At 31.8% G+C, this 72,089-nt stretch overlaps 2 protein-coding genes across 2 annotated transcripts; both read right to left on the minus strand.

Annotated features, from left to right (window-relative positions):
• Window positions 1-1,327: 1,327 nt before the first annotated feature.
• Window positions 1,328-41,178, minus strand: LOC139512183 (sushi, von Willebrand factor type A, EGF and pentraxin domain-containing protein 1-like). The gene is made up of 26 exons (XM_071299598.1): window positions 41,060-41,178; window positions 39,215-39,299; window positions 38,023-38,239; window positions 36,787-36,933; window positions 32,817-32,943; window positions 31,444-31,565; window positions 27,628-27,825; window positions 25,763-25,939; window positions 24,785-25,060; window positions 23,931-24,143; window positions 20,217-20,393; window positions 16,727-17,227; window positions 15,090-15,245; window positions 14,245-14,397; window positions 13,100-13,280; window positions 12,504-12,706; window positions 11,881-12,048; window positions 10,663-10,896; window positions 10,219-10,389; window positions 9,476-9,667; window positions 7,526-7,798; window positions 5,192-5,380; window positions 4,408-4,563; window positions 4,071-4,103; window positions 3,200-3,302; window positions 1,328-2,376 (listed from the first exon to the last, which is right to left on the minus strand). Exons 2-26 carry the CDS (start codon window positions 39,281-39,283, stop codon window positions 2,040-2,042), a joined length of 4,773 nt encoding a protein of 1,590 aa, XP_071155699.1. The 5' UTR covers window positions 39,284-39,299; window positions 41,060-41,178; the 3' UTR covers window positions 1,328-2,039.
• A 9,936-nt stretch (window positions 41,179-51,114) lies between these two features.
• LOC139512184 (uncharacterized) lies at window positions 51,115-61,779 on the minus strand. The gene is made up of 12 exons (XM_071299599.1): window positions 61,629-61,779; window positions 60,211-61,108; window positions 59,409-59,473; window positions 58,523-58,613; window positions 57,176-57,237; window positions 56,743-56,818; window positions 56,125-56,205; window positions 55,309-55,550; window positions 54,186-54,306; window positions 53,418-53,597; window positions 52,055-52,189; window positions 51,115-51,574 (listed from the first exon to the last, which is right to left on the minus strand). The coding sequence occupies exons 2-12, from the start codon at window positions 61,094-61,096 to the stop codon at window positions 51,396-51,398; spliced, it is 2,118 nt and encodes a 705-aa protein (XP_071155700.1). The 5' UTR covers window positions 61,097-61,108; window positions 61,629-61,779; the 3' UTR covers window positions 51,115-51,395.
• Between the last annotated feature and the right edge of the window lie 10,310 nt (window positions 61,780-72,089).

A 72,089-nucleotide genomic window follows, 5' to 3' on the forward strand; every position in this document is an offset into this window, starting at 1 on the left:
CATAAGAAGGAAATAAACTAGATTTATAAAAAGAGAAGAGAGGCGAGAGATAACAAATGGCCATTCAAACTCATGAGAAGGAAATAAACTTGATTTATAAAAAGAGAAGAGAGGCGAGAGATAACAAATGGCCATTCAAACTCATGAGAAGGAAATAAACTTGATTTATAAAAAGAGAAGAGAGGCGAGAGATAACGAATGGCCATTCAAACTCATAAGAAGGAAATAAACTAGATTTATAAAAAGAGAAGAGAGGCGAGAGATAACAAATGGCCATTCAAACTCATAAGAAGGAAATAAACTAGATTTATAAAAAGAGAAGAGAGGCGAGAGATAACAAATGGCCATTCAAACTCATAAGAAGGAAATAAAATAGATTTATAAAAAGAGAAGAGAGGCGAGAGATAACGAATGGCCATTCAAACTCATAAGAAGGAAATAAACTGAGAAAGATACATTGTATGTGTGTATTTTGATGTTCTAGTTTCGTGGCTTATTGCAAGACGTTTGACTTATTATGAGTGCCTAAAGATATCTTAAAACTGCAAATTTGAAGACTTGGTAAACATTTTGATTTTTTTTAAATGTGAAAGAAGTACGTTCTCAATTACAATCAGAAAGGAGTAGGTTCAGTAAGACCGCTTTTTGGCCTCCAAAATATAGCAGTTTTAGAAAGTTGTGAATATGTAATCGTTAAGATATTTATTGAAAAGTAGAATGCTTATGCTACATAAATATGGGCTGTTTTTGACAATGCAATGCACATATATCGAGTACTAGCATCATTAAGTCATGTTAAATTACTGAAATCTTATCATTTTACATCTGAAAAGAGACGAGTTTTGGCATATTTGATAGATTTTTCATATTTAAGCTTGAATCGGAGCGTTTTTAATGACTTAATCAGTTAAAATCTTGCACATAAACTAATTGAATCAATTGAAATAGACACTTAAATGATTAAAAAATGTCTAAAATCTTTCGTTAGATTAACTTGAAAATTGAGGCCGAAATCAGCCCTTACCGGACCTACTCATTTCATGAACCTTCAACTATATGCTGAACATTATTTTTTCGAAATTTGTAAATAATAAAATTCACATTTGTTGTTGACGTCGATCAATGTTGAAACATCCTAGTTGCAACATTGTATTTAAAATGTATTGACAGTAATAAATTAAACTGAATAAGATTTTGACCTGACGAATATATATATATATATATATATATATATGTGTGTGTTGGCATTGAAAAAACACATAGAAATGAATAACATTTTGACCTGACGAATATACATTAATGTTGCCACTAAATAGATAAATGAAAAATGAAAATAATTCTTCTTTATTTACAGTGATTGAAACAGTTAGCAGTAAAGGTAAGCATTCCTAGAGTCCTAAGGCAATACAGTGGAATATAACACACAACAAAAGAATGACAAGATAATCAAACAAACACACACATGAGAAAAAAAATCAAATGAGAAATTGAAATGAAACATACAATTTTAAAACAGGTAAATATTACCTGGTATTGGTATCATACAAATTACTTTAACAATATTCAAATTACAAGTGTAAGGCAAATATGCATATAATATTATACAGCTTCTAAATATTCCAACAAGTGATTTTTATTTATTAATTAAAGGGGCATGAACGACGATTTCAACAAACAAATAAAATATGTTAAGTTTTGGTTTCAAACGGTAGCAATAAATGATATTTCACTCTTTTTAGACAGGTTTGGTGAAATTTGGTAAAAATCCGGTAAAAAGATCACTTGTGATTTATAAATCATTGACTTGCAAGTCAGTAATTTATCTCATTAGTACCCGTATCCATGCAAATGATTTCATACTCTACAGTAGATTTGAACAATTTTAACTTCTGATTTAAACCTTTGAGTGAAAGAAAAAATAATGACCCTTCCTTTTTTAATATCAATAGTTTCTATATAAATGGAACATACTTTTGTGTGCACTTCGTATGAATAAAAATGCAAAACATAATTTCATAGCAATGAGAGGGGTCTCGTAATTAATCTAGATTCTCTACTGACAAACATCCTTCCGAATTTTTCTTCACAATGTGTCCAGACAAAGGTGCCTTTCTATTTTCCCATTTTGTTGGTAGACCTGTATATCTAAGATTGCCTTCAATATGAGACCCATTTGGAAATATATTGACCTTGGTCAAGCTAGCAACAGAATGTCGTCCATTTGAAATAGATGGGGAATCTTCTGTCCAGCCACTCTCGGTTTTAGATTTATCCGAAGGAACTTTAAGTTCGCTTGAGCAATCTTTTGTCGGAAAGATAATACATGGATTGCCAATACTTCTTAGGGATTTCGTACTGCCACTCCTTCTTGTTTTTCTACAAAGTAAAAAAAGAACATGTTAAACTTTTTTAACGGGATAATTTTTTTTATCTGTATACTAGTAATATGAGATTTTGACCTTAATTTTTTGGACAGAAATGATACTTTGATAAAAAGATTACAATTAAACAAATTATTTGATTTGATTTTGATTTTGATTTTTTGTTTAACGCCACTTTCAGGCACCACTTTTGGGCTATTTCGCGGCGGCCAGTTTTTGTTGGTGGAGGAAGCCGGAGTGTGCCCAGAGAAAACCACCGACCTTCGATAGGAAAACTGACAATCCTAGTTCGAACTAACAACCTCAGTACTGACTGGCTAGTGATTACAGTAGTAACTTCTTAGACCACTCTACCATATTGGCCCCTTGATTAAGTAAAAAGAACGGTTGTTTTTGGTAAACCAAGAGTCTGAATATATCAGCTTTAAAGAATGAAGCAAGGTATATTTCTTTTTCCAAAATATATCGATTAATCAACATAACAGTTTGAAAACGAACACTCTGTTTGTGCTTGGCCAAAGTCATGAGCCTGTAATTCATTGGTTGTCGTTTGTTGATGTATATCATAATTGTTTTTGTTGATTGTATCGTACTTGAATCAGTTCGTTAGTTTTCTCGTTTGAATCGTTTAACATTATTCATGGTTTGGCCTTTTATAGCAAACTATGCAATATGGACTTTGCTTATTTTTCAAGGCCATACGGTGACCTATAATTGTTAGCTTCTATCTCATTTGGTCTTTGGTGGAATGTTGTCACATTGTCAATTGTACCACATCTTCTTATTCTTATAAAAAAATTTAAAAGATAGTATAGTACCTTTGTTTGTTTTTATAAATACAGCTTCCAATACAAATGATGGTTATGAGAAGCATTGTGATTCCACAGGCAGCTGCTGGTAAAATTATCTTGGTGTACAGATCTGTTTCCAAAAAAAATTATACTCTTCAGATCAGACTCCACAGGAGCGTATTTATTTCTTTGATTAAAAAATTTGCAACATTCTACCCGTATTTAAGTATTTGTCAATTAAGGTCATGTTCAAATTTGTAACTCGTGGAGCAGGAACTATACTGACCATTAAAGTTCGTATGAAAACCTGTAGATGGCAAAATATACCGAAACACTCGTGAGGAAATTATAATATTTTCAATATACCTCTCTTTAGGACAAATTGCAGTTTCTATGTCTTTATAATGATAATAAAGTCGAAGATTTAAGAAACACCGGAAATGAATCCTTAACAGCTTTGCTTTTTACCATTTTTTTTCGAGCGTCACTGGTGAGTCTTTTGTTTTCGAAACGCTCGTATGACTTACAAAATTATGCCAAGTGTCTTGGTGAGTTTTATTGGTATATTGATGACTGCTTAAAATACAATTTTAATAAGAATGCACGCATATTGGAATCTAGAAGTAGGTGTTCCAAAGATAAAAAGAATAAAATGTTTTCACATTCAACAACTCATCGTTGTCTATCTGGTCACCAAAATGTGATAGTCTTCTGGTTATGTATTGGCGAAAAGTATGACGAACATTTTTAAGATCATACAATATATTGAAATATGTAATGTTTCGGCAAAACAAGAGATCATCGAAGATAACTGATATATTAGAAACTATGAATAACTGAGCCGTTTTACAAATTATGTTACAGTGTGAACATGGTTAAAATATGATAGCAAACATACCTGAGCCTTCTGCTGATTCTGTAGCTTGTTCAACTGAAACAGACAAAAGGGTCAAAACTTTCTGTAGACTTATTCCAATACGGGTTATCCCTATAAAACTAATTCGAAAGAATGTGTATGCAAGTTCCATATTTTGAAGAATAACAAAAATAGAAATCCATTCAGGCTTTTGTATACTTTATGTTATAGTTTGTTCCAATAAAAGTTAACTCCTTTAGTAGTTAATTGTTGATTACGAGGTGTTTGAGCTTAACCATTCTATAGATTGTTTTGAGTCCGATGATCCCCTTAATTCATAATAAATTCATGATAATCTATCTGCTACTTAGTCACTTACTATTACAGTCGGTTGCGTTTGTAGACGCAATGTAGTTGGTTGTGAATCCTTCTGGACATGTTTTGCATTGTATTTGTCCACTTGCGTCCTGGTAGGTTCCTTTGGAACACAAAATACAAAACCCATTACTCCAGAACGTACCATACGGGCATTCAACTGAAAGTAAAATGTAAACATTCGATAAAGAAAATTTAGTTGTTGAATATTTTACTTTTTTTATCAATTAGACCATTGTATGGTAAAATACTTATTTCTATTTATACTCAAATACATCTAATCGGGGAAACAGAATATTTGACTAACTCATAGTTTGTTTTCAAGGTTAAGAACTCATTCATCAATACTATGTAAAATAACGGTTGATTAATTTCGAAAGGAGTAGAGCCAGGGACCCCTGTTAAGGTAGTTTTTTTTCCAATCTCAATTATTAAGGCAAATATAATGGGTATGCATTGATAAATGTATGATACTTAGAAAATTTAAACAAGAATTGTATATATATCTGCTTCATATTTCTTAATTTATTAGTCTAAAATAGGGATATATTTGATTTTCGTCCATTTTCAAAAATTTACCAATTCTTCCTCCTTTTCCCATGATTTTAAATTTAGCACCACCCTCATCCTTTGAAATCATGATTGAAAAGTAAAGAATATGGTATTTAAAGAAACAATAGGACATTTTAGCATATGCTCACTACATAATCACTACGAAAATTGTTCAGATTTTTAAGGTTAAAATTATGAGTTAGGGAACCAACTCCTTTGTTATTTATATATTATACCACAAATTAGGTCCTGTTCAACTGATCCATCTGGGCATATCATACTAGTTGTGACAATTAATGATGAGAGGTCCGCTGTGTATATATTGCCATTACTATCTAGTGTTAAAACATCCGTAGTATTCATCTGAATAACTGACATAGTTAAATCAGTATATGCTGCTATCAGCTCTGACAAACCAGGAGAAACTACAAAGAAATAGAAAATGTTTATTCTTTAAGTATTTTTAGATAATTAGTTATGCAGCAATTTTAATTTCCCGTAAGTAGTTTGCATAATTAATACTTTGAAATGTTTTAAACTTTTTTATTTTACAATACCATTTTGTACAAGGTTTGAACAAATATTTGTTGAGAGGCGCCACAAACAACAAGATCAAAAGCTTCAGTGTGATTAAACAAAATAGAACTCCCTAAATTCATATCTTTGAATTCACCTTGAAACATCATGTAGAATAGATACTACAACTATTACACCAGGGTTATCACAACTTTTACTTATGTTATCATCGGTACAAGGACATCATTCGTAAATATAAATCAACATGCAGACATCTTACACGTTCGGGTATTTCACATCTAATATTTTATGGTAATATTCTTTACAAAGCACAGACATGTCGACTTTTACCCAAAAAGCTAACGAAACCTTTAAACGGACTTATTTAGAAGAAGGGTAGTTACGATGCTGTTCTCAGGTCATTGAAGATGGCATATTTTGGCTTTAATATTCATTCACTCATAAGGTCTTTGCATCGAAAATAAACACATTTATTCTAAAACCAGATGTTGGCATACAACGGGTTATGTTGTTCTCATATATTTTATGATGGTATGATACTAAACCCCTAACGGAAGGGCTTATGCTTTATATTCATGTGATGAATACGTAATCATTCAACCAGTTAACTTGAGATCTGGAGCTGGCATGTCAGTAACTGCTAGTAGTCCTTTGTTTATTTATGTATCATTGTCATTTTTTTGTAGTTTCTTGTTGCCTATTCTGAGATCGGACTCGGACTTCTTTTGACCTGAGTTACACTGTGAGTATAACTGTGTGATTGTTTTTCTACAATGGCTAGATGTATAGGGTGGGGGAGGTGAAATCTAAAAATAAAATATGTTTAACCCCGCCGCTTTTATGCGCATGTCCCAAGTCAGGAGCCTCTAGCCTTTGTTAGTCTTGTATGCTTTTTAATATTAGTTCATTTATATTTTGTAGACTAAGTATGACGGCTACGTACTATCACTGAAAGTACATATTTTTGTTTAGGGGTCAGCTGAAGCACGACTCCGGTTGCGGAATTTTCTCGTTGTATTGAAGACCCATTGTTGGCCTTGGGCTGTTTTCTGCTCTTTGGTCTGGTTATTGTCTCTTTGATACATTCCCCATTTCCATTCTCAATTTTATGATACATTTTGAGATGTCAATACATATTTTTATTTAAATTTTGTCATAGTGGAGTTCACTGTTTAAATCTAAATGAGTGACTCGGTATTTTATAGTTTATGTAAATGAAATATTATTGTGTCACCAGAACGAAGACAAAACACAAACACATCAAAATCAAACACCATTATAATGGTTGTCAATATAATGGAATTTGACGCGACTGTCATACAAGTGAAAGGTTTAGCTAGTTATAAATCCAGGTTTAAGCCACCATTTTCTACATCCGACATTGCGAGGGTTGTATAGCCAATCAAGGTCGTTAAAACTTCCATCATCATGTTCTACATAAGAAAATGACTGTACCAAGTCAGGAATATGACAGTTTACATTCGTTTGCTGTGTTCTAGTTTTTGATGTTGCCATTAGGTTTTTATAAAAAGAAGTATCAAAGTCAGATTGTATTAATTGCAATAATTAACATTGAAACTGAAAGTTTTTCAGTTGAAGTGATTATTTTATCAATTCGATATAATTGTTATTATAATCTTTGATAATATAAATAGATAGAAACTGTATGAATGAATGGATTTTTAACCGAAAAGTAATATTTTTTTGACAAAACATAATGTGTTGTTTATACTGCTAATGGTATAATAGGTGTCTATTAAAACATTTTATATATCTGTATAAGTGCTACTCTTATGGTTTTGATGTATATTTAGATTAAGAAAGCCCTGTATTGATACAATTTAATGAGTATTATTGTTTAGTGTGTTGAATTTGTGCATTTTCATGTTAAAAATAAACCAAAAAATGTCAACCGCCAAAATATCCCAATTTCCGGTACCAAAAATATTTATTCTTTCGTTAACTTAGATGTCATAATGAAATTATATGTGCAATTATTGGTAATTAAATTAAAACAACACCCACAATATTACCTATATTGTTTGAATAGAATGTATCTAGATTCAAAGCGTTCTGTGAAAGTTCTGTATATAGCTGTACTACAGCATTTAATGATGACGTTGACCTTTTTCTCCGACTGTCGCCACACCCAGATGTAACAGCTGCAGCTGTACATGTTTTATTCTGAACACACTGAAGTTCGTTTAATGATTGGGTTAGAGCTGTCGAAATTTGGATTTCGTTGCTGCAACCGACAATATATGTCACAGAAGTGCTGACTTGTAGTGTCCTTGGACTTTTTGCATCTAAAAAATATCAAAATGTTAGTAGTCTTCAAAAGAGGATGCGACGGCCCAACTTTGTAGAAACATTTTATCAATATAGGAAAGCGCTTCAATCTATATTACTTATTTTTATATAATGACATAGTACCTTGAAAGCAGAGTTTTCTATGAGAACTTATAAAAGATCAAAGGTGAAGAAGCGGGATTTCAAGACACAGAGATACATACATTTTACAAACAATTGAAAATTTAGGCATCACTTGGGTTGTTGCTGCTTCTACGCATAGCACAGGGACGTTCAGACCTATAGCAGACTAAAACCGGATTTTCTGTTTCAGAATAGTTATCAAAGGTACCAGGATTATAATTAAATACGCCAGACGCGCGTTTCGTCTATATAAGACTCACCAGTGACGCTCATATCAAAATATTTAAAAAGCCAAAATATATGTCCAGCGGACTGTTTCCTAAAGAGCTTGCGAGTTCAAAATAAAAATCAAGATGTCGTGTTAGTTCATGGCATGGTTCGTATTTATGTATTTATTACGTGTTCTCGTCCTCAATATGCATATAGTTTGGCAAGAACGTACATTTTTTATAATAGCATTTTCCTGGATTTTCAGAGGATTCTTCAAAATCCACAGTAATTTGCAAGTACCAAGACTAGTTGGTTTGTGACTTTTTGAATTTTATCAAGTATTATATATATATTAGCTCCATATGTGAAATTTATAAGAATATAGGGAAACAATCTGAATTAAGACATCCGTTATATATGTTTCGGACCATACGATTATTTAAACAAGGCGTGTATGGTCGGACCATATGCGTAAATACTCGTATTGATCTTAACGAGTCAGTCTGAGACCTCATGCGTATTTAGACCATGTATAGGTAATTTTTTTTTTCGAGTAAATTCTATTCGTTCTTCAAACTAAAATCGGCACAATGTACCGAATGTAAAATCATTAATCTTTGACAAGTATTCTTAATCTTAGTGGATCTTTTAAATTGTCTTCGCCTTTTTTTTTTATTTCGGGTTGACTTTTCGTCCATGAGTGAAACCATCGGCGTTTGATGGATTGAATTTTACCTCCTGTATATGAAGGTAAATCTAGAAAAGCGCTTCGAACGCATAGACATTATCAAACGTGTTGTTTTCAATTTTTGAATTATTATTTTTTTAATTCGTCTTATTTCCACTTATTTTCACTTAATTGATAATTTCTTACTCCTATTTATACGATCTTACATTAAAAGTAGTTTTTATATATTAATTATATATGGACATCACGTATAAATTACTAAATATTACAATGAAGGAAAAGAAAAAAAAAAGAAAAAATACTCATTTGGTACAGAACTTTTACACATATTGGTTATAGAAACAAGTCGTGATTATAGGTTTATCTCATATTTATTATGTTCAAACATAACATTTTATAATAAAATTATATAGTTCAAACTGCACTGTACCTGTGCTTAACGGTATTCAGGGACATTTGAAACAATGCATCATTTCGAATTGAAAAGCATTCTTATTTGCTGTGATTTAGATTTAAGTTAAATAAGGCTCATATATAAATATATATATAAACCCATATTTTAGAATATAAAATATGTTGACACATTCAGATGGGGAAATCATATATAATTATTGGACGCAAAACAATACTAAACACAATAATATTAATTTACTTGCACATGGTGGCGGTCGAGCATTCCAGGTAAATGCAGTCAAAGGTCCGCATTCATACAAATCGAGGGGGAGATAGTCTCTAACAAATGTATAGCCATCTTGACAGGTTACGGTACATGATATAGTACCTGCTGCCGTTGTACAATTGAAGACGTTCTTGTATGCATATATCGTAAAGTAATGAGGACACACTGAATAAAAGAAAACGAACTTTATTTATCAATTTAATTGAATATGCTATAGCATTTATTAAAAAGTATGTATTTGTCTATAAACAAAAATCATTTATATAAGTAAAATAAACCAAACAATATTCCACTCAACATTTTGTTCGGGCGAAATTTCTTGCCTTTTTTCCGTGAAAGTTTAACAAATTTGTTGATGTATAATAAATTATCACTGTATATAAGTAACAATGTTTACTGAACAAAAGTTAGCAGACAAATCATTCAATCAGGAAAAATAATTGTAATATATTTTGATCAGCGTGGAAAGTTAAACAAGGTTAATAAACTTCCATAGTTGTTGACATAAAAAAATATATCGGTAAATTATAGAAAATGAAACAAAAAATCGAGTAGTACATGTATCAATGAATCAAATATTTCTTCCGATTAGATATTCTGTTTTCTTAATTTCTTTCAGCAAACACTTGCATTTCATTCATAATTTTGAGCGTTATATCTTTTAAGATAAATTTGAACATAAATATAACATTTTGCCCTGTTAACTGAATTCATACCTGGACAAGGGTCTATATTGCATGATTGATTTGACGTACTGCTGCCCACACAGGCTGAACCATATCTATCGGGAGTTGGATTATTGCAATAACGCTCCCTTGTTTGGATACCACCTTCACATGAAGCGGAGCATTCCGACCAACTTAACCAAGAACCCCAGTTGCCGTGGACTAGAAAAAAATAAACACATCAAATATTATGTGTTTTCTTTGAGAATACTCGAATACATGTATAATAAAGTACGAACTCACTGTACTCTATATAACTAATGCTTTTATATAAGTAAAATACGCTGAAATAACAAATCATTTGATTACGATATCTTTAAAAAAAAAAAAAAAAAAATGTACAAAGCATTTTGCACAAACTAGAATTTGATAGATTACATTTTGATTTGATTTTAACAACCAAACGAATGCAAAGATCTTTAAAATAAATCTCACCTATTTCACTCTCGCACAAAGTACCAGTAAAACCTATTAAACAATGACACGCATAATTGGAGAAGTGACTCGTACATGTTGCATCGTTTCTACAATCATTTAATTCACAGAAGTCTGGAGGGACCTCACAGTTAGCTCCACTGTACCCGCCTTGGCATTTGCATTGATACCCGGACTGTTTGTTTACACAGACGTTGCCATGACCACAAGGACTTGACATGCACTCGTCTAAAACTGGGAAAAAGTTTAATTTACTTAATACAGAATAACAGTATTAAGAGTACATAAAAATTAAATCACTATTGGAGAAAAGTTCGGAACATCAACTTCCATCCTGAAAGTTATGTGGATTGATATTGATTCCCTGCTGACCAAAACAGGTTAACAGTCCCATAGGGGGTTAGGTTGAATGTCGAATTTTCTTTGGATTTTGTATTTTCCCATTTACCTATCCGTAGTAGTCAGAAGCGAACCGTATAACGAAATTGTTGCGTGTTATAGCGTACTTTTTATTTTTCTTTGTATATCATTTAACTTTACTGCTGTACCATGTTACCTGTTATGTCTGATAACACATTGTTGTCAATATTTGTGAGCTATATGGAACTGTCATACAAGTCAGAGGTTTAGCTAGTTAATTTTGCACACGATACGTTTCCTTCTAAGTCTTGTATAAACATGTGCAATTAAATTCAATAAAAATTAGTATTAGAAGTGACATCATGATACCCCCTAAAATCTATCTAGCCCGTACGGATCCATAGGGTTATAACGTGACGGCCTTAAAGTAACCGCATTGTATGTAATTTATTCAGGTTGCGATACAAATATCAGTCTGAATAACATAAAGGATATAGAATACGGGGACACAAAAAAGAGACCAAAATACACAATGAAGGTGAAGTATTTGTGCAAAATGTCATACTGTCATCACTTGCTACATGGTTTCTTCATGTGAAATTTAATATCAAAGCTCATTTTAGCCGATATAAATTAATAGTCAATAATACCAAAATATAACAGCCATTCACCAATTCTTTAATAAACAATGATGATATTTTGGAGAGATATGTCACAAAATATGAATAATAATATATTTTTAATTCACCTTGGAGTTCATTTCAATTGTTTAATATAATTATATGATCACTCGATGGATTAACACAAAATTAACCAGTAAATACATAGCAGATTAAACATGCCACAACAAAATATTACCATCGCATTTGGAATACATTAACTGTACGTCCGATTGTTCTGAAATATATAAGTCCTGCATAGTCAAGACAACTCCATCTAAAGTTGGAAAACAACTTTTAGCAAGGTTTTCTATTGTACTGTCTGGCAGAACTTCAGTTGCAAACATAAATCCGGTAAAAGAACATCCTAAAATCAAATCATTAAATACAAGTTATCCATATAAAAATGTGCAAAGTAAGAGTTTATTACTATATGTTGAATTGATTTATCAGCATTTTTATTCAAAATTGTCAATATCAGTTGGATGAGCCCATGATATCATCTGCGTTATATCAACAACACGGCCACTTCCAACAAAAACATAATCAAGTGATCCTTGGAAATTCATATATCATAACTTTATACCCTTCAAAACATTTTTATACACATGATTTACTAAGAATATTTGTTTATGTTCTGTGTTGTTATTGCCTATATAAACAGTTGTAAATTGAATTGACTATGCACATCAAATCATTAGATATTAGATCTCCGTAATACAAGATACAACTTTGCTTGAAGCAAATATTAATTGTTACATGTAAAACTACAGATGAATTATTTTTTCAAAGAACAAATATCCTAAAGAAACGATACTTTACCTATTGACAATGTTCTGATTTGTATGAAACTGTCGACATGTACTTGAATTTCTTCAGCTGTCACAGTGTCAAATATATGTGAAGTAATTTTATTTCCATTCCAAAAGAAGCTTGTCTCTTGTAATGACTTTTTCCAAACAATTGAAACATGAATCCATTCTGTAGATACTGTATCATTAGGAACTGTGAAGCTATATTGCCTACTACAATAAACATATGTTTTACTTTTAGAATAAGACGTGGATTATTTTGATATTGAGTAAGAAGTCTGTTTGTGTAGAAGAAAATGAACACTATTTAGTACGTGAATACACTAAATCCTATCCTAATTCAACGAATCTTTATTACCGTATAAATATACATAGGAAAACACATCGTGGAGGCATAGAGCTATTGGTCGAATATTATTGTTTCCAGTGTGTTTGAAATGAAGAAGTTGTTGTATGATTGCTTTGAAACAACTCTCCACTATAGATCAAATCTTATAGGAGGTTTGCACTTAATTATAGAAATCAAAAACATAAAACTAAAAAGCAAGCATATATACATTACGAATATTTTAACCGTTTTCCTCTAAAAATCCTATCCCATTATACCTTGCAATTGACATCTCGATATCCGTCCCAATTTTCATCTGGAAATTGGAAAGGGTCAATGCTATGCACTGCGAATTTGAATCAAGTTTTAGGAAGACGCTAAGTGAATAATCTTCAATACTATATGGCAATGACTTTAAATTCATCAAGCCGTTTTCTGTAGTGAAAGAGGCATCCATTCCTAAAAAAGGAAGAAAAACTATACTTTCGATAAAAAGTAGAATAACAAATACCGAACCCCGTGAAATTCTACACGGAAAGTCCCTAACAACAGGCGATATCAAAAGCAACGAATGATTGAATTCCAACTGTCATATTCCTGACGTGGTACAGGCATTTTGTGTTTGCAATACTTGTATTAAAGTTTTCGTTTCAATGTTTTTTTTTTGTACGTGCGAGTCCATAAACGTGCATTTATTTGCACATAGCGATATGTTTTTTAATTCTGTAGACGTCTTTGTTTTTTGTTTTCTGCTCAGATACATAGTACGACTTATATATTGAAAAACTAAGTTTTGTAATAAAAAAAAAATATTGAGTAATACTTGTTGTCTGCGATTGTGTATCCAAATATCAGGTGCATTGTAATTCTATTGAAAAATCTAAATTATTCCTTTTTAAGAGGTAATATATGTGTTGTCAAAATCTTGTCAAATAAGAACAATTGAAAAAAGAGCTTAGTCTTCTTCTACGTTAAAAAAAGTGCACGTACTATTATTGGTTATTTTCCATTGTAATGAAAGCTTTTTGGTTGGTACAATAAACTGTAGTAATTTCCATCTGTATATTTTTAATTTATTTTCAGTTAAGTATTTAAAAATAAAGTTATATAATGAATTCATATTTGGAACTTCTTGCATTGGTAGAATTTTAACCCCCTGTTTACCCCTACTTACTGTTTTTGTTTTATTCACTAGAGAATCATATAACATTTTATTTGAAATAAATGTACATGTAGTCTTAAAATAACGATCTTTCCATGTGATCTTATTTCTATGGACATTTAGTTTAAAACTAAAAAATTTACACTTTAAGTAATCTATAAAGCATCATGTACGCATTTGTTGTACTTGCAAAACGTAACGGTTTTTGTTAAACTGCTTATGGTAGTTTTTAGAATTCAAGTAATACGACATCAAACATACTTTGACAATCAAGAGAGCCAGTCGACAAGGTGAATGTTTGTAATGGACATGACATACACACTGTTGCACCATAATCATGTTGATAATGCCCAAGTGGGCACGGTGAGCAGGGAACTACGCCTGTATTTGAATATGTGCCTGGTTTGCAAACATCTGAAATCAACAACATATTACTACAATAAAAAAAACCCAGCAAAATATGTTTTTCAATAAGAAATGGTGCACAACAGCAATGTGCAACACTGAATGACATTGATCTCGAGGATACGTTTTAATTGTTAAACAATCGTTTTAACATTATATTTATACTCTTAATATAATATAACTTCTAGTAGGTTTCAACATATTTCGGTTTTTTATCCTATGACCGAAAAAAACTGGTTAACGTTTATGTCTTAAATCATATTCGAACAAGTGAATTACTTTAAAAGAGGAACGAAAGATACAGGAGGGACATTCAAACTAACAACGTCATGGCTAAAAAATAAAAAGACAAACAGACAAATTGTGACTTGGATGGATAGTTGTCTCTTTGGCACTCATACCACATCTTCTTATATCTATAAACAATAATACACAAGACACAATATAGAAAACTAAAGACTAAGTAACACGAACCCCACCAAAATGGGGGCGATCTCATCTGCTCCGGAGTGGGCAAGGAGATCCTGCTCCAGATGTGGCACCCGTCGTGTTGCTCATATTATTACAAACCCGGTAAATAGTCTAATTCGGTAGGTCACATTCGTGGAAAGGGAACGGGATTGTAGTTACGACATTAACATATCCTTAATTTTGACACACAAAATCCTAATGTTTTTCTTATTTTTGTGGCAAAGAATTACCTTGACAATCATTTTTTGACGTTGATCTCGTACTTTCCGTTGACTGGTTTGATGGACATTTTTCACAGTTAATTTGATATTCTGTGTCTTGGTAATATCCTTTGCTACAATCAAGACATTCATCATTGTCCAGGTACTGTCCTGGAGGACAACCAACTAAATGAATACATGGAAAGAGGTATTAAATACATGTAACACAAAATAACACAACTAATAAAATAATATGCCATATAACAATGTGTTCCTAATCCGTGTCAGAGACATCCTTAAATAAAGCTTAAAAAGTTCAAATATCACTTATAAAGACGACATTTTTTTTATTGATAATAAATAACCAGATAAGGCCTCATAAAATACCTGAAGTTCTTTAAAGTAAGCTAAGGGACGGCATCAAAAGTTCAATGTAGGATAAAAAAAAACTTAATTCACACATAGTTTTTTCACTGACACCCCCCCCCCAAAAAAAAAAATTATTCGAATTAAGTTTTTTTTATCCTACATTGATCTTTTGATGTCGTCCCTTAACAAAACACAATAATACTATTGACATCTATATTTCTTAATTTTAATCCATGAACTATTTCTGCAAATAAAAACAAATGAAGCTTTTTAAGTCCGTACAATAATGGATTTAAGATGAAATTAAACTCAGTCTGGTAGTTGGGATGTAAAGATGAGTATTGTTTCAATATCACCAGTTTTAACCCCCGGAACAATAAAGTTAAAAACTTGAAAGAGGACATCTTTACGTTTATTAATCATTTGAATCCGTACGATTGATGATCAAAATTTAATATTTTAATATACAACTTATTATGCGCTTAAAAGCTACCGTAAAACATACATTTGAATTTGTGCTTGTTCTCCAAGAATTAGGAAATGAGAAATAAGAAATTTCTCGGAAATTAAGTTTTTGTTCTGGCATTCACATCATTGTGAAGAGGATCCCGTCTTTGCTACGCTTTGTGAACAAAGTCTTATCACTGTGTCGAAGACCCTTTTGTGACCTTCACATGTTTTCTGCTCTTTGGTCGGGTTGTAGTCTCTCTGACAAATTGCCCATTTCAATTCTCAGTTTCATTGAAACATGCGAACAAATTCACTGTTCATGTTTTCGTTATTTTCAAAATTATTCTGTAATAGTTAATGCATATTTTAAGGTTTTTCTTGTCGGATAAAGACTGACCATCTTTCTTTGGGCAATCCTGACATCCCGAGGTGTTTAAATATTTAAAACTTAACTTTCGAGAGAGGATAAATATTTGGTGGAAGGATCGGTTTCTCTAATGATTTTTAAACGACATGTAGACACATTCAATCCTTCCTTCTGAATGAGCTGTATAAGGACGTGTTCTTTCTATGTTACCTCATTAGGCATGGTAACCTTTTCTTATGACGTTACATATATGAAATTCAGAGAAAAGCCAGAACATTTGACGTCATAATTGAGTTTTGACCAATAAAGAACTCAGATCAAACGAACCACACGTTGATTAAAAAATAAAATAATCAACAGGTCAGGAAAAGGATGAATCGTGTAAAAATTAGAGAAATATATATATAGAATATGTATAAGTTTCATGTGTTTGGTTCAGTGTATATTAATTACTTGTTTTGTCTCTCGGTATGACACTTACCACAAGTTCCCTCGTCATTAAAGGTAGGTACTAGTCCCAATGGACAATGGTACTCAAGCCAACCAAACTGCATGGCACCTGTTGTTACATTAAGTAAGTCGAACGCACCGTCTTCCACTATATTGGTCATAAAATTAGACAATCCTCCATATATGTCATCATTTCCCCAAAGGCCCTTGTCTTTCTGCCACGGAAAATTTAATTTAAAGTTAAATGTAATCTTCACAGGCTCTGTTGATCGCTTGAAAATTTTGTGAAACGTATCTGTTTCAGTAGACCTCTTCCGGCGTTTTCCATTTAGGGTTCCACAATCCACAACAACATCCTCTATTGAACAGTTACCTGGACAGAGGTTACTCCACCCTTCTGTACTCTCTGCCCTTCTTATTGTTTCAATAAAATGACTTTTTATTGTTTCAATCGTAGTTAGATCGGAACAGTTCCCTTCATAGTATAAGAAAAACTCCCCTTCTCCAATTGCATTCCTGGGATGAACCTTGTCTATAACAATATATTGAAAATCGTAAGCACATTTTTGAAAATAAATTAAGATATCATGATTTTAAAAAAAAATCATGCGTTTGTATGATTATAGGTTGCACTTTGTAAATACAGCTGTTTCTCAAAACACGCCTCTTTTGGGGAGTAATTGAATATTCATAGAAAATTCATTTTGTTTACATACTGGTTCCCAGTTATGCTCTCTGTGTTCCATATCGCAGAGACAGAACTTGGGAACGTTACCAGTAAATAAACACGTGCATATTGTTTACATTGAAATCTGTGGTAACCTTTCATTCGAGGTAGGGGTAGTTAAGAAAATTAGTGTAAGTTTAAACTCTGAGAAGTTCAGGGCATATAAACGTTGAAAATATGCCGCACAGCCCTATATTTTGACCTTTGAAAAAAATTGTGGTGCATATGAACTTTCAATTCTAGGATAAGATTTTTTTCAAAACTTCCTAGTAAAAGTGGTACAGTTTTAGCCGTAAAAGGAGTTCCTATGGGAAATTGCATTGTCAATATTTACAGAAATGCAACCTATATAGGGTGAAAAGGGGGAACATTCAGAATTTAACCAAATTTGCTTTATTTCACAGATTTTAAAGAAATTAACTCAAATAAGAAGTTTTATAAATATTTAATGAAGATTGATAGAATCCTGGGCCTTAAATATGATGACTCAGCATAAATTCACAGTTTACAGTATGCATAGTTTACTTAAAGTCCTGGATACAAAATTAAATCATAATATTTGCATATTTGTAAGTTAAATTGTTAAGAAGTGCTTATTTTTACTCTTCGCAGTCATTGAAACTCATAGATCCTTCCTGAATATTATTTATGGGGTATTTGTGTCCTTTCGATAACCCAAAAGTAAGCCGCAACACCTAAATCTGCTTTTTTGTCACCACGGCATAATAAATACAAGCTAGAAAAACAAAAATATCTCAAGAAAACTTACAATAGTGTGTTCTATCCTGAATATGTACTAAATATTCAAAATTGCTAGAAACAGCAGAATTATTTAGGAAATTTGAGGCCCCAGGGGAAAGAAACATAGAAAATTGCCTACCCCCTGGGTCATAAAACAAATAATTTAACTTGTAAATGCTATGATTTTATGATTTTAAAGTTCTTGATATAGAAAACAATAACTATGCTTGGAAGTTATGCAAAAATCAAATGTTAGCAGTCATCTCTACAACATTTTAAGTGAATTTATATCTCAGACTGGTATCTGCATACATACAACTATTGCAAATATGGCTTTGTTTGAACACTTCTAGTATATATAGTAGCTAAATTGTGTCAGATATATGGTTAAAGATGATACTGTTGTGACAAGAATTCTAAATTGACCATTTGAGGCAGAAAATGTGTTCTTTAATTGACAAATAGGCATACAGTAAGATGTGGACTGGAGATAGAGGTTGGATTGGATACTTTATATAATCTTGAATGTTGTAATGATTGACTGCTAAACATTACATCTATGATATTCTGATATGCTTTCAATATGTTATCAAAACAGTTTTTAACAGGTTCTAGGCATTTTTTATCAGAAAATATGCAAATAGGGTAAGCTGGCAATAATTAAAGTCTTTTTTTCAAATTCTTTAAAAAATTGAAACAGGGGAGGGGGTATAAAATGTATAGTAAAGAAAAACTTAGAGTATACACAGTGATTTCTTTAAGACTTTAATTCTGATAAATGAGTATTAATGTGAGAAAAACTGATTTTAGAGAGTTTTCTATTTGAATAAATGTCTGTATAGGTTGCACTTTGTAAATACAGCTGTTTCTCAAAACACGCCTCTTTTGGGGAGTAATTGAATATTCATAGAAAATTCATTTTGTTTACATACTGGTTCCCAGTTATGCTCTCTGTGTTCCATATCGCAGAGACAAAACTTGGGAACGTTACCAGTAAATAAACACGTGCATATTGTTTACATTGAAATCTGTGGTAACCTTTCATTCGAGGTAGGGGTAGTTAAGAAAATTAGTGTAAGTTTAAACTCTGAGAAGTTCAGGGCATATAAACGTTGAAAATATGCCGCACAGCCCTATATTTTGACCTTTGAAAAAAATTGTGGTGCATATGAACTTTCAATTCTAGGATAAGATTTTTTTCAAAACTTCCTAGTAAAAGTGGTACAGTTTTAGCCGTAAAAGGAGTTCCTATGGGAAATTGCATTGTCAATATTTACAGAAATGCAACCTATAATGATCCGCATGTAACCTAATGGTTATTTGTTCATTACTGTGATTTCACATTTCATGTACCAGGAATATACACTGACAAAACTTTTTCATGGCCATGGGGTTTATGGTCTGACTAATAAATGAAATAACACTGTTTAAATTTTATGTGTTTAAGCACTTTTCTATTTGGATTAAAAGCCACACGGACTACTAAAAGCTAAACATTGAATACCATGGAAGCACAGATACAATGCAACGTAGGGAGAAATATATTGAAAACGGAATATTAAGTATATGTTATAAAAATCTTATCAGTACCGAAAGACTACATAAAGAGCTTAATATGATACCCTCACTCTAGGACTACCACCCCACCAGTTACAGTATCGAAGCAAATGCTTGCAAATGAAATAAATATCTATTTTTAAATAACGCGTTTCCTGATAACATAAGTTATATAATATAATAAAGCTTAGAAATTCAATATGTACAATGAATGTGTTGAAATTGGAGATGGTTGATAACCGGAACGAGATCTATCGATCACCAGAAATTTAAAAAAAACTAACAAAACACAACATAAAAGAAAAAACACTGGCCAACACAAATCCAATTAGAAACTAGCAGTCATCTCAGATGCTCAAGAAGGGTAAACACATTACGTTTCACAGGTGGCACCCGTCGTGTTGCTAATGTTTGTACAAACCCGGTAAGTCTGATTCGCTAGGTCTTATTCATTTACAGACGGGCACATTTTTAGGTCATAATAATTGTCCCTAACCTGTACAATTTGGAGGTATTCCTTGTATCCAAATTTGTTCATCACTGCATATATACATAATCGATGTTCCTTTTGCAACTTGATATTCATTCGAACAAGACATCTCGCACACTTCATTTTCGCTGACTGTACTACAAACCAATGCCCCTCCTTCGGGAACAGGTAGCTTTGGGCATGCTGTAATAAAAAAATGTATGATTGTGTCGCTTACCTGTATATACTGTGTTTTTGGAAATCATGTAAAATAAAGTTAAAATCATAATAAATAGTAAAAAATACCATAATAATGATATAGTCCAAGTTTGGTTAAATTTTGCCTAGTAGTTAAATCAAAAGCAGGTCATTCTGTTTTAGTCTTTCAAAAGTTTCTGAAGACCCTTTATCATTTTTTAAACTAGCCGTATTTGGCCCAACATTTTGGAATTTTGAGCCCTCAATGCTTTTTAACTTTATACTTGTTTAGCTTTCCAACTATTTTGATCTGAGCGTCACTGATGAGTTTTATGTATATGAAACGCGCGTCTGACGTACAAAATTATACGCCCGGTACCTTTGATAACTATTGGATGGCAGAGTCATCGGATACTTTTTTCAATTAAGATCACCTAATGAAAATTGTGTCTAAGTTTAATTCTATTTGGTCCTACAGATTAAGTTGTCAATGAGATTGTTTTTGTAAATCATTTATAAAATTTACGATTTTGACTGTAAAGGGCAATAACTCCTAAAGGGGACATTGACAATTTTGGTCATATTGACTTATTTTAGATCGTACTTTGCCGGTCATTATTGCGGTTTACAGTTTAACTTTATCTATAATAATAGTTAAGATAATAATCAAAAACTGTAAACTTTCCTTACAATTACCAATTGAGGGATAGTTTGGTTGTCTGATTCGTCTGATTTCAGGGCAGATAGATCTAAACCTGATGAATATTCTTACCCGTTTCAGATGTGCTCTAAAAGCTTAAGTGTCGGAGAAATAAGCCAAAAACTACATTGACGCCTATGTTCTAATCTAAGCAACAGCGTCGTTGAAAGATCAAAACTTCAGATACAATTTATAAACTAGATACCGTAAGGAACATTCAGTTAAAAGTTGAAGGTATGTTGTACAATAGTTTCAGAGCAGATGATTCTTGAAATAGTTAACGACGCAGACGACAAACGACAACAAACGACGGATGTCAAGTAATGGCATAAGCTCACATGGCCCTTTGTGCCAGGTGAAGTAAAAATGTAATTTATGATACAGTCATTTCATGACTGCCAAAATATTTAAAGATCTGACTTTATTCCTTTTTGGAATAATTGCGGAATTTACGATATAAGTTCATCTCCTCATTTTAACAATCATTTGCTTTCCATACCCTTTTACACAAGTATTCTTCAGCTTTAATGGAACGACAGACTGACGTAATACAGTAAAAGATGATAATATTATCCACTAACTTCACGATTCTCTATTGTCATTCAACTTTATATTAACGTTGCGCACGATGTTCCTACAACACGACGTTACACCACCACGACGTCAAAGAGAGTTTTCTGAAACTTTTGACGTACATTCAATTTGCAAGATTCATTTGCTTTTTTTATGTAGTTGGTTGATTCTAAATCTGTCTCTATTAATTTTGTGATGTCTATTTACCATGAATTTATTTACCTCAAGTTGTGGAAATCGATTAAATAATTTATACCCTTAATTCACCTTAAAATGTTGTATTGTCGTAAGTAATGAACTTGAAGGAAGGAAAAATGGGACAGAAGTATACGGGTTTCAATAAATGAATTATAACAAAACTTTAATCGCAGGCTGCTAAAATTGCATGGTGCATATCATCTGTCATTGTAAATTTTTCATATCTTGATTCAACCCTAATACAAATATATCCGACACTCTGCAAGTAAATAAAAACATATTTACCCTTGATTAATTTGCATTGAATTGTATTAAAAATTTGCTTGACACGTAACTTGTCGAAATACAACCATTAAATAAAATTATTATAAACCGATCTTGAAAATTATTTTCCCAGTCATTTGAAGTTGCTTGCTTTTAAAATGTACTAATCTTCTCCTGAATCGTCCGTATAATACGGGGTTGCATTAATTCAATGAAACTGTTTTTGTCGCTGTTTCCGATAAGTCTTTCAGTTACCTCCGTTTCATGCACAACATGCATTGTGGGTTTTTTTTCGACAACCAGCAATTTTTTTTTATAAAATTTCACCACGCGATTCGTTTTAAGTATCAGGAATATACAATGGAACAAATTTTGCACATGTAACGTCGAAAAAAAAGCGTTTGTTTGGATTTTTCGACTTTTTTTGACGTTTGGACAAAATGGCTACCGTTTAGTAATGCTTCGTAGCATTTTATTCATGTAAGACGCAAACATGCAGTTAATAAAAAAAGAATCCAGACTTTATTTTCTTTTCGTGTATCTTACTTTTGTTTTGGTAAATTATAAATTACTTATTGAAATATCAGGTAAAAAACCCGCATTAATTGCTTGGACAAATGAAATATCAACTTGGACAAAATGGCTACCGCTTGAAAAACGACTGTGTAGAGATGGTTTTATAGAATCTACAATTTTTGAACTCACAAACAATGAGGCAAATGTATGTTCTTTCGGTAGATGTTATAATTATCTCACATTTTTAAACATTTTTAGCTATGTCTACTTATAAAACTACCTTTCAGCCCTTAAGTCAACGAAAAACATCATTGGACATTTTTCTTATTCCAGCTTAATATGCAGCCACCGAGTCAAACGAAATTCGACAAAAGAACGGCTTTAATTTAACCAAGAACTGACACATTTCGTTGCTTCTGCCAAGTTTCGGGAAGATCAGAGAATAAAAAATAGGATCACTATACATAAGAGATTAAACAGTTGTTCAAAAATGTAACGTTGGACATCCGTTTTTTTTTCACATAGCTTTGTTGTTTTAATCCTCAAATATACTAGATATTACTAAGCATATGACCAAGAGTTATAAAAACATAAAGAAAAACATATACTGAATTAGTTTTTATAGTGGTTAGTGTTTGTTAACATTTTATTTTGTTTTGCGGAGGAAATTTCGAAGATTCTGTTTTAAATCATAGAGGTTGTAGGAACAGCGTGCGTGACGTTATTATAAAAAGGCAGAATAGCAAAGATGCAAAAGAGGAGAGAAAGATACCAGAGGAACAGTCAACCTCATAAATCGAAAATAAACTGACAACGCCATGGCTAAAAATGAAAAAGACAAACAGACAAATTGATAGTACACAAGAAACAACATAGAAAACTAAAGACTGAGTAACACGAACCACACAACTGGGGATGATCTCAGGTGCAAGTATCTGGTTTTACTTTTTCACACAAATAAGAGTTAACTAGGAATTTAGTTTTCCTTGTACATATCGAGGTGTGAGGTTTCTGATATTAGGTTATAAAGAAATAAAATAAAAAAACATTAATGTCACTGTTAAATTAAATAGCAATGGCATCTTTTCTGATATGTGTTTTGGTGAGGCATTTTCATAATTTCTCAGAATAACTTCACATCATCACCCATTCATTAGCTTTTAACTGCGCACTATGGTGATTTACATACGGAAGAACACTGCAGGAACTGTTGAAAAAGAAGAACCTGTAAAAGTGATTGTTCATGTATAGCCGATACATAATGAGTAAACATACAAGTTTCCCTAACTTACATAGTTTTTGACAGAATGCCTGAGTTTCATTGCTCCAGTTCCAAAATGCTTTATCTTCTGCAGTTGTATTTCTCTCACATGTAACATTAGCATCACCATCTAATTCGTAGCTCATGAAGCAGGCAAGAGAACACGTCGACCCGTAGGCGTAACCATTTGGACATGTTACCAATACAAATTCGTCGTCCATTACAAGAGGGTCACATGATACTTCTGTAAACAGAATAGATTGAAACTATAATATGTATACATTGAATTCGATGAGAGTAAGTGTTGTTAAAATAAAACACCTTGATAGTATTTTTTGTAAATATGTCGTCTGATTTCATTTTACTGTAATTATATTACCATGTTATCCACAATATTTTAAACCTTGTAATATGGAAACACTTTCCTGAATTGTTTGTATACTCATGTAGATGATCGTATATGTGTATCTAAAATTGCAAACACTTATTGTATTGCCTATAAATACGATGCGCTATCTTTATTAATACAATTTTTTGTTTCAATTCTTTAGTCTGTTGTTTTGTATGTCTATGATGTATATTTACACAGTTTGCTGCTGCATCCGAATTAATATCACATTAACCTATGATGTCTGTTTGGTTAACTCACCAAATTCTGTCAATACATAAGATAAAAAAAAATGTTATACAACTGGGAAGTTAAGCTAGCTTTAAAACCAGGTTTTTTTTTCTTCAGAAAATGTTTATATCAAGTCAGAAATACGACAGTTGTTTCACACTCGTTTCGTTAATTGATAACATGGATTTTGTCATTTTTTATGGACTTCACCTTTTTGAATTCACGAAGGAGTTCGGTATTTTGTGAGACTTTTTTTATATACATACCTTCAATTATCACGATAAAAGTACATTGGGCTATATTGCTGGAACTATCAGTGGCATTGTAATAAATATTATGATATCCAACTTCAAAGGTTGATCCTGGTGGCAATCCTTGTATTTGTTGAATTTCAACTGATGAACCCAAACCACACGATTCTGTATATTTGGAGTTGTCAGATACAATGGGTGCCGACCAGTTGACAATAATATCTCCCGTAAGTCTATCGGCAATTTTACGTATTGTTGTAGGACAAAAGGTAAATTCTGGTTCTTCAGAATCTTTTGTATAGAATGAAATGTATAATTTGTTCTACTCTAATGATATTTAGATACATAGTAAATGTTCTTTACAAACGTGATAATGTTCATATAAATAATAAAAATAGTCATTAGTGAACCAATAAATCATGAAAATCCGTGCTCGTTGCAAACCCCATTACACATTAATTTGTGAGTAAGAAAAATGGGAAAAAATGAAATGAAAACAAAACTAAAACACTTTCTGTCTAAATTCGAGCGCCACTGATGAGTCGTATGTAGACGATACACACGTCTGGCTTTCCAAATTGTATTGTATTATTTATGTGTTATTACTTCCAACGTTAACAGTACAATTCATCTGCACTTCCCAGCTACCAACCGCATGCAAAGCTCGTTTTTACATATTCAAAGGTGCCAGCCACATGTGTTCATTATACATGTGTGTATCATTTTTCAGTAATGCTGTTCAACGAAAAAATTATTAAACGGAATTTTATATACTACTTTTTTTTATTAATATAAAAAGAAATATTAACATGAATGTAAAAGACCTCATGATTTATAACTGAACATACAGTACCTCAGTGGCTGGCTTGAGAAGCGTAGCATTTAGACAGAGAATATATGTTTAATGAATGATATTACGTCACAGCAAGATTTTGATTATGTAATTATGATTTTATAGATTGATCACGTAACATATTTTAATGTGTTTTATACCTAAGCAAGGATCGATGATACCTATCCACTCATCGCCGTTACAAACCATGCTTTTCGTAGAATCTGTAGAATACCCGTCATTACACAGCGGATAACAAGTTGTGCCGTATTCGTATTTGTCAGAGGTACAGGTCAGGCGTCCATTGCAAGGCTGATAAGGAGAGCTGCATACTTTTTCTACAATTGAATAAAAGACACGCTTTATCTTATTCAACTGGATTATGATGCAGGTATAATATTTCAAAGTGATTGCATTGACGTAACATTTTGATTTGCTAATCATTTCACGTTCAATTACATAAACGGTACCAATTTTTCTGCACCAGATAAGCATTTCGACAATCAATGTCTCTTCATTGATGCTCGGGGACAAAATATTTGAAAATGCAACGCTTATTAAAGATATGAAGCAGTATAAACCAAGACAGTATTACCGAAGCTTGGCAAGGAATCAGTGAGTAAAAACACGTGTATTTATTATGTCATTAAGGTAAGAATGGGCAAGAAATTATTAAACGTGTTGTTTTCAATTTTTTACACCAATGGGTCGATACCTCTACTGGTGGACTATCAGTCCCCGAGGGTATCATCAGCTCAGTGGTCAGTACTTAGGTACTGACATGATTTAACAAACTTTACTAAAATTGTCCGTTTATAAATTTTGAAATTATTAAGAAACTAAGGTTTCAACTCCCTCAGGCAAAGTTGGCTTTAGATGGATTTGGCTATTTATTTTAGGTATTATTGACATATAGCTCTTCAACGGTTTCCCTACTTATACATCTTCGGATTTCAAATGTTTGGCTTTGAGCGTTCCTGATGAAGGTAAATCCAGAAAAGCGCTTCGGACGCAATAAATTATTAAACGTGTTGTTTTCAATTTTTTTCTTAATATATTACTGATATGAACATAAATTCTTACTGTTTTCATAACATCATCGTATCGACTTGATGTGCATTGATAGACCGGTCATTTTTTTCATATTTCGTAGCCACCTTCCCGTTTTCTTTTTTTTATATTTTACCGATATCAGTATTTAAGGGCATACGATACAGTTTTGATCCCGTATTTACAATTTGATAAAAAATTTCCATATAGACTATTTGTTACCTGATTAAATCAAATATGTAATAAAAAATATACCTTCATGTGCTACTTTTTGCAAAAATGAGGTCGAAATTTTGTATAGTTGCTCTAAATTCGGATTTGTGGCCGTATTTTTCCTTTCGAAAGAAAGACATTTCTTTGTTGTTTTAAAAGATAAACACAAATTGTTTTTTGTTAAATAATTTGTACTTTCTGTATTTTATAAGTATCTTAAAAAAAATACATTTTTTATTCAGAAATAACTCATAATTATCAAATGTTCATGAATGTAGAAAAAAACATCATTTTTTGCTGTATATTTTTCAAATAATTTTTTTACTATTTACGTTTTCATGAAAATTGGCACACATAATCTTCTCGCGTAATCAAACCAAATGGCATTTTTAAAAAGAGCGGTCCATGAATTCGTTTTCAAGTTAGATAAGTTTGAATGATAAAAATCAGTCGAAAATTGAATCTTTTCCCGATAAGTCATAGTTTGACGTCGCGAAAATAACAATTCACGTTAGCAACGTCATTACCTCCCCTGTAACTGTATCGTATGCCCGTAAGTTGCCCCAATACAGTGATGGGGGAACTTCTCACCAATCCTCCCATAAAAACCGTTTCATATTGCCTATATAATTAGTTTTAAATTTTCTGTGTTGTATTTTGTAATGTGATTTTGAATATTTGTTTGTATGACACTTTGACATCAGGGCTTTTGATTTGTATTGCATCCTTAGTATCTGACGTCTATTCAAATACACATACTTACTAGTACATGTTACATTAGATGAAGGTGACCAGGTTCCTTCGGAATTTGTAATGTCACATGTAATTGAAGAACTGTTGTCAGGAGACAGTTGGTAACCATTGTTACAAGAAAACATGCACGATGTTCCAAATATACGACTTGAAGTATCACAATCAACCTTCCCATTTTCAAGATACAAACTTTGCAAGCAGTAAAGTACTGTAATAATAAAATTAGTTAAAAAAGAAAACTTATAAACAACTGAACACGCACTGATTGCAGACTTTTATATTAGAAATCTTAATTTTACAAAGTTTAATAGTAATTTCTTATATCGCTGATTAAAAACAACACGAAAGAAAAAAGTAGGTAAATATTAAAGGAAAAAGTTTAGTTGCATCAGTAGTTTGACTTTTGTCAGAGGCGGATTTTAGGGTCGAGTGGCCTGCCTCCCTTTATGTTTCTACATAGATGGTTAATGCATACACTAAAACATGTCCTATTCATCACATTGCCTATTTTACTGCTGGTGTGCCGCTCAACTCCTATCGTTATCGAAAAGGAATACCAGATTGCATGTTTAAGGTACTTCACCGTCCTACATCCATAAAACCTGATTGATACGATATTGCCAAGAATGTAAAATTTGCATTTAACACCCTCAACCGATCAGTTAATCGAGTAAATGTAAACGTATAAATGTTAAAACAGTGCCCCTGAAGATAAGTTTTTCTTCAGTTGTATATTTAAACAAATTGATTTAAGATGTCTTTTGTAGCACTTTGCTAAAATGTGTGTAAAATTATACTTTATATCTTGATTCTATCTTGATTTTAAAAAATAAAAAAGAGATCTTCAATGCAATTGAATTATCTGGTAGTGCATAAATAAGTGGGTTTTTTTAAAATCATTGTTGATAACATATGGAAATCCTTTCCAAATCAAACTAATAAATATTAACCAGAAAATACCAGTTTTGGTTGGGTTCATTTTGTTCATTTATTAGTTCTCTATCTTATGTTTTGTGTAATGTAGTTTGTCTGTTGGTCTTTTCGCCTCTTTTTGAACCTTCTATATATGTATAAAAAAAATCAGTGAAACAGGAGACATTCTAAATTTTGCACATCTTTATATGATCTTAATCTCCGGTAATCATACAAGGTTGACCTAGGGTAGGGATGGGCACGATTACTGACAAATTTAATAATCGATTACATGAAGGATTTTTGTGTAATTACTGAGATTTTTGTTTGTATTCGATTGCAATCGATTACTTTATCACATGTAATTACATTACCTTTCGACTACTGTCAACTACTTGACAAAATTTAAAAAATATGTCTATATAGTAAGCTAAACACAATTATCAGTTTATTGTGCTGCTTAATGTTTATATACAGTAACTAAAGTGGAAATTTAGAACTTTACCAAAAAATCATTTAAAGAATTGTTTCAAAATCATACAGAATCTCTTACTGAAAATCAGGAATATTCAAAAAATCTTAGAATTTTGACTTTCAACATGAATGAGAGTCGATATTGCATTGCATTTATCGCTTATTTATATCAAAGGCAAAGGTTTCTTAAATAATTTTGCTTTTATACTGACTTCAGTTTTGTTTGTACAGGTATATTTTAACATAGTTAATTACAATGTTGGAAGTTTTCTCTGAAAAAAATATTACAAAGTTGAATAATTGATCAGTTCAGCTAATTTTTAAGATCAAAATTTATAATTATAATGACATGAATTACCTAATCCTTTTGTTTAGATAACCACCCTAATTACAGGTTATAAATCTGTCAACGGAGTTCAATTTATAACCTGGAGCAAAATAATGTAAATCTCCTTCTTAAATAGACATGATTGAAATGAAAACAAAGTCTGTATCTTATTGATTAGAAGACTTTGATCATTTGATTAGTAAAGACGAGAAGTGTGTTTAGAATTTTTTATTCTCTTATAAAATTATAAAAAAATATATATTTATAGTATCAAAATGGGATACATGTATCTATTTCAAAAAAGAATTTCAATGCATAGCCATAGATTTATTTTCAAATAGATTTCCAACTCTTATTGAAAATTATGCTTTAAGGAATTTTATTACAAATTAACTTACTAGTACATAACCCTTATTGTAAATTATACTTGAAGGGATTTTAAAACAAATAAGGCCGTGTTCACATTGACTTAAACTCGGTGTTGTGTTAGTGTAACTCACACTTAAACTAAACAAAATTACGTTCCCATTGATAAAACGCAATGTTTACATGTAGTTTAAATCATGTTTTGTCTACATGCAGTCGATAGTCAACGTAGGCCTTGTGTACGTTAAGTGTACAATAAACTAGGCATTCAGAACTTTAATTTTCCCATGTATATTTAAAGAAGAAACTATTTTTAAATAAAATTGATACTTATAACAATTATTGATAAAGTTCTTTATAGAAATATTTGTCTAAACTTGATATATTTATTTGTTATAAAAACACTTTACGTAGCTTTATAAACACCTTTTCAAGACTCATCCATCATCATTGCCGAACACATAATTCATTTGAAAGGTCTTCCCGAATCGACTGAACGTAAACAGAAATATTTGCCACTGGTCTTCACTCAAACAACGATTCACTCATAAATGCATTACTGAAAAAGGGTGACGTAAATTGTTTTGTTTGTCTAGTATCACAGATCCATTAAAATACAATAGGAAATAAAACAAAAAAACATTACCCCCTCCCTTAGCCAAATACTCCTTGAAAAAATACAAATTTGAAACAAACGTTTTTTAATGCGTAATCGAGACATCTTTTGTATCTTTAACTATTGCAAATCATCCTAATGACTTTCCTAAAGGAGCAACCAATTAACTTAAAAAAAAGGGGAGGGGGGTTCTGAGTCAAAAAAAAAATCTCGCGCGAACGTTTTTATTGAGTTTTTTTCGATGGTACAAATCAAATGATTTTTTTATCAATATTTAGCACCATAATGTTTGAGGAAACTTTTGATTCAGAATATTTTTTTTTAATTAAATCATCTGTATGACCCGGTTTTTTTTTCTTAATCAAACTGCGGAGCAAAATCCGTGAAAAATCCACCCCCTTTTTTTAAAGTCAAATGGACGTTCCCTGACTGCTAGAAAAGTTGCCCTAAAATTTGAATTCGGTTCTACGTCATGAACATTTAAATGACATATAGTTAATTACAAGTGCGAACAAATCTTATGTACAGGTAACTAAACAAGGTGTTTCGATGTGAACAAATTAAATGTGAAACTAGTGTACATGACATTAAACAAATTGTAAACATGTTTACTGTACACGGCGTTTGGTGTGAACACGGCCTAAGTTTACTACTTTCATGTAGAACAGAACCTAAACTATTTTATTTGAACTATAAAGTGAAAAGTAAAATCACAAAAATACTGAACTTCTAACTTCTGATGAATACATACATACTTTCCTTTAAAATAGGTTATTTTTATTAAACTATTTCACTAAAGTAATCGAAATGTAATCGAAAGTAACCTATGTTTACATCACTATTTTTTGCTGCAATTGATTAAATTACGATTACATGTAATCGAAAATGTGCTCGATTACAGATTACTGTCGATTACTGGGAGAAATTCAATCAATTACAATCGATTACGATTACAGATTACGATTACCCCATCTCTGATTTAGGGTATAGAAATATATTCATCTGTACTGGATGAAGAAATATGCAGAAATAAGAGCAATACATCTGATGTAAACTCTATATATTTGAGTATTCGAAAGGTAGAATATGTGTGTTTGCAAATGATTGATATATAGATGATGTACACTGACCAGAAACTTTAAATCTAATGCTACATGTGTCTTTGTTTCCCACGTCATCTGATCCTGTGTACGTGACGACATGATTACCACTTCCAAAAGCAGATCCTGATGAATTACCCGATCTGGTGATCCTATGAAAGCATAAACAATCTTTAGTATATAATGATGGTGAAGAGTTCATTAGAGTATATACGACAACACTAATTCAATCAAAAAAGAAGTAAAACAACAAAATTAAAACTGTAAGGCGTATTTGTAGTATACGAACATATATCTGGATAAACTTAATTACTTTTATGCTAACATACAGTTAAAACCATATCTCTTTCAAGATATGCACATATAAAATGCTACATAAAACATATTGACATATAACGTATTGTTTGTTTAACGTGAGTACTCAATTTATACCTATATTTGCATTGCTTTCAATGTTAAATATTTTGTTATAATTAGGCCGTTAGATTTTTAAACCGAATTATTTAATACTTTCTATATAGGGGCTTTTTATAGCCGACTATACAACATGGATTGTTCTCTTTGTTGAAGGCCGTATGTATAAGATTTACTACAATTATTTACACCAACTTCATCTGATTTTGTGTGGATGTATGTCTCATTTGCAATAATACCACATCTTCTTTGCATAGTGATTGTTTTGTTTTGTACTTATTTAGTAGATGTGTCTTTATTTCATTAAATACATGAACAAGATTAAGTTCCAAAAATTGAATATATAATATATACTGAATCATATGAAAGTGGGTTTGAATCGACCTCCAACCGATCTAAGATTTTGAAATGAGGAGTACCTAGATCGTGCACATATTTAACTTCACATCCACAAAAATTGAATAACTGATGTTTTGTTTAATTCTCTACATTCATTGGTTTTATCAATTTGACAATAGTTTTTACTTTTAATACGTTTTGTATGAAATTGATGTCTGTGACATATTCTAATTTCTTATTTGAGAGTAGACTTTTTTAGACGTTGAATGCAACGTTGACGTAATTAGTTCTTTGTATGCTGGATACTTACTGATTAATGTTGTGACCGTTTTGAATATATCTAAGAATATTTCGCTCTGCATGTTGAAAGACGTGCATAATAATAAATGAAAAAAAGGTGTTGAGTCTCTTAGAAACACTATAATATGTATGTGTCTTTTTGTGTATGTGCAAAATTGATGCAATTTTGGTACTGCTATGTTACATGTAGCTACATATAGTTGATGTTAAAACATTATTTTATGCATAATCAAAAGAAATCATAATTTCACAGTGTGTTTGAATCAATAATCATGAACTTCAACTAAACTCTAAATTGTTTTGAATGTATTGAATTTGAATTAAATTCGTTTAAATTTTGAATAACTCACTTAACACTTTTGCCTTCGGGATCAGTAGCTGTTGGTTCATCCCATGTAATAACCATGGTATCTTTCAATCGGCTGGTCAGGAATGTATCAGCAACATCTGGACAGGTTATAGTTGGTGGTTTGTTCACTAAAATACAAAACAATGTTTTCCTATAGTAAAGGACTAAAATTACAAACACTAGAGGATGATAATGGTGTGAGCTATCCCAGATTGTCGCACTGTTCTGTTTGTAACCGACATATGTTTAAGGAGTGGTGAATAAAAAGTTCCATTACAACCAATTACTATAGGACTTGAGCCGATCAAGCGGCGGAGTCCCAAAAAATTGTTGTTTTACCATTTGAGTCCCAAAAAAAACAGGTGAATATACCAAGAATAATGCAAATTATATTACGTTGAAGAAAAGGAGACGTTATTGTGTTACCATTAAAAAAAGAGATGAAAACACAAAAAAAAAAAACAATTTGTGGTGGGGGGAACGAAAAGGAAACTGTAAGTTTGGGTCACACATTCACGTTTTTCACTGCCGTCCTTGACAGGACCATTCCCGATTAAAATGTGTCAAAAGATCCTGTGAATCGTTGTTTGATTTGTAAAAAGAAATATTTAATCACGACAACAATCAGATATTGTTCAGGAGGCGTCGATATTCAACCGTTTCCAAGCGAATTTGTCCCGATAATCCCGTTCTCAATCCGCCTCTAATCCGATTTGTATTTTTCACATCGTAAAATTCGACCGAGTCTGTCACGACTGCGTCCCGATTCTAACGAATGTAATCCGACAGAGATCAGACAGTGACCATGCAGACAGTAAACTGACGCTGACGGAAGTTATCTGTTCGAAAACTGTATGCATACTCGGGATGATCATGTACTGTCGGAACATAATCCTATAACAGTCCGCTCTATCATGTTGCAAACGGCTTTATTGGGTCTCAGTCGTATTGTATTCTGTAATTGTCGGCACTCTGACCTTGTTATCATTGACGATTTTTTTTATTAATAATGAGACTGTTCCGGAAAGGTTTCGGCAAAGACGGTTCGCAACCGACAAGATCTGGATGCATTCTGGAGTCAATCTGCAGAAAAACAGCAATGAAAAATTTCCCCAGATCATTCCAGTTCCACCGGACACCGTCCAGAAAACACTGAATATTGTTAGGATTTTGATCCGATACAGCAGAATCTGTCACGTTTGACAAAATCGGCTGAGTTCCCCCGAATGTTACAGGACGCACCAAACTGTCGGGGTGCTTAGCCGAACTATCCGGACCATTCCCGACCCGTAGGAATCTGTTACGAACTTAAACGACTGCGTTCAGGAAATGAAAGGACATTCCAGATAATTGAGGATAGTAATCAAACTTTTTCACTTTTTGTGTCTTATCGCTGTTTGATCTCAAACGGGAGCAATAATCGGCAATGTGTGAACCCTACACTAAGAGTTAGGAACACGAAAACAATAACAACAGGGGGGAAACTCAGTTGATCCATGGTCAGCTGGGTTAGTAATTCCTGCTCCACCTCTTGCACCGAATAACACTAGTTTTATGACAAGTGTAAAGTAGTTTTGTCAGGAATGGAAAACGTCAAATTCACATCTAAAATGATTGATTATTTGAAGATTTTAACACAGCAACAAAAAATGTTTGCTTTATAATTTACACATACGTTTAAAACAGAACAACTATCGTGCAATATATCGTTTAAAGAACGAATTATGTTTTTATGCATAAGTTTTAAATTCCAATGATGCGCCATCTACCGGTAGACAATAGTAACGCCTATTTCAACTGTATCGGTGTTTTTTTTACCAATGGCACACTTGAACTCTCTTTAATGTCGAGGTGTAAATATCGTTTTGTGTGGACGAATATCATCGTGTAGACGTCACATGCGTGGTGTCGGCTATGTTTGACATGGGATTGTGGTTTTGATGCGAAGATAAAATCTATCAAGGCAAGTTCAAGTATCAAAATTGTTTTTTTTTCTTCAGAATAATGTTGACCAACTTATGTATTACACGGAAATCGTTTAGAAAAGATGCGTCATCGTCTTCGGGTCCACTTAAAGCTGTCATTTGTTGATATAGATGCCGATAATAATTTCTATCGAGAGAGTATTCGAAATCTTTTGGGAGTGAGTGCTTTTTTCGACGTGAACACGTGCTTTGTATTGGAAACTGTTGAAGAAATTTTATGTATTTTAACTGTTGATGGCTTCGGGCAAATCTTATACGGAGGCCTTCTCTTTGATTTTGCTCCATGTTTGAGTGCATTGAGCAATAGTCGTGAAGGAATAAAAAAAAAACATATTTATGTATAAAACAAAATACTTTAAGACTTTTTTTCACTATTTCTAAAATTAAAGAGCACACATCTTATGAGACTAAAAACGGGCAAAATGAAATACACGAAGTCTGTTATTTGTCTTCATAACAGAGTAGGCGCGTTTAATTTACAAAGTATTAGAAAAGGCCGAAATATATGCATTTTTTTTTAATAAATGCTTCTACCCCTTGAGGCGAAATATCTGACACCCCGAGCGACACATTTTAATTTTGATGAACAATACTTTTGAAACAAATAAAATGTATCTAAGAAACTACGATTTGGTAAGATTCTTTGATTGGAATTTATTTCTATATAAATCATACGGGAAACCATCGTCAAAATTAGTATTTTTTTTATCCTGAAACTTGCATATAAAACCTCAAAATCTGCAACACGGAACGGAAAACTAGGGAGAGATGTTTGAGAAACAAGATCACTGTAAACGCCTGCTTCTGCTTGCTGGAAATACATTATGATTCGGTTCCTTCCGTGCAATACATTATTTGGTACTGACAATTCTCAAAAATGAAATTTTGATACTTGATCGTTTTTTTCTGCTTCAAAGCCGCCAATCCGTGTCAAACATATCCGACACCCCGCATGTAGCGTTCTAAACGGTGAATATAGTATTTACAAAATGTGGGAAGCAGGAACCAAAAATATACGTTGACATTGCAAAATTTGCGCAGAAAACATATCCAGGAACTCTTATTAGTTGATATATAAAGGAATTATAAATTGTCACTAAATATCGTCTAATGTTTTGGGAATGAATATGTGTTGAACATTCAGCACGAGGCAATTGTTTATTTACATTTTCCACATTCACATGTGATCTTTAATGGCGCTTTTTAATTAGATGCAGCCAGTTAAACCTGCGACCAATGAAAATCATTACTTCGGGGATTAGCAATCCTATCTTAATCCGCCAAGGGTGAAGAGGAGGAGAGTGTATCGTAACACTTTGCTAGCGAAGATGGTGTAGTATAGAATATATTTTCATTCATCATATTCACACATATGGTAGCATTAAAGAACATTTGTTTGATTTTTATTTGCAAATCTACAGACCATTCATTCTTTAACATATAAGCGGGGGGTTCGGATAGCTATCAAACCAAGTTCAAACCATATTTTGTCACAAAATATTCTGTACCAATTCAGGAATATGGCAGTTGTTATCTAAAGGATGTCTAAAGTTGTTTTCTCTTATAGTTGATGTGTTTCTCTCGGTTCTAGTTTGTGACCATAATTTGTTTTTGCTTAAACGAATTATGACTATAAAATAGCTGTATACTTCTGTTGCCTTAATGTAACTACGTGAATGTTTTGATTACGTAAAATAAGTTATTTTACTTCAAAGTTATCTGGAAACGATTTTATAATAAAATAGTATATGATTACATAATAACCAAGGTTTTATCGAGTTACATGAATTTATGAGTAAAAGCAAAATGTGTCATGAAGTTAATTAAAATACAGTACTGGTTAATAAATATCATCCTTTATCAATGACCTCAATATTACAAATTTAAAATTGATTTTCGAAATGTTTATTCTTATGTGTACCTGACGACGTATTTTCCAGACATGTGCTTTATGTGCACGGAAAGCAGTATGATATGTTTTATTACCTGAATTACTACTGCCACCTGAACTACTTGTGCCGCCGCCTCGACAAAAGAAACCACATATAAATGCTGCGATGCCGGTTGCAACTGATATGATAGAAAGGAAAGCTCCGAAAAATCGTTTCGTTATGACATGATGCTCGCCCGTTCCTGCAAAGAACAAAATGGACTGTTATTTTTATTCAATTATATTCTTAAATATAGCTGATTCATTCCAATGTATAAAAAAAATCAAAATATTATATCAATATAATTTAACAATCATATTTGGTATGCAGTTGTATAAGCATTGGCATATCTCATTTTCGAATAAATTATTTGGTCCTGCCCCCGCGCAGCCATGGTGTATTGACTTTGCAAATTTAGCTTAGTTAACATGTTTTAGTTTGTAATTAGGTCAGTTCAAGAAGAACTATTAGTTCTAGGCAATGTTTATTGATGTTCAGTAGTATAAGCATTAGTACATCTCATGTCAATGGAGAATAGTTGACCTAGTCCCCTCAGTCATGGTCTATCGATTTTGAAACTTTTGATTAGTTTGAATGTATTTGTTTGTGGTTAGATTATATTAACATGAACTGATAATGTAAATTCAATGATGTCTGGTATAAAAAAAAAAAGACATTTGAAAGTGCTGTTTCGTGGATATTATATAGCTCCACATCCTCTGCATGGTTCATTGACTTTGAAACTTTTACATAGTTTACAAGTTAATGTTTCTATTTAGGTTTGTTTAAAGGGTACAACTTATAAGTCAATGATATTTGGTAAGCAGTTGTATTAGCATTGGCAGAGCACATTCACAAGGATATTATTTAGCCATGTACCTTCAGTCATGGTTCATTGACTTTGAATATTTGTCTAACGTATGTAACATGTTAAGTATTGCTATTTTAGTTTCAACATTTGCATAAACTTACAAAAAAGCGAGACATATCTCTGTGATAACAGTTTTTATATACATGGTCACACGAACATCGGTAGGTTTTTAATATCAATTCGATGATCAATAAGATGTTGCTTAGTCCTAAAATATGCACGAGTGCTGACGTTGTACAATGCTTTGATTATTATATTTTATAAACTTTTATGCGACGAGTATATGAGTAATGAATATGGCAGTTTATGTACCTTTAGATGTAATGAATACCATTTATATGGAAGGGGTTATAATATTGTAATTTTAATGATTGATTATTGTATATTTGAACTGACAATGATATGATAATCCTCACTCACCTCTGTGCATGTGATTTATCGCAATTAGCATTCTACGTTCGCAAACGTAGTTGACAACAACTCTTTCCGATGGAGAATTATCGGTATCCATAAAGGAGCACTTCGTCCCTTCCAAAACCACGTTATTCAGTGGTTGGACCTCACATCTGAGAAGTTCACGATCAGTTGGGAGACTACAAACATTTGTGTTGTCTCTTTCATTTTGAAATTTATTTATCTAAATGATAAAAAGAAAATGAATAGATCTTTCAGGACAAATCGTATGAATAATTACATTGATTTTTTTTCAAAAATCTAATAAAAAGTGCTACTTTTCAAGCTCCGAATCCTTCAAAATTGCCAAAATTTGCCTAGATTATTCGTGAAAAAGCACTTTTTTGTTCATGAAAATAAATCTTTGAGATAGAATTTTGAAATAAAATATTAGGAAATAGGTTTTTTAATATTTTTAAGAAAATACAAAAAATTTGTTTTCTTGCTACAAGTGAAAATTTCCCTATCAAGCCAGTATAATTTTTTTATTAAAAGAATGATCTCCCCTTAAATTGCTAAGTTGAAAATTAATTATGAAAAACATTTATTTGGCATTTGTTTAAACATTTAAGTTAATAAAACAGATCACAAAGTTTTCTTTATATAAATAAACAGTCTAACCAATAAGGTGCAAATCTATCTACAAATTTTCAGAATTGTGCAAAGAATTAAACGGATTGTGTACTGTAATTGGACAATCCAAGATGGCGGTATACATTGAATCGTCCTTTAGCATACGAATCTACATGCAGAGTTATCTAACATATCTTTTGATTTGTCCAGTTGTTCACTAAATGTTTGTTTTGCTGATGTATTTTTCAATGAGATTATCGAGATGTTTTTTTTTTGTCTGACATATCATAATTTCATAAAATTTGTATAATGTATTGATATTACACCGCAGCTGTATTCAGATGTGGCGTGATCGTCGCTTAGTACACCCAAGCCGGTGGTGAAGAGCCTTTTTAAACTTGCGTTGAGGTGAGAGTTTTGCAAACTCGTTGAACACTATGACTTTAAAATAAAGAATAACGAATTTATTTTTCGCAATGCGGATAATATAAATCTTATTACCTTTTTCTGTGTTTTATGTAACATGTAATAATTATTTCATACTCAGGATGATGTTGTCCTGGTAACACTTCTAAAATGTACTTACTACATCTTCGAGTATATTGCCTACAACCAGTGGAACTATCAACAGAAATATCCAAGCAGACTGTTTCATGTTTATCGCTAAAATTCTGAAAAAAATAATTATGTTCTCATATATATCTATATCATGAACTGGGGAAAATCTACTGTGTTAATAATATGTGACATATGAAACGCAATGGATGATACAGATTATAATGGGAGCAACATGCAAGTTGTCTAATTTCATAAATTTAAAAAAAATCAAAATGTATCGTTTAAGCACTTGAAAACCAAACAAATTCAAATTAAGTCTCAGATTTTTTTTTTTAGATAAACATGTTGAAAAATTATTATTTCATTTTCATAATACCAGTTCTGCAGATCAATGAAAATTCATTTAGTATCATTTAACTTGAAAACCAAAGATGATCGACGATGTAGAAATTGGTTTGTAATTCATACGGTGTTATAAATATCTTAACAATCACTGATTAAATATATGAATTAATGAAACATAACATAACGTTTGATGTTTCATTTTTCTTTTTGTTTAGTAACCAAAGTACAACTATGTATGTTTCTTCCTAGTACAACTATGTATGTCTGTTCTTAGTGTCTTCTTGTTGTTGGGATGTACAAGTACCCGTCCACGTACACTTGTATTTTTGTCCATCTGATGAGTTAAGCCTTTTTTAACTGATTTTTATAGTTCGTTCTTTTGTTGTACCGTTATGCCACTGTCCCAGGTTAGGTGGAGGATTGGGATCCCGCTTACATGTTTAATCCCGCCATATTATGTATATATGTGCCTGTTCCAAATCAGGAGTCTGTTATTCAGTGGTTGTCGTTTGTTTATGTGTTACATATTTGTTTTTCGTTCATTTTTTTATATAGATAGGCCGTTAGTTTTCTCGTTTGAATCGTTTAATATTGTCATTTCGGGCCTTTTATAGCTGACTATGCGGTATGGTTTTTGCACATTGTTGAAGGCCGTACCGTGATCTATAGTTGTTAATATTTGTGTCATTTTGGTCTCTTGTGGAGAGTTGTCTCTTTGGCAATCATACCACGTTTTCTTTTTTGTATGTTAAGGAATAAACTTATCATAGATACTAGGATTGATTGAAATTTAGTCGTTTCGTCTACAAAAGATTTATCAGTGAAACTCGAAACGCAATGGTATATATTTAAGGCCAAATAAAATACGAAGTTGAAGAGCATTGAATACCATAAATTCTTAAAAGATTTGCCAAAAACAGTTAAAGTAATCTATTCCTAAGATAAAAAAAAAAGAAAACATCATGTTCAGAGAGAAGAAAAAAAAAGAATTCCAAATGCATTGAACACTCGAGATTAATATTGCACACAACATTGAGATTATGGCACCCTTGTAATACAAAATGTTTTAAAACATCTAGAATTTTGATAATTATTCGTAATCGGTTATAAATTTAAATGAAAAAAATAAAAATGAAGCTCTGAACCATAAGCGAACATAACAGCATAGTAATAATAATATATATAATAATAGTAAAAATGATAATAAATCTGATCAGATCAAATGTTCATGAAGGTACAAATAAAATAACAAGTATAGCTTTTGTTATACTTGTATGACATTGTGAAAATTTATAATAATAGTAATTTCCGATATTAATCATTTTATTATTATTATTATTATTACTACAATTATTATTATTATTATTATTATTATTATTATTATTATTATTATTATTATTATTATTATTATTATTATTATTATTATTATTATTATTATTATTATTATTATTATTATTATTATTATTTAAAAAAAGAAAATAATGATTACATTTTTCAAATTTAAAAAAATAATTATGGTGTGACATACCTCCTATATTTATCTGTCCTTCTTACAAGTTGAGTATATCTAATAGATTTGGATTAGACTTCTTAATTCCCTAAAATTTAAATAGTATATGGTTTAATTGGAACCAACAAAGTATTCTTCTGGACAGTTTCATATGTTTTTGAATATTTATACTATTTGAACATTGAAAATAACCAATTCGTGGAAGTAGAAAAGGAAGTTATTGAATACGCATGACGCCATACCTTTAACTAGTTCAATTGTTGCATTCATATTATTTATAAGTTGTGCTTAATAAAGTGTATAAGTTGTGATTACTATTATATACGAAACTATAGCATGTGAAGTAAACAAATCATTTTTTCAAAACGTTCAACTGGTTGTCAGGTGATAAAAAAACATAGTTTGGTTATTCTTATTCAAACATGTATATGATATTATACTAAGATTGCAAAGTGCTTTCACAGACAGATTAAATAAAATTCTGTCGTTAGCCTGTCAAAACTTATTATCCAATTACAATTGTGCCAATTCTTATTGTCTACAATTTCAAAATATAATAAAGATGATATGTTTTATGCATGTAATATCAATTTCATGTCAATTTTTTTCTGTCATATGCAGCTGCAATTACAGCGGCACAAAAGACGTTTGGTTTTATTTAGTTAACACTTTAAAAAGAACATCATGTATGCATTGTATATCTGCTGTGTCAACATATTATTATAGATCAGTGCCTGATAAATAAACTTTTTGAATTCGGTTTTGTTAATCCCACCCTGCCTGAGTCTCTTATCAGAACGTTTTTTCGCTACTGTTTGTCTACTATATTTTCTATTATTTCAAAATATAACAACGTTTCATTGTAAACGTTATATATAAAGGCAACAATAGTATGTTGAAAACTCGTAAATCCATGGACAAAAAACAAAATCGGGGTAACAAACTAAAACTGAGGGAAACACACAGAAACGGACTAAGCATTACACAAAAATATATATGTTGCTTTCTTGTTAGTTTTCTTGTTAGATATGGATATTGAACGTCAGACAGACAGAACAGACAAGTTCAACTTCAGGTTAATATACAAAGCAATACATTGAACAAGGTCTGAACAAGTTAAAATGAGTTTAACACTGTTGAACGAAATTCAAAATCGACAGTTGTACAAAAGTAAGGTAAAAACACCAAAAAAAACCTTTTATTGATAGGTTTGGATATGTACAATTTGAGAGTAAATGATCCGTATTAAAGTCATATGGAACGAGTTTCTTGACATTTTTTACATATCTATATCGTATTATCAACAAAGATATGGCAATCAGTGGCTGTTGATCGCAAGCTAATTAACTTTCGATTTGGTTGCCGATTTTTACCGGATCGTGTTAATGACAAACAGTTTAAACAACGGACAAGGAAAGCATGGCAGATAAGTGAATTGAAATAAGCATGCCATAAGTCTTTATATTTCCCGTGCGTTCCCATTTGTTGATAACTATTCATTAACAGTTGTTAAATGATTTGTTTTAAAATAAGTCCTTTAAGAAACTGCTAGTCTTATGTACCTTCAAAAGCACGTGTTTGCATTCTTTTATCACAGTTTTCCCCTCGCACGTACATGAGCTGTGCGGTTGAAGAAGTTTTAACAAGAGGTTTCGTAGTAATGGTCAATGCATACGAGAAAGGAAGTCAATAGTCAAATATTGGTACAGGGAATAATATTATAGTTGAAATTGGGTGTTTTTTCTTTTGATGTTTTATATGACTCAAAACCATCTAGGATACATAACAAGAGATCACACATTTGATCTATAGATGCACTATCATAGCATAATGTAAAGCAAAAAACAATGATTGGTTACGTTTCCTTATTCATTTCACTGTTAAATATTGTTTGTTCTATAACTCCGAGAATTTCATCACATTTTGTGCTGTAATGTTTGTCTTTCCGTACGGTGTATTTCATAGTTTTCGTATTTATCTATGTAGTAAGAAAGCCAAGATGGTTTCAAAACGAAAGATTTTGAAAACAGAGAAAACTGTGCACGTTATAATCATCATGACTTAATCTGATTACATTACGAATATTAAACCAAAACCGAAAATGAGGCGTTAGTATTTTAATTCCGTCACGGACCCGCAATGTCGCGGATTTGTACTAGTTTGTTTATAATCGTTTTACTCAAAGACTGGTATTCTGTCATCATTTAAAATTTTGTCAGCGGATGCATATATTTATATCTTCTTTTTGTCCATAGATCAGGTCGACAATGAAAGTCTCTGTTATAGGAAAGGAAGGGACGAAATCGTATAAAATTGAAAGTATACAATATATTTCTAAATATAATTGCGCTACATGAATACACGACGTTTTGTTTAACTGATGGAAATGGTAAAACATCTGTATATAGTGTTTATTGCGTCTATTGGTGGAGTTGTTGCAATCAAAGATATACGTACATCTATAACATATGTGTGTTTGTGTGTATATTTCCTAAACGATTATATTCATAGAGCATATTTGGTGACAGAAATGCTTTCACCTGGAAGATTTCCAATATTGCAGAAAAGTATGAAAAGACATATTCAAAAATAGTTTTTTAATTCGAAATTGTAAGTTTAATTTTTCTCAAGAAGGAAGTTTTTGAATAGTGCTCAATAACCCTACATAATGTGCCAATACTTTTTTTAAACTATTATACAGTCTTATGACATTCTTTTTTTTTGTTAACAAAACAACGATGGGATGGTCTTTAAAACTAGTTCAAAACATTCTTTTGTTATATCAAAAACACTCTCAATGTGAATGGCCTATATCTAAATATATCTCTTTATTATCAATAACTAAAGTACAAGTAAATAAAATTACGGAGTATGAAATACAAATACAAATATAAGAAAGAGACATAAAGTGAATACAAAAGAGTTTCTATGCAATTATTAATTATTTTGATAAATTTGCACATTTTGTTAAACTCAGACGGATTGTTGCTCTTTGTAAGACATACTAATTTATAAATGATAGGTCTGTTTACGAAACAGTGATTTAATCGGTGCCAAAATCACATTAAAAACACAAAAAGCAAATAAATATAGCTAGTACAGTATATATATACAATGTATATGATCTTACATCGGAGAATATATACAATCCTTCAATTTAAATTATTTTTTTCTATTCATTCACCGTGATATGATGATAACTGGAAATCTATAGTTAATAAAAAGTAAAGTTGCTAAAATACTGAACTCAGAGGAAAATTCAAAAACGTAAAGTCCCTAATCAAATGGCAAAATCAAAGGCTCAAACACATCAAACGAATTGACAACAACTGTCATATTCCTGACTGGATACAGTCATTTTCTCATGTATAAATGGTGAATTAAACCTGGCTTTTATAGCTAGCTTAACATCTTTCATGTATGATAGTCGTATGAAATTCCATTATATGAACAACGATGTGTGAACAAAACAAACAGACATAATACAAAAATAGAGGTACAGCAGTCAACGTTGTGTTATTATCTTTATCCCTATAAAACAAACAGATATATAAACAAACATTTACCATGACACGATAACACAATGACTAGATTTATTATTACAGAGCAACGTCTTATGCAAGAAAAAAACACAAAAAGGCATACAGACAAAGAACATTAGCAATAACGTAAGACAAATGTACAGAAATTATCACTGCTTTGCTTTTGTTGCTTGCATTACTACTAACATGAATAAGTCGGTATTCAAAAGAGTAAGATGAATTTCTTGATCACTGTTTTTTTCTTTGTGTACTCTTGTAGACTTACCTAGAAATATTGTTTAGGCACTTTTTAAAAAAAAATGAAAATAACAAGTTATACATTTCCGAGTCCAAAGCGCTTTCCTGAATTTACCTTCAGCAGGAACGCCGATAGCTGAATATTTGAAAGCCAAGGATGTAGAAAAACCTAACAAGTTGAAGAACTTTAAACCCAAAACGACCTAAAACTAGAGACTTCCCAGAGCCTGTGTTGCTCACCTGATTCTATTTTGGTTTTGGAAATCATGTAAAATTTGATTTAAATCATAACAGGTACCCTAAAAATGAATGAGTCCAAATTTGTTTTATATTTGCCTCGTAATTAATCAAAAGTAGAAGAAGAATCTTACATTCAGTGAAATTGTAGAAGACAAGACAATGCCAGTTCAGGTCAGCACCTCAAAAGAAACATCCATACCCTGTTTTGTTTTAAACCATTTATCGGTTTTCTAGAAGAATACATTTGTATATATTTCCCATATGGTCCTTTGTTCAACTAAGTCCCTTGTTGGCAGTCGTCTTGGTTGATGAATTTGCTACAAAATGACAACACTTGGTCAGCACCTCATAAGGAACATTCATGCCATGTTGATTTCATTAAGTTAGTGGTTCTTCAAAAGAAACCTTTTGTATGTATTTCAAATAAGGTCCTTTGTTAAACAAAGTTCAACGCCGACAGCCATCATGGGTGATTGATTAGCTACACAGTAACAATACTTAGCCAGGATCACATTTGGAACATTCATTGTTGAAATTTTTTCCATTCAGTGGTTTTCTAAAAGAAATAGTGTTTGTAATTCTTACAACATCCTTATTTAAACTAAGTCCCTGCTGTCGGCCATCGTGGATGATTGATCACATTCAAAGTTAAAACAACTGGTCAGCACCTCATAAGGAACATTTCACATGTTTTATTTCATTCGATTCTGTTTTTTGTTGTAGGTAGTCGTCATAGTTTCATATGTTAAATTAAGTGCCTTTCTGGCGGCCATCTTATATTATGGATTGAATTCAAAGTATCAACACTTGGTCAGCATCTCATAAGGGGACATTTATGTCATTGATTTCATTCCATTCAGTGGTTTTCTTAAAGAAGACATTTGTATGTATTGTCCATAAGGTCCTATTACAAACACAGTCTAGTGCTGGCGACCATCCTGGATGTATGATCGCCTACAAAGTCAAAACACTTGGTCGGCACCTCATAAGGGACATTTGTGCCATGTTTTATTCCATTCCATTAAGTGGTTCTCTCAAAGAAGATATTTTTATGTTTTTGTCATAGTGTCCTGCGTTAAACTAAGTCCCACTTTGGCAGCTATCTTGAGCAATGGATCGACTTTAAAGTAACAACACTTGGTCAGCACCTCATAAGGAACATGCATGCCATGTGTGGTTGTATTCCATTCAGTGGTTCTTTAAATGAAGACATTTGTATGCATTGTCCATATGGTCCTATGCTAAACGAAGTCCCCACTGGTGACAACTTGGACTATAAATCGGCTTCACAGAACACCACTTGAAAGCATCTCAATGATGATGGGAGTAGTTTATAACGACATTGACATGCATTGTCGGTAGGCTTCTCATAAGGAATACTTATGTCATGCTTTATTTCATTCCATTTAGTGGTTCTCTAAAAGAAGACATTTACGTTGTTTATATATCTCAACTTGTACGATTCGCTCGTGTATGTAACACTGTTTTAGATTTTAACGAGAGAAATTTATGTATTACTGAAAAATTATTACACCAGGGTTTTCGATATCACAAACTAGTCAAAACATTTACTAAATTTTATCATCGGTATCATTCGTAAATATAGCTCAACATGCAGACTTCTTATAAGTTCAGGTATTTCACATCCAATTTTTTATGGAAATATTCTTTATAAAGCACAAAGGTGTCAGTATTCACCTCAGAAACTAACAAAACCTTTGAATAGACTTATTAAGAAGGGATATAGTTACGATACTGTCGTCAGGTCATTAAAGATTGCACATTTTGGCGTTAATATTGATTCAATTATAGGGTCTTTGCGTCGGAACTAAACACATTTATTCAAAATCCAGTTGTTGGCATGACACGGGTTATGTTCTTCTCATATATGTTATAATGGTATGATACTAAACCCCTAACGGGAAGGATTGTGCCTGATGTTCATATGATGAAAGCATAATCTTTCAGTCAGTTTAATTGAAGTCTGGAGCTGGCATGTCAGTTAACTGCTAGTAGTCTGTTGTTATTTATGTATTATTGTCATTTTGTTTTTTTTTCTTTGGTTACATCTTCTGACATCAGACTCGGACTTCTCTTGAACTGAATTTCAATGTGCGTATTGTTATGCGTTTACTTTTCTACATTGGCTAGAGGTATAGGGGGAGGGTTGAGATCTCACAAACATGTTTAACCCCGCCGCATTTTTGCGCCTGTCAGGAGCCTCTGGCCATTGTTAGTCTTGTATTATTTTTATTTTAGTTTCTTGTGTACAATTTGAAAATTAGTATGGCGTTCATTATCACTGAACTAGTATATATTTGTTTAGGGGCCAGCTGAAGGACGCCTCCGGGTGCCGGAATTTCTCGCTACATTGAAGACCTGTTGGTGACCTTCTGCTGTTGTGTTTTTTTCTACGGTCGGGTTGTTGTCTCTTTGACACATTCCCCATTTCAATTCTCAATTTTATTTGTATGTATTTCCCATACGGTCCTATGTCAAACGAAGTCCTTCCGCTGGCAGCCATTTTAGATGATGTATCAGCTACAAAGTAACAACACTTAGTCAGCACCTCATGAAGATCATTCATTTCGTTGTTGGTTTCATTCCATTCAGTGGTTCTCTAGAACCATATTCAATAGTGTTGAAATCCTATAAAGTTATGTGTTTGAGCTATTGATTTTTCATCGGATTTTTACCATACCAATTAAAAAAAGTTGAGAAATAACAAAAATCATGTAGTTATGTGAAAACATTATGAAGTGATATTATCAAAACCATATCATATGTAAAGACAAAATATAATCACGTAATAATGAAACCACATAAAGTCATGGATCAGACACTACGACTCTCTTGTTGACGTTCTAACAAAAATTTGCATAAATACCAAAATATTGAGATGGGACATAATACAACCTACGATGAGATTACGTTTATATGAGGGTGTTGATATGGTTTACAGAATAGAAAAAAATGATCAATAAAGGATATAATAAAGACGTTTCTGTAGATTTTACTTTTTACAGTGAATACTTCATCTGTTGATTTATACTGTGAACGTTTTGTGAATTGTTTATTATACTTACCTATTGAAAGACGTGCTTAATGTCAAATACTAGCAATAGGAAATACAAATTGTTAAGCCCTTCAGAAAACTTGTAAAATTTCGCTGACTTTTTTGCTAAATAGTTGCAATTTGGTACTGTGACGTTAAATGGCTTCGACTTGAATACGGATTAATTTTATAAACTCGGTACTTGTATTTAATTACGAATATTGTGTTATTGAAATGAGTTCCAATTTAGACATATATTTCCATCAAACTCTGATTCCTTCGCTGCATGGCTTTGATTTCACTTTGTGTTTTTTTTAGTTTTATCAAGTCCTCAATTTTTGAATATGTGTCTGATTTTTGATTTTTTCTTTGTCGAAATACTTATCTTGTTCAGACCAGCTGGTACTGTTAATGTTACTACTACCACTAGATAGATACCTCTGATAGTAGATTGTTAGTCCATGAAAGTACCAGCAGCCCTGTAGCCCGTACTTCGGCACTGGCATATAAATACGGATATTGTGCTATTGAAATTTGCTGTGAAATTGCGAATCTGGTGCAGAAAATTATGTTCAATTAATGCAATAAAAAAGAAAAAAAGTCATTCCTTCGTTTTACATAAAATTAAGAAAAAAATATATGCTAATAGTTTTCGTGTATGTCTGAAAATATGAATTCTCGATAATTCAGTAAAATGCAGTCAAACAAAATTACTGAGCCCCCAGATAAAATAGACAACGGGAAGTCCATAAAAACTGACATAATCGAACTTTGGACTTTAACAAACATACAGAACGAATGGAAAACAACTTTCATATTCCTAACTTTGTTTAGGCATTTTTCGAAGTTAAACCTGGTTTAATAGCTATCTAAACCTCCCATTGTTATGACAATTGTCTCTGGCTTTTACTTTATAACTTACTATCAGTTATGATGATTATAAAAAAAACTGTGAATCGATTTGCTGGTCTCTAGTATAGTATAATAAAAAGGGTATGGATTTTTTAGTTATTCATTTTTTACGACACTGAAGTAAATCAAACCATTGATCATCCAAAACCAAAGTAACGGTGCCTCTAAAGCTCATCTTCATCCTAATGATATAATAGTACGGCCTTCAAATGTACACATCTCAAGACTATTTATTTCCTGTTTACCATGATGGATGCTCACAACTTAGAATGTCTGATTGTGCAACTGTAATCAATATACACAGTCATAAGAGGGATGAAGATATGGGTAATGTTGGATATACCATTATCATTGCTTGTGAATCACATGTCAGGAATTTTGTTTGATAATTTAAAAATGAAAGTAAAAAACCAATGTTCTCTACGTTTAACTTATAATTGATTTAAGTATTGTCAACAGTATCTTCAATATGGAGAATATGAGTACAAAATTCATCAGTTTTAAAAGTATTGACCATACAACATTTTAACAGTTTCCGTTTTGAAATATTTTTTGTGATATAAGTTGCATGCTGATAGATAGAGAATCCTCACTAACAAAGAAGTTCGTACAATTTAACGCCAACCGAATACATATTACAAATGCATATGTTCAGATTGGGTTGATTGTACCAAGTCAGGAATATGACAGTTCTTATCCATTCGTTTTTTATTGATTTTGCCATGTGATTAGGGACTTTCCGATTTGATTTTTCTCTGAGTTCAGTATTTTTGTGATTTTACCTTTTAGACTGATATTGAAAGGGCTAAAAAGTAGAAATATTGTTAATCGATTCTATAAAAACAACTTTTTTTTAAGTTCAGCCAGAATAATTGAAGATTTATACAAATTTAAACGTACATATAGTTATAGATATTCAGTCAAGTCGTAAGTTAAGACAGTAGTTTTATGGTACTTTTTTTTATAAATTTCCTGTTTACAAAACATTGATTTTTTCGAAAAACTAAGGATTTTCTTATCCCAGGCATGTTAATGTCTGTGTCATTTTGGTCTCTTGTGAACAGTTGTCTCATTGACAATCATACCACATCTTCTTTTTTATATAATTTACCTTAGCCGTATTTGGCCCAACTTTTTTGGAATTTTGGGTCCTCAATGCTTTTCAACTTTGTACTTGTTTGGCTTTATTTTATAACTATTTTGATCTGAGCGCCACTGATGAGTCCTATGTAGACGAAACGCGCGCCTGGCGTATTAAATGATAGTCCTGGTACCTTTGATACTTTTTACCGGTGTTCAAATCTAGTTAATCGAAGAAGACAAGAAAATCCAGGTTGCAAACGAAAACTAAGCGAATCGCATAAACTCTAAAAAAAAAAAAAGGTCGAAAGATACCAGAGTGACAGCCAAACTCATAGATTGAAAATAAACTGACAACGCTATCACTGAAGAATAAAAAACAGACAAATAGTAGTAAAAAGGACACAACATACAAAACTAAAGACTAAGCAACACGAACCCAATAAAAAAAACTGGAGGTGATCTCAGGTGCTACGGAAGGGTAAGCAGATTCTGCTCCACATGTGGCACCCGTCGTGTTGCTTATGTTATTACAAATCCGGTAAATAATCTAATTCGATAGGTCACATTCGTGAAAATGGAAGGGTATTGTAGTTACAACATAAGGAACATGAGCAACACCAGGTGCGTCTACAGGAAAACTCTGTAGCTGACAATGCAGCACCCGTCATGAGAATACATACTCAGTCAAACATGTAACAATCGGTAAAATTGAATAAAAGAAGACTACTAGTATACCGGTATCTCATAGTCAAAGATTGCAAAATCACGACAAAACAGATACAATTAGAGTGAAATCAGGCTGCACTGAATAATCATAAAAAGAAGTAGTGAGACCTTGTATATTGAATTGTTAGACATCTGCTACTTAACCGTTAAAAACCGTCGCACGATTGTAAAATGACATCTAGTAAGTAGTGAAAACGGCATTATAATCATATAAAACAGGTAAACACGTTTAGTGTTCGTACTAATATACTCCAGGTGACCCATAAAAAGAGAACGTATTTTGATGTTAAATGTCTTTATTTCACGTAAATCAATATACTTGATAAAAGGTTTGCTTCAATTGTTTCATTATCGTTAATCATATTTTGATTTGAACTGATTTTCTACTGGTAATCTCCTCTCTCTTTTATGAGTTCATGATTAAATAATTTATATATTTCTCACAGCTACCTTTGATTAATCCTTTAGTGTTTTCTGACGTTATATTTGAAAAGACAATGTCTTAACATGATTTTATAAAGTTACTACATATGTATTCAAATGAAAAAAAATCAGGGTTTTAAAATCCAAATATCATGTCTTCAAGAAAGTTATATAGCTTTTCAAATGTTGGTCTCTTCTCTTGATTTTCGTTCCAGCATTTCAGCATCATATCATACAAATCATCAGGACAGTTTGTTGGCTCTGGATGTCGATAACCTTGCTTTAATTTAGATAATACTTCAGTGTCTTTTACACCTTTAAAAAAAGAACAGTGATGCTATTGTAATTCGAATCGCTGAATAAATAATAAATGAATTCAACATTGTTTAAAAATTGCAAGGTTTTTACTATCTGTTATACTAAGAGTAATATCTTATGTTTATTCTACGGATCTGTTGGTGTGTCGCAAAATTTGAATTTTGAAGACATTTAGTCGCGAAAGTCCTCATCTACTCTTTATCTACTCCAAATTTGTCAAAACTTTTCAATTTTGATCCTCGTTGCTCTTTAACTTCGTACTTTATTTGGTCTTACTATTTTTTTATTCGAGCCTCACTGGTTGACGAAACGCGCGTCTGGTGGTAAAATGTTCACACTAGTATCGATGATGAATTAAGTTTATACGATAAGCTATCGTAAAGAACTTCGTTAAGATGAAGTCACTATGAATACATTATGTTAATGGAATAACAGAAGAAACAATAGATTTGTATTCAAAGAAAATGAATTAAATACCTTGATATGGGACTTGCCCATGTGTCAGGAGTTCCACAAGCAAAATTCCATATGACCAAACATTTGATTTTACACAACATTGTCCGCTTTGAAGAGTTTCCAATGCATACCATTTGAACAGAGACGAATCAATGTCTACAATAAATTATAGGGTAGAAAGTTCATACAGTTTATACATGTAGCTTAGACAAAAGCTAATATACAGGGTCGACCTAAATTTAAAGCTATTTTTTCATTTACCTTTCATCCAAAGAGTAATATATAATTTTTATTCAACGGATATGTTGATGTGTCAATTATAAAATTTAATGTTGATTTGGCATTATGAATTATTGAAACTTATCATTACAATGCGTCGTAAAGTTATATGAAAGTTACAAAAGCGTACTAGTAGTTACAAAGTAGTGATTGAATACTCCGATTTCAGATCAGATCTTTCTTTTTCCGTAGTTTGTTGTCGCGATGTGTAATATCTGATAAAATCTAATAAAAGGGTCATGTTACATAACTTTTAATACAAATCTTTAATTAACCGATTATTTCGGGTGACAGGGCGACATTTCGATTACAAATTTTGCACGAAAACATAAATTATCAGAATGGATACTTTTATATTTATGATTTTGTCATATAGATTTACTATTTATGATATAAAAATTGACTGAAACAATAGAACTGTTATGCCAAAATTCGTCTTCAAATAAAATGCATAAACCATTGAGTCTTCGTAGTTCGGCAATATTTCGCAGTACATCCGAAAATGTTTTTGGGAGTCAATAGGACAAAAAAATCTAAAAGTTTGAAAGGCGAGATTATGATTGAAGCTATGTGTATTCAAATTTATGATGTTTTCAGATCTTGAACGCCGCGTCCCAAAAATCTTAGAACAATATGAGGATTGATCAAAGTGGTGATAACAATATGTAAAACGATCAATTTGAAGTAAAGGAAATCTTTGTTAACCGGTATTACTTTCAAAATGTCAATTTCACTACGACTTCTAGGTTATATTGTATGTTAGGAAATTTCGTTGAATATCCAAACCCAAACAGAGAGTCGTTATCCATAAGTGTCGAAGAGAAACCGAAAACACAATGATTTACACGAGTAAATAGTTAGTTATCCCTTTGATCAGCAGTAAACTAGGAATAAATGTGAAATCCGCCCTCTCACTACCTTTTTATTGCATTGAGAATAATTTTGGTTTGCTACAGATTCAAGTTTAAACCACGTTTGAAACATTTTTTTTCATTTAGAATGAAAATTATCTTGTAAGATTCATTATGTTTATTTTCCAAGAGGAAGGGGAGAGCCTCAGATGGATAACATAATTAACTGTATCAAATCCATATATTAAACTTACCGATATATTTTTGAGGTGCTCCAACATAATTTTCTGGAAAAAAACCTCTTTGTTCTTTCATTTCACCTTCCCACCAATTTTCATCCTCGGTACCAATAACTGTGATAACGTCATTCTTTTGAAATGACAATTCGTCACTGCTAGCAGCAGCGTATGGATAAAGTGCAACGACTTTTTCAGCTGAAATATTTTAGTTTGGATTGAAAATTAAAAGACATGGTAAAATACTTCATTTTTCTTAGAGAAGAATGAGAATTGAAAAATGTGGATAAGGACCTGCTTACCGTCCAGGAGCACCTGAAAGCACCCCCGTTTTGATGGGGTTCGTGTTGCTCAGTCTTTAGTGTTGCATGATGTGTTTTGTATACTGCTGTTCGTCTATTTTTTTTTATTTTTTAGTCGACGAGTTCAGTTAATTTCGACTTATGAGTTTGAATGTCCTTTTGTAATAATTTGATAATTGATGCCAAAAAATAGAGGTGAAAGATACTAGAGGGAAATTCAAACTCCATTTCAAAGTTGCGTAAGCACACTCCTCATTGTAAGTCTATATCATGTATTAGCGATATCGATATATTTATTATTATGTTAGTAAATGTACAGATTACAAAACCTTCACCAGATACATAATGAAGATTCCGTCAGATATGAGTTGAAATTAGTTCTACAAAATGACGGTGTGAAAGTGATGACGTTGTAAACGTAAACTCGTCCATTGTTGTGAACAAATGGTAAATAAAATTTAGTGAGAAAGGTTATTGCACATACTAGTCACATATTCCAATCCAGAAATTTTAGCCTCCTCATTGTCTCCAATTCGAATTTTACTTGCTTGTAAACCACAATGTACAATTTTTTTGGTCTCCAACCAGGACATTCCTCGTGCAACCTTTTACAAATATAGCAAGCATGTTAACAGAGATATTGTATAATGATCCGCTTACTCATAGCACAAATTTGGATGACATAAGGGGTATCAAATGCTAATATTCCTGGGGCACAATAATAATTCCGGGTTAAAAATAGGTTCTCATCGCTTAAAACTTTATCTTCTTTGCGCTGTTTGAATGATATTTGATATCATGTTATGTTTTACTTCCAGTTGATATGTTTGATTTTCACCTTAGTTTGTTCCTATCATTGGTGAATAACTATTTTGATGGGTAGTGAGTAGATCAGTCCTGGAACATTTATACATAACCTTTATTCTCATTTCAGTATGTTTTTTCCGCATGTAAATTAAGTAAATCATAAAAGATCACATGTTATTCAGCATAAGTACTTGCCACTTATTGCCTACATAAGTGTGTATTAAGAATTATTGACACGACTGAATGACTTGGACTAAAAACATGAAGTACAGTAACATAGTTCCTGCTGACTGTATAAAACTCTTTAAGCTAGTTAGTATACCCTTTCAATCTAAGACCTAAAAATGAAAGCACAAAAAAAAATTGGAGTATGAGATAAATTTAACAAATATGATGAGAGTATTTTTTAAAGATAATTATAAGATCTTTTCTGCAGTGTAATTTCAGATTCCCTAAATCACTACCGCAAATTCTTTTTCACTGAGGTTCAAGTTTTTGAGAGGTTAAACTAGCTGTTGTATTGATGTATGAGTATAGGGAGAGGTTTTTCTAGATTAAAAACAATATATCCACCATTTTCTACATAAAGAATTGCGTGTACCAGTTCAGGAATACGACAGTTGTTTTCTGTTCGTTAGGTGTGTTTGATCTTTTAATTTGGTCATTTCTTTAAAGAACTTTTCATTTTGAATTTTGCTAGGAGTTCGGTATTGTTTTTATTTTACTTTTTACACAATACATTATATATTATATAAAAACGAGTTTATGTTTGTATACTCTTTTTGAAATAATTGTCTTACCTGGGCTGCAACAGCAAGCAACTCTGTTTGATGAAGTGATTGCCCCTCCTTCGAATGTAAATATTGTACGAGATTTTGCGCCATGTACTGAAAAACAATGTTGTTGGATGCTTTCTCTTCAAATGCTCCATAAAACTTGACGATGTTTTCGTGTGTAGTTTCTGTAAGTTGTTCGACTGAAATGTGTTTCGCCCCCGCCTTGAATATCTTGACTGCCACTGTAATTTTCTGCCTCAATTTACCTATTCAATGTATGGTTTTGTATTGGTAAAACATATCTTGAAATATAATACATCATTAATTCATTTGTACGTTTACAAGCATTAGCCTTTCAAAAAGGGCTAGTCGACTCTTAGCTGATGATGAAAATGGAAAGTGCTCTCGCTTTGTAGATTAATTCATTTACAAGAATAGCCACGTGCATCAATCAACAAATTTTACCACACACGTGAGGTCACACGTTATGAAGCAGTATATATCGTTTAACATTGTTGTTTACGAAACTCCAGAAGATTCGACTATTTATAGATAAAAATTACCTGTGTACCAATATCATGAATATGCATGATTAATGACCAGGCAAAATCTAATTGCTAAAATAGAGAGGACAAATCCGATACTCTACGGGATTGAAGGACATTTACTAGGTTTGGATTGTCCTAACCAATCAATAAAGTTTGATTATTCACGTCTCGTAATAACTTCCAATCAGGTAGCAAGAAAAATTCACGCACTGACTGTCCTTCGTTCAATTCTTAATATCGACTCCTAGGAGCCGATAATAAAATATGATATAATAAAGAAAATATTCTTTACCTTTCCAAGTTTCTGTAAAATATCCAGTGCTCAGTTTGTGTTCTAACATAACTTCGCTTGGTGATAAATTATTATGCCGACCTGAAGTGACATTACATGTGACATTGTACATTCAGAAAAACCTATCTAAGTAACGCTCGAACGTTTCCGGGTATCTAATTTATTTTACGAGTGCTGCGCAAGTACTATAATTTAAAAATTGTCGCCGAATATCTATTTTGAATTTGATTTCACAAAGATACATATGCGACTGTCAAATCCCCTATCAATGTAGCTTTATTTTCAAATAAACATGTGTTATTCCTTTATTCCATGTAATGTTTGTCACTATTCTGTTTGTGAAACTCACTTCTAGACATGACTTAATTATAATAATATAATATGTTTACCGTTACGAAATGCAGAGTGTTACTTCAGTCTGTAAATCGTGCTTTTCCAACAGTTTTTAAATTACCCGTCATAATAAACACAATTATTTGATCAGGTCCTGAGTGCAATAAGTTTTTGAAGGAAGGCTTCAATATTTTTGATACTAGGTTTCCTCATAAAAATGTAATTCTTTTCACATAATCAAATCGTAACAGTTTTCTTTTTAGCTGCCCAACATATATCTTATACCTGCAGATTTTACATATGAAGGTTCTTTGGAAATTTCGTTTGAAACCTCTGATATGTCCTCATAAACTTCATCCGTCTACAAAATTTAAAAATATATATTTAAAACGTTTAGCAATCAAATGAAATTCAATGATTTGTGCGTACAATTTCTGTTTGCATATAATCCAGTCGTGTAATAAAAAATTACTTTTTTTTATTATTATTTCTTATGGTTTAGTGTTTAGAACGTGGGTGTTTTTACAGTTCCAGGAAGTTTTGCTTAGAGATTTGTGCAAACAAAACTATTTTCTAGTGAATGGAAAATGAATTACTAGGATTTTTTATAATTGGTTTTCATCAATTTTCCATGACAAATATATTTAAAATATCAACATGACTACATGAGTGAGCTAAATTAATATAACATTGTTAACAATAATTAATAAATACATACCAGTTTCTCGGATAGCTTTTCAGTTTTGTGATGATCTTCTTCCATACTGATGCGTGCTAAATCTGAAAGAGAAATATTGTATAGAAGAAAACTGAAGTCTCTAAAATGCCTGTCTAGCTTACCTGCTTCTTCCACAGTGGCCTCTTATGGGTAAAAAAATCCCTTATAAAGGGGGAACACACAATCAAGAGTTCCCTGAAAATTTAGTCATGCACACTATTTATAGAAATTATCCTGCTGATAAATTTTCATTTATGTTTTAAAGTTTTCAAGGTGTTTGGCAACAAATGCAAAATAAAGGTAACAAAACAGAAGCGCTTATCTTGATACAGATCTCAACATTTTTGACATTTTCTCCTATCAAATTTTCTCTCTCTATTTCGATTTTCAAGGTTATAGATAAAAGTGGCATTTTATCGGACACATTTTTCGAACTAGATACCAAAATGATTATTGTTGTGAAACGTAGTTTAATTTGAGACAGTAGTTTCAAAAGAGTAGTGTTTTTGTAAGAGTTAACGGTCGACAACAATGGACAACGTATGTCAAGTGACGAGTAAAGTCCAACTAGCCCTTTGAGTCAGGTGCGTTACAAACGGCATACGTTATTCCATGGAATTAATATTGATATTATATCGCAATGGTTATTCTTATTTCAAGTATCTAATGTATTGCACATATATATATTCCATTTCAAATGGTAACCTTTGTGTTCGTTGATATTTATTATAATAATCAGGAAATAACTTAACTCTACCCGCTTTACAAATGCATTGTACATGTATGTTAGATATCTGTAACAAATCATTTATATCTACAAATAGTTTAAATCCTTTTAACGTTTTTAATTTGGTAATTCCGAAGACATGTTTCGCTTGGTGTTTCTATCAAAAGAAAACTTTTAATTTCTTGCCTTCAACAAAGTCACAATTTTTTCAATTACATGTATTTAGTGAGAAATATTAACATGTTGAAATGACTTTTTGGATAAAATAGAAATGAGCAACAGTCTTAACCAAATATTTATTTTGCAAACAGTAATATATGCAGTGTTATTAAATACAAGAAGTTCTAATGCAAATACAAGACAAAATTCAAAATTCAAAAACATAAATATTGATATTCTTGTATAAATCTGACGGATGTTTATAAGTCGATTTTTTATCCTTATGATTTTTTTTATTCAAGGGCTTAAACAAATTATTGTCTTATCATACCTTCTTCCTATTCGTAACTATTCTAGAAAGATTAAGAACTAGACATACTGTATAGACACTTGATTTTTTTCTCTTCTTCAAATAATTCATATCTCAAAAACATGTAACTATTCTGATTAATATTTATTACCTGCCGATTTAACATATGTACTTCCTTTTTTTATTTGTTTGGTCACTTCGTGTATGTCATCATACACTGAACTGTTGTTTACATCTTCTTCCTACAAAAATCATAATTTACATGGATTATATATTGAAAATTAAATCTTTACCGACCGTGCAAGGGCTGTTTAGCCAGTCAAGGTCGTTAAATGATTACTCCTTCTTAATTAAAAAGGGGAGAGATTTTGTCATAAATGTAAACTACTAGCCGATGAGAAACTTTTTTTACTCTATTGTGATTATAATAAAACACTTAGAAATGCCTTTTTTGAACACATATGTACTAAAATTAATAACTTTAATAATTTAAATGAAGAAGAAAAAAATCATTATTTACTAAATCCATCAACGCCTTTATAAACAAATAAGTAAGGATCCTTCTTGAAAATATCATTAGAACTGAGGGCAGGAGAGTCTTAACATCTTGTTTTTTTTTTTAATTTTGATGCTGTTGTTATTGTGTATGTTTGGTATGTATATTATATATATATATATGTCTATTTTGGTAATACATGTTGGCCACAAACTGTAAAGTTTATACGACAGAGTGAATTCATGTAGGATAAAACTAATTTCAAATTGATTTTGACAAAATGAGTAAATAAAATATTAAATAAAAATTTATAGCAATGAAAAAATAACATTTCGGTACCGTCAAATTGTTTTCATTTGGGATTTATGTGTATTTAAGCGCAAATTGTAAATGTGTTTTAAAAGATTGATGCCGAAAAGTAGATATTGATAGAAAAAGGTGTGCTGATTGTTTCAACTACTATTATATGACTTAATGTATAATTAAAAAAGGAATGGTTTTTGTGTATAATTTTATTAAGAAAACATTGTTAATGTTATACCTGTTGCTTGCTTTTCTCAGTTTGACTTAATCTTTCCCTGTCCGAAATGTGGTCTTCTGAGTCTTCTGAATAAGAAAGTGATAATATTTTGTCATCATAGTCATAATTGTTATCATAAGTGAACAAAAGGACATTTAAGAAAACAACAATGAGACAGCAACCCGATAACATAACCAATACATGTTAGCAGTCATAGTCTGCCTTGACCTTGTTATTCAAGTATCCCTTGTTTCTATAACTTTCTTGAAAAACAACAATGAGGACGCACTAAGTGATATCTTCATTTTATATTGTTGAAACCGCAAGGCTGCCTATATATATTGTTTCTTTAATGTTGGTTTTTCGTTTTTAATTTAGTTTTTTTTAATAAGGTTATTATCATATTTCCTTTTCAGCTTGTAAGTAAATTGCAAGTAAATATGATATCAATGAAGATGATGCAAAAAATACTTGTAATATGAATTGATATCTTAAGATTTGGGGACAATTTAAAAAAAAACCGGGATAATGGAAAATCTTTAGAAATGACGTAAACAAATTATTATTCTTTTTAATTTTTAAACATCTAAAGGTTTAGTTAAGAATCATGAGAAACCTTCATTTAATACAGAATAAAGTTAACAATTTATTATGGGCTAATATAGATAATATCATATTTTTATCATTATCAAAATGTAAACAAACGTACTATCTTAATTATGTCATCCAATGGGGTTTATATGTTTATCTACCTAACTTCCTTGTAAAAAGACTAAAGTCCTTGACTTTTATTTTCTGAAATTATGAATCTATAATTGATTACCTCTATAATTAATTTTTCTGCGCAATATATCGGTACCAGGTACGTACTTCACTGGGCAAGGTGCATTCTCTACCACAATGTTACCTAACGACTTTACAGAATAGTTAATTGTGTCTTTATACATCAACTTTACATTCCGAACATCGGATGTAACGCTTTTCATTTTCATTTGATCTCGATGTAAATCTAGCTTCAATCTTTCAATTAGGAGAAGTGCTTTGTTTTCTGATGCATGTTTTCGGATAAAATCCATTTCTTGTTGATAAACAACAGCACGGTTTTTTAACTCCTGAAGTTCTTGTTCGTATTTCTCAATTTCGTTAACATTGCTTTTTACAGTTTGTGTCAGGTCCTTTGTCAATTTTTGTTCTACATTTTTGACTGTAGCAATGAATGATGATTTTACGGATCCAATATCAGCAGATATAATTTCCTCTTGATGAGAAATTTCCTTTATATTTTCATTCCCTACATTTACAATTTTGTTGCTGGTCGAAGATATCTGTTTACTCTCTTTGACAAGGTCGTCTATTAAACCTGTCTGCTTTATTTTCAATGAGGCACTTTCTACTGGTAGAACGTTATCACAATGCTTGTGAATCTCAAGCATACATGGTCGGCAACATATTTCATCATCGCTACAACACACTAAATCCTGTACGAATAGACGGTGTTTAGGGCAAACAGGGCTTGACTGAACCAAAGCCACGGGTAAAGATGAAACATTTTGAATATCAATAATAGAATGTTTTAGTGTTAGTTTATTTTTCCTATGAGCGATGTTACAGTCTGAACAAATAGCTTCCTCGCAATCTACGCAGAACATACAAGCGGTATTTGTCCCATTTTCACGTGAACAGGGTGTGCAAAACTCGTTCTCTGCCATTTTTGTGATTGACTACAAAGAAGATAACATTCATGGGTCTTATATTCTTTTCTTTAAACACCACTAATAAGATGTAAAGAAATGACAAAGACAATTGAATACACTATACATTCAAAGGATATACTGCACAACAGTAAAACAGAAAAGGAAACAAATCTGAAAAGAAAAGTATTAGAAAAGTAACATATTAACCTGAACAACCGAATGATTAACTTTATATTAATATCAGATTTTATGGAGAACCATATTATCCGCATTTGTAAGAAATTCATTTGGTGAATTTCAATCATAAATATTTTGGAAACTACATAATTATTTTAAATCTTTAATACTGACCACTGAGCAATACATCAAAATATGAATTAAAAAAATAAGTAAAACACTGTGTAAATATATTTAAAATTGTTAAAACTTTTTCTGTAAAAAAATCAAGTATTTAGCTGAAAAAGTATCTTCTCTCCATATGATAAACGAAAAGATCAACCGATTTTCATATACAAATGAATAGTAAATAAAAGAACCAAATACTTACGATGAAATAAAGTTTGTCTTCAAGTTTCTGATGTTAAACACTCCATATAAACAGATTATAAGTATATTTTCAGATAACACTTGTTCATAAATTAAGTTATCTTGTTTGGTTGTTTTTAAACTTTGTATTTTTAAATATGTACATTGGCGAGGCCAAAATGAACGAGATTTTTCAATAAAGATATGTATTATCACATGTCCTCAATATAATAGTATGTGATTTGCAAAGATAAAGATGCGGACGTTTACAAGTACATTGTGAGATATCACGAAAAACGTATCCAGTCATTTAAATGAAATGTAATTACGGTGTACGTATGATTTGAAAAAAAAGTCAAGACTCAGAACAGTACTGAATCATTTTTGTTCTTCTTTGTTAAATATGTGTTTGGTTTTTTTTTTTTATCTGATTGAGATTGTTGCACGGTGATGACTGCTGTTCCCCTTTTTTGATAATTTTACCTAGCATTTCTTTTTTGTTCTCGCATCATTATCAATATAATGGAATGTGATGCGACTGTCATACAAGTGAGAGGTTAAGCTCTTTAAAACCAGGTTCAATCCATCATCATTTTCTACATAAGAAAATGCCTGTACCAAGTCAGGAATATGACAGTGGTTGTCCAGTCGTTTCATGTGTTTTATCTTTTGGTCTTGTCATTTCATTAGGGACTTTCAGTTTTGAATTTTCCTCGGAGTTCAGTTTTTATGAGATTTTATTTTTTTCTGCATACACATGTGTGTGTGCAAAGTATGAGTAAAACAGATGTTTGACTATTTTTCTAACTTGGTGGATTGTTGTCTCATTGGCAATCATAATAACCACAAATCATAATGATTGTTTTTATATAAATAAAGTTAACAATCCTGAAGCATGAAACTCAGTTAGAACGATTCACAACGAAAAAGATTAATTTGTACTTAAAGTTTGTACGTTGCGTTTATCGTTAGTCTCTCAGAAATTATAATGAATATTGTAAAGAAAGAAAAAAAGACCGACAGTATGAAAATATGAAAATTCTTCTTTCCAATTCAAACTTGTCATTTTTATTCGAATTTATTTTGTTTATTTCTATGCAACATACATTCACTGTGTCTAAACCACACCGGCAAAATTTGTTCGGACTCGATGGTATCTAACATCCGGCACAATGACGGAACATTAATAGACAGAAGAAAGCTAGGTTCTTATTTTTTTTATGATATCGAAGAATATAAATACACATACAACTATTTTCTATTGTGATATGCAATATTTTCTACAACCGTTCTATATTAATGGAAAAATAAGTAAAAATGCACGTCAAAATGACGAATTGAGTGAACCTTGCCTCGATATTGTTTAATTTCTCTTTAAATTGTTCACATTGTACGGAAAGAAAGGTACGGGAAGATAGATATTGACACGGAGATTGCAAATTTAGTTATTATGAGCATCTCAATAATTGTAACTCTGTGTATGGAACGAAAGAAATGGGTCATGTCAAAATGGAACTGGCCGGTTTCGTCAATGTATACAACCCGGTTTCGTCGTAGATTTCAAAATGCATAACCCGGTTTGGTCAAATAAAAAAAATCATAATCGCATTACATTATAATTGATTATTTAACTTCAGCGTTCAAAATGAGTTTTGTGGGTCGTTCGAAAACAAGTTCGTTCACCGGACAGCGGCTTATTATTTATATGAGTCTCAGATTCAAATAAATAATAAGCAAATTCCTACTCTTATAGAACACAAATATTTTAATTTTACTTTGCATTCCGAACTTTTTTAACAGCATATTGAGATTAAAGCTCTCTAAATATGCGTTTTCTATGAGTTATGGGAAAATATGTTGAACATGTTTAAACTTGAAATTAAAGTTTACGGTCTTAAAAATCGAAACACACAATTGATATGTGATTTTCTCGCACAAAAGAATGGACACCTTTATAAGTAATCTAATCATTCCATGTATGTAATCTTTTCTACCATCGTTAAAAATAAATCTTCTTAAGGATAAACGTTGATAATAAGACAAATGTATATGCATGCATAATCGACATAGAAAATGAATGTAGGATTACAACTACCATGCATTAAAATAAAATTTATTTATCACTAATTGTTACTATACTGCTATGTACAAATTAGTATAATAGTCTCAGGTCATCGATAAAATTCAATAATAATTATTTTGTTAACATTATTAAAAAACCCGAGTCTGTACTGTCGCCATTGTGTTATGATGATCGTACACTGACGTTGGTCAATATATTTTGACAATATATACGGACAGACGGATTCAGTTTATTTCAAAGTGGGCGTATTTCGAACAACCTTTACATACCGCCGAGCGTAGCGAATCGAACAATATTTTGATTATTTTTTGCTTTACAAAATCGTTAAATACAGGAATCAATATAGTTTTGGCAACCGAAGGTGGGGTCGGGGCGTGCAACCTATACGTCATCTAGATTCGCCACTTATCTTATAAAGTGTATACCGAATTAAAATATTGTAAGAAATGAGAAAACAGGGACACCCGGGAAATCGGATTATGTGAGTTGGATTATGTTTATTATAATAAATGCCGAATATCAAGTTCTTTTTATCGATTTCTATACATTTTTCTCAAATATATATAAAAGTTATATAGGAAAATGATAAGGCAGACAAATATACAAATAAATCGACTTGGCCGATATCCTAATAAAACTTATTGACCTTTAATTACGATTTTTTTTTCATTTCTTTGCGTTTTTACACGCCCGTCCCAATTTTGACAGGACGTTTTATTGTATACACGTCCTTCCATCCGTCCGTTCCTCCATCTATCAGTCATTCGGTCCGTCCGTCTAGCTATCCGTCTATCTTTATGTCCAGCGTAAACATGTCGCACCGTAACTTGAGCTTATCTAGTTTTCATGAAACTTAACAAAGTTATTTCTTGAAATGGTCAAACGATTTGTAAACCTTTTAGTGAAAATCAAATTAAATCTTTTTGAGTTACAGAACTTTGTAAGTAAAACAGGAGTGTGTTTTTTGTTAACATGTCGCGCCATATCTCAAAATGATTTATCATTATTGCATCAAACTTTACACACTTCTTAGTAATATAAATCTTAACTTCTGCATACTTTATGGTGATGTTTTAAATTTTGTTTGTTAACCGTTAATTAGGTTTTCTTTGTAAAAAAAAAAAAAAAAGGGGGGGGGTCACATACTGCGATGTATCTCAAAACCTATATAAAAAAAATATCATAATGTTAATGTTAAAAAAATAATTAGATATCAGTGTTTGCTATTGAGTATTTATATTCCATTTAAAATTAGTTTGAAGATCAGTGAAATAACGGATACGACTTTCATTAGGAAAATGTGTAGTACTATAATTACCTATGTAAATAAATGTAAACACGCCAAGTTTACTTTATAATACATATATATTTAATTTCTTTCGAAAGACAATGTTCAGATCCGTGTTAACGTTGCTTTTCATTAATTGTTGGTTTTAAAAAAATATAAAAAACCGGGTGATATATATAGACGAAACCGGGTGTTGTGTAGTAAACAACAATGACGAAACCGGTGTATTTTTATTTGACATGACCTATTTCTTTCGTTCCATACACATAAATACAAGTATTGAGATGCTCATAATGACTAGTTTTGCAATCTCTGTGTCAGTATCTATCTTCCCGTACCTTTCTTTCCGTACAATGTGAACAATTTAAAGAGAAATTAAACAATTTCGAGGCAAGGTTCACTCAATTCGTCATTTTGACATGCATTTTGACTTATTTCTCCGTTAATATAGAACGGTTGTAGAAAATATTGCATATCACAATAGAAAATAGTTGTTTATGTTTATATATTCTTCGATATCATTAAAAAAAATAAGAAAATAAGGAGAAACCTATCTTTCTTCTGTCTATTGATGTTCCGTCATTGTGCCGGATGTTAGATACCATCGAGTCCGATCAAATTCTGCCGGTGTGGTTTAGACACAGTGTGTAACTGTTAAGGACTTTAATTATTTTCAGCACTTTTCCCATTTAAACTGAAAGTGTCTCAATTGAATTCGATAAATACGAAATCGAAATCGATAATTTTATATATGTCAGAATTTAATAATTTATAGTTTCATAATGCAATTTGTATCTTTTTAAACATCGGTACCTCTCATTCGATCGATTTACACATATGAAATTCTAAAGAAAATCTTTGAATAATGTAAATATTGGCAGTACATTTTGTATAAGGTGAAACATGTAGGGGAATATTTGAGACATGAACACAAAACATTGGTTATAATAAATTATTGTTCAGGCAAAGTAGCATAACTCAATTCCGTTTTATGTTGTATTGTGCGAGACCCGTAAAGTAGCACCTTTTTCTATTAGAATGCATTACCTTTAAATCTGAAAAATGGCTTTATACTAGACTGTCAGTTTGTTGTTTTTCGTATCTCTAAAAAAAAACAAATGCCTATGTACTAACATTACTGTAAAAAAGGCACACTCAGCTGTGGTAGTTTTTACATGATAGCGTCGTCATCTGATGATTCGTATCACTGAACATTGTAATCCTAAGGGAACGACCATTTTTCCTTAATGAAAATATTCTGATCCCCAATTTGATGAAAAATAGTGTGGCCAAGCAGAAGACATACCTATAAAAGTGTTAAATTTGTAGAAGAAAAAAATGATTCATCGCGTCTTAAATTAAAAAAAAAGATTCGTGCTGTGTGCGATTTAAACCAAGTCTAAATCAGACAAAAAAAAACATACCACCCTTGAAGTTAAATAGTTACGGAAGCCGATAAGGGCCTTTAAAAAAAAATAATTATGTCGTTATTACGACATATGTCGTAATTTCGACATAACATGTCGTTATTACGACATCGCTATGTCGTAATTTCGACATAACATGTCGTTAAACGACATCGCTATGTCGTTATTTCGACATAACCTGTCGTTATAACGACATCGCTATGTAAATATATGTAAATGTATATAAGAAAAGCCCCCTCATAGTCAGCTATAAAAGAGGGACGAAAGATACCAGAGGGGAGCCCCCGAAATGCTGTGTGGCAGGCAGTGTTATTAATTAATTATTAGCTCCCTTGGTAAAGCTCCAAATTTTATATTTATGTATTTCATTGTTAAATAATTTACATGAAGCTTAAAATAAGTATATATTTGTTAATTGTATAGCTTTTGCTATTTGAATTCATTGGTTAAAGATATTTATTTATATTGTAAAGTTTAATATTTGTATCATCGCAAGATCGTTGGTTACCTTCTTTGGTTACCTTCTGTGAGAAACTTATATATTTTCTAGATCGCATAAAAGTCTATTAAGATTCCGACTGAAGAGCTAGTCAAGGCCTAAGTTTACCTACCTGAAAACTGGCATTGCAGCCATAAAACTTTTTTACTCATTGTTGAGATTGAACAAATCAACCAATCAAAATTCTGGAATTCACAATTCGAGCACGATTTTGTTGTGCTCCGAGCACTGAGAAAATTTTGTTGACTTAAGGGCCTGATCTAATACGATTTGGAGAGGAATTTTAGCGCCCCAAGTCTGGGTTCATGGCAAATTCCCATGTTTTCAATACGGGCTGCACTTTAACATTCTTATATTGTTTTGTTATAAATTAGGTCGTTAAATTTTCTACATTGAAATTTTCATATATTGTTTATGTCTTGGTCTTTTGTAGCCGACAATACGGTATGGGTTTTCTCATTGTTGAAGTCTGCACAATTGCATATTATTGTTCACATCCACATAACATCAAATTTGGTGGATAGTTGTCTCATTGGCAATCCTTAAACTTTTCATTATTTTATACACTATACAGCAGTTTAAAAATAAAAAAATGATTTTTTTTGTGGAATTTTTCATTATTAGTACCAGTGGCAATTCTCATTATATTATCTTTTAAATCTGTTATTCAGTTTCAGAGGAGGAGATCTTATAGTTTGTTTATATTTCCTGCAGGTTCCTAAGTTAAAATATGTCCTGCTGTTACACTCATCTTTGGATCGGCACAAAAACACATAGGTATTAACATAATCTGATTACTTGAGCACAATATCAATGCAATTTGTGAAACAGTTGACTGAGAAGTTGTGTGTACGGGTATGTATTTCCCATGGACTTCTTTGTTAACTTAAATGACATCTTTCAATTGTTGTAGATATTGTATTGCTGCTCTTTATTCTTTTGAATTGGCTCGTTGTTGGTTTGTTGTCCCATGAACACACTACAACATTTCATGTTATTGAAATAAAATACTAGGAAAAGCTGCAAAAACTTACTTAAAACAATCATAAATGAGTGTAAAGCTATACCTACCTTTCGAATTATTTCAATGTTCTACTGTCACCTTTCATACCAGTTCTATCTTTATCTCATATATCATCTGCTCATTACAGTTGTTAGTTGTTGGTCTATAAGATAAAATTGAGAAAGGAAATGGTGAATATGTCAAAGCGACAACCACCCGACCATAGAGCAAACAACAGCCGAAGGCAACCAATGGGTCTTCAATGTAGCGAGAATTCCCGCACCCGTAGGTGTCCTTCAGCTGGCCCCTAAAATATGCATAATAGTACAGTGATAATGGACGTCATACTAAACTCCGAATTATACACAAGAAACTAAAATTTAAAATCATACAAGACTAACAAAGGCCAGAGGCTCCTGACTTGGGACAGGCGCAAAATTGCGGCGGGGTTGAACATGTTTATGAGATCTCAACCCTCCCCCTATACCTCTAGCCAATGTAGAAAAGTAAAAGAATAACAATACGCACATTAAAATTCAGTTCAAGAGAAGTCCGAGTCTGATGTCAAAAGATGTAACAAAAGAAAATAAATAAAATGACAATAATACATAAATAACAACAGACTACTAGCAGTTAACTGACATGCCAGCTCCAGACCTCAATTAAACTGATTGAAAGATTATGTCTTCATCATATGAATATCAGGTACAATCCCTCCCGTTAGGGGTTTAGTATCATACTATCATAAAATATATGAGAAGAACATAACCCGTGTCATGCCAACAACTGTTTTTTTAGAAATAAATGTGTTTAGTTCCGATGCAAAGACCCTATCAGTGAATCAATGTTAAAGCCAAAATATGCAATCTTTAATGACCTGACCACAGTATCGTAACTATATCCCCTTTTAATAAGTCTATTTAAAGGTTTTGTTAGTTTCTGAGGAGAATACTGACATTTTTGTGCTTTATAAAGAATATTTCCATAAAATTTTGGATGTGAAATACCTGAACGTATAAGATGTCTGCATGTTGAGTTATATTTACGAATTATTTCCTTATACCGGTGATAAAATTTAGTAAATGTTTTGACCAGTTTGTGATATCGAAAACCCTGGTGTAATAATTTTTCAGTAATACATAAATTTCTCTCGCTAAAATCTAATACATTGTTACATACACGAGCGAATCGTACAAGTTGAGATATATAAACACCATAAGATGGTGACAAGGGAACGTCACCATCTAAAAATGGATAATTAACAATAGGAAATGAAAAATCATCTCTTTTATCATAAATTTTTGTATTAAGCTTCCCGTTTATGATATAGATATCAAGATCGAGGAAAGGGCAGTGGTCATTGTTATCATTAGCTTTATTTAAAGTAAGTTCTACAGGATAAATTTCTTTAGTATACATACTGAAGTCGTCATTATTTAGAGCCAATATATCATCCAAATATCTAAAAGTATTGTTAAATTTTTGTATCAAATGTTGTTTTGATGGGTCTTTGCTAATTTTAGTCATAAATTGTAACTCATAACAATACAAAAACAGGTCCGCAATAAGTGGTGCACAGTTAGTCCCCATTGGAATTCCAATAACTTGACGATATACGGAATCTCCAAAGCGAACAAAAATGTTATCAAGTAAAAATTCAAGTGCATAAATAGTATCAAAGCATGTCCAATTGACATAGTTCTTTTGTTTATTGCTACTAAAAAATGATCTAAAAGAGTTTGAACATATGTACTCGCATTCCGACTTTTTAAATGCCCAGTTAATTAGGGATGTGAATTTTTTCTTAATAAGAATATGAGGCAAAGTGGTATATAGGGTAGAAAAATCAAAACTTTGAACAGATTCAAAATCACCAATATATGCATGCAATTTATCAAGTACTTCCAACGAGTTTTTGACACTCCAAAAGTAATTAATTCCACTATTTTCAAAGGCCTTATTTGAACAATTTATTATCAGGTTTTTTATTGTACCAAGTGTACTAGTAAGTAAAACAGACAATTTAGTAGTTGAACAATGGCTGGAAGATGAAATAAATCTATATTTGTAAGGTTTTTTGTGCAGCTTCGGAAGCCAGTACATAGTTGGGACTTTCATTGTGTTTGGTTCTGCTTGTAAAGAAGTAGCTAAAAGTTTATGTTTGTTACAAATGTCGTTTTCTGAAAATGAAGTCAGTTGGAATGTTGGTGAATTCGTGATTTCCTTTTGCAGAACCTCTATATAAAATTTACGTCAAACAATAATGATATTATTCGCAGCTTTATCAGCCGGGACAAAAACAAATTCCTTGGCTAGTTCTGTTAGTTTATTTTTGATACGCGAAATAGGGTTTTTATAGTTTTTGTTGAGGGTAAAATGTTCTTTAAAATGTTGTATTCGAATATCAACTATCTTCATTACTGAATTAAAAAAAGAGTCCAAAGATTTTTTGTCAGCTTTTTCCCGTTTTACCCATTTCAAACAGTAGGCGCGGAGTGAGTCGTTGATGATATTACGACACTCATTCCAGTTAATAGTTGACGGGGGACGATATTTAGGTCCTTTACTGAGGAATGATTTTAACTCTCGGTCGCGAACGATGTTAAGGTCTCCTGTTATAACATGGGAAATTGGTCCATAGGTGTATTCTGAATTACTGCAATTACACGACATAGGTGTAAAAGACTTTATTTTCCTCATAGACTTAGTCTGTGTGTTCTGATGGGATCCATTTTTAGAATCCTTTAACAATAGATACTGTATCAAATATTTTGCATGAATTTATAAAAAGTTTTTTTTCCCCAACATGCATTTTATAGTACTATTTATTGACGTAACACTTTATAAATTGTCCTTTGAAAAAGTACATCATGAGATAAAGATTGTATCGATGATTTACAAAATGCTGCCAAGTGGTTCAGGAGCAATTGACACATACATGGGACATAAGGACAAGATTTGTTCCATATGTGAACACATTCTACTAAGGAAATGTCACCAGAATGCAAGTCTGTCATCATAAACGATAATGTTTATGTGATACAGTAAAAACTGTAAAAATATGGATAGTAAAATTGTGCGGGATGTAATTTTCAACAAATGTGACAGTGAGATTGGTCACGTTTGATCGGAAACCTCATATAGAAAGAAAGTGCCATGATCTCTGCAGGTTAAGAACTATTGCAACAACTCTTTGAGGGGCCGTGAGCGGTCGTCGGTGGCCTTTTGTCTGAACCTGCAGCAGGGCAAATCCCTGTCCCCATTGAATATGCTTTCATTGTCCAGAGGCAGTCCAAGTTTCTTTGACCTTCTTTCACCCCAGATATATTACAGAACGTACATATTGTACTTATAATATTCAACAATTGTTTTGAACATGCATGTAATATTTGCGACTGGACATTAAGCAAATATTTAATACATGTACTTTATGAATATGTTATTTTTTTTTTAGGAATCTCAGTCGGATTATTTTTAACTATTGGGATTAAATCCTCTTCAAATAAAGATTTTTTTATACAAAATATTGCTCAATACTTATGTGTCAGTTTATTCGTGTGTCGTTCCAATGTGTGGTCGGACTATAAATAGGGCGTCGAGCTATTGGGCAATCGGACCAATGTGGTGTTGGACTAAATGGCCCCCACAGAGCTCTATGGAGCTTTGAATCAACATACATTCAATCATTGACCAATAACATAAACATATATCTAAAAAGTGTATGTATATGATCTCTTCATATAAATTTCACATGCCGTTTCATTTACAGTAAGAAAACCAAGACCGGTTCAAACAGGAAGATTTAGAAAGCAAAAAAAAAAATGTGCAAAAGGGTCTGGATGTGGTTTGTTTATTTCTGTATTGTGTAATATTCTATATCATTTTTCACTATTTATTATAAATTTTGCCTGTTATTCTCTTTTCTTTATATTCAAGCACCACGGTCCACACTATTATCGATTATTCATAGCTTCTTTCTACTTTATAACAACAATGGGAATGATATGAAAGCCCGCTATTTTGAAGTTGCATTAACTCCGTGAAAAATGGACATTGGAAAATTGTTTCCTGGTCTATTCTCGCTTGCCGTTTGAGGCAAACGTTATGTCTTTCTGTGTCTTTAGTTTGTATATTATTATAATAGAACATATAACACAAATTTGCCGTCTTAAAACAAAATATA

The sequence above is a fragment of the Mytilus edulis genome, chromosome 2 (assembly GCF_963676685.1).
Source record: "Mytilus edulis chromosome 2, xbMytEdul2.2, whole genome shotgun sequence".
In the NCBI taxonomy this organism is placed as follows: domain Eukaryota; kingdom Metazoa; phylum Mollusca; class Bivalvia; order Mytilida; family Mytilidae; genus Mytilus; species Mytilus edulis.

Excerpts from the sequence above, each read along its gene's own strand:
- LOC139512183 (XM_071299598.1), bottom strand. The coding sequence starts at position 39,283 with ATGAAACAGTCTGCTTGGATATTTCTGTTGATAGTTCCACTGGTTGTA. Across the intron at positions 36,934-38,022 it reads GATAAATCACATGCACAGAG|GAACGGGCGAGCATCATGTC; the intron begins GTGAGTGAGGAT and ends TGTTCTTTGCAG. Across the intron at positions 10,897-11,880 it reads AATGTATTCCAAATGCGATG|TTTTAGACGAGTGCATGTCA; the intron begins GTAATATTTTGT and ends ACTTTTTCCCAG.
- LOC139512184 (XM_071299599.1), bottom strand. The coding sequence starts at position 61,096 with ATGGCAGAGAACGAGTTTTGCACACCCTGTTCACGTGAAAATGGGACA. Across the intron at positions 55,551-56,124 it reads TTTTACAGAAACTTGGAAAG|GTAAATTGAGGCAGAAAATT; the intron begins GTAAAGAATATT and ends TACATTGAATAG. Across the intron at positions 54,307-55,308 it reads TGCTTGCTGTTGCAGCCCAG|GTTGCACGAGGAATGTCCTG; the intron begins GTAAGACAATTA and ends TATTTGTAAAAG.